Source organism: Euprymna scolopes, chromosome 46 (assembly GCF_053919585.1).
Source record: "Euprymna scolopes isolate OS-2025 chromosome 46, ASM5391958v1, whole genome shotgun sequence".
Taxonomy (NCBI): domain Eukaryota; kingdom Metazoa; phylum Mollusca; class Cephalopoda; order Sepiida; family Sepiolidae; genus Euprymna; species Euprymna scolopes.
The window spans coordinates 22,282,179-22,354,267 of record NC_136527.1 but is presented as its reverse complement, the minus strand read 5'-3'; the positions used below and the strand labels follow the sequence as shown (position 1 = coordinate 22,354,267).

Genomic DNA, 72,089 nt, shown 5'->3' with positions numbered 1-72,089 from the left:
CAGAAAATCTCAACACAACTAAACCGCGACTTAAAATAAATAAGTTAGGGTGTAGTTTAATTTATGAGCAATAAGATTATGTCTATATTACATCAATAGTTCAGTTAATTGCACAGAAAATTACATTAAAACACCAGCATCTGCATACATACTTGAGAAGGGGCTGCAAAATAACTAAGTTTAGTTAGCACAGAAAATTACATTAAAACACCAGCATCTGCATACATACTTGAGAAGGAGCTGCAAAATAACTAAGTGTAGTTTGGCTGGTGACATTATCGAGATTAACATGAATGAGGAACAAAAAGAAAAAAAAAATTGAAGGCAATAAAAGTACCCCAAGAATTCAAGTTGGAAGTTGATATATTGCTGAAGTAGAATAGAGATTTTTCTTGTGCAGAACCGATACGCTGGAGAAGCGTATCAATACTGGAAATATGAGCTCATACTAAGACTCCAGTATTGAAAACCACTAAAGCAATAAAAGTTGATAGACTAAGAGAATAGACGAAATGCCCATATTTCATCAATAGTTTAGTTACTTGTTATTGACGGAAATATTTCTCAAAATTAGATCTAAAGTAAGGATACTAGCAGGTTAAATTAAGTAAGGACGATAAAATGAAAACTGTGTTCACCAGCTACCAGGGTTTATTTCAGTCTAACGTGATGCTGCTCAGACTTGCAGATGCATCCAGGGTCTTCCAGTAATTAATGTCCATAGTTATACAGGAACAGCAAGATTATGCATTACCGTATTTCGATGATATTTTAAGATTCTCAGATACGATCATATAGATAGGATACCTGTTAGTTTATGTAATTTATTTAAATTTCTCAAATAAAACTATGGAAAATCATTTAGATCACATAGATAGGGCACAAGCCAGTTTACATAAGCACAACCTCATGTTGAAAGCCAGAAAATGTGAGGATTTTGAAAAGAGAAGTACAGTATTTGGGGTTCAAAGTAAGTGAACAGGGTATAGAGCCAAACCTTGACAAAGTCAAATCGATAAAAGTAGAAATTTCATCAATATCACGTTATATTATCAATGATTTATAAAGAAACATTTCTGAGACAACCGAGCCGTTGGTTTGCTTGATGATAAAATATGCAAGGTTCCAATCGGACAACACATGATAGTCTGCCTTTGATGTTTGCCTAAAAACGAAGCTTGCAGATATTGTTATACTGGCTTATCTTGATCTTGAGAAGGACAACCAACTGTACACAATTGTCAGAAGTGGGGAATGTCTGTAGTAAATTGTCATATAATGAGGACAACCGACTGTACACAGATGCATCCAATCATGTATTTGGGGAATGTCCATTGCAAATTGTCAGAGGAATGGTAAAGAGAGAGGTTGAAAAAACAATTTACTTTTTATCACATGAAGTTATTGATATGCAGACGAGATGGTCGACTATAGAAAAAGAAGCATACACGATACACTACGCCCTTAATAAGTTGACTCACTATTTGCATAGTGCAAAGTTCCATATCTATACTGATCACAGACTGCTAGAATATTTATCAAACTTGCCACTACAGAATAGGAAAATATAGACGTGGGCTTTTTGAGTATGGCTGTACATAACTGCACCATACAGTGCCTGAAATGGAAGGAAAATGTTTGTGTGGATTCGAGCTGAGACAATGACATTCCCCAGTAGAAATAGATGGTAGGAATTAATTGGTAGAAATAGATAATAGGAATTACTTGGTAGAAATAGATGGTTGCAATTACCTGGTAGAAATAGATGGTTGCAATTAATTGGTAGAAATAGATGATAGGAATTAATTGGTAGAAATAGATGGTTGCAATTACTTGGTAGATGCGATGAACTTGAATCGATTTTAGCCAAAAAAGTTTGCATCATATAAGATATCCCCTAAACGTCCTATGTTTTCGAGTGTAGATTTAAGAAGCAGATAAGGACATTTTTTAATTTAAAGATGCGGATGAAGAATGGTAAATCGTCTAAAACAGAACAAAAATAGTTCATAGTGAAAGACGAGATAGTGTATTACTTGTCAAACCCCAAAAACAAACTATTGATAAGGTTATATGTACCGTTACATCATAGAAAAAAACTGCTAGTGCAGTATGATGACACTATGGGTCATAAGGGCATGGAAAAGATGTTTCACGCCAATAAGTAAAAGTATTTATGCCCGTATTCATTTTATTATTATGTAGCTGTAGTTCGATGTAATGTCATACATTTTTAATAGAATTGAGGTATGGAGATTGTGCAGGCCAATTAAAACATGAAATATAATGCCCTTTAAGTAACCTCTTGACACTGTCAGTTGCATGAATGGGAGCACTATCCTACATAAAGATGGGATTATCATCCAAATTTGGGCCAAAATATGTAGAAAATGCTCAGTCAACATATTAATGTACTTGGTCGAATTCATTCACCCTTGCTAGCAAACTAATACGCCACATTAATACTGAACCTAACGTTAAACTGCGCACCTAGCATTACATTCTTTGTCCTTCTTTCAACTGAGGTGCTGCCTGATATCAGTGACTTGCCTATTGAACGTGTGGTTATTGCTAAAAATCACTTTTGATTAATATGAAGAGTCATTATCTTCAATGCATCCAACAGATGGAACTTTCTGTTCTTTACAGTAATCATTGGCTTGCATCTTGCAACAGAGCCTCACAAATTAAATTCATCTAATCTGTTCTTAACTGTAGAAAGATAACACTTCTTAACAAGATTACACTGTTGTTCGATTTGGGAAACCGTTTCAAATCTGTTTCTGGCGCTGCAAATCTAGATAGCATTGTCTTCCCTGTAAGAAGTAACTCTATGACGACTAGATTCAGGGGCGTCATGAACACTGCCAGTTTTGGTGCTTTTGCAGTTACTCGTACGGTTATCTAACCACATTTCAATCTTTGGCTGATTTCTCGATTAGATATATCAGAAAGGTGGAGATTAGTGAGCTCCTGACAGTCACTAAGGGCAAATCGAGGCATATGGACTAGATGTTACGTTGTCTAACCTGGAACGACAACAATTACGATTAGAGATGCTTTGTTGCCTAAAAGGTGGTATTTTTAGCTGGTTTAAAGATTATTTGTTTCCTTAAGACACCTTAATTTTCATTGTTCTCATCAATCCATGATTATGTACTTCATCCTATACGGGTCTATAGTTTCCCTTTCCCATCCATATATACTCCACCATAACTGAATTTTCAATCTCTCCACATATTACAGCTTTTCAATGTTTTTCTAACATTACTGTTAATTGTGGGACTCAACATACATCATGTGAGCACATCATTTTATCACCCCAAACTAACGGCAAAGTAGAACGTTTTAGTGAAAAAAATGGAATAATAAACAGTCATGGATATATACATTAACCAAATGTTGGTGGCTGTCAGATTCAATGTGAGTGAAACGACGAAATTCTTACCATGCTCTCCAATAGATACATGATCTTGCCATTACATAATATATTCATGCTTTGTAAAGTATACTAGCGTGATGAGCAACATGAGATCGCTCTACAAGAGATACATTAATCTTTTATATTGGTATAACATCCCGAAAGCTAAGAAAAACTGATAGAGAATTCAAAGAAGTAAACAAAGTTCATAGATTTTAAAATTGGAGAAAAAACAGTCACGTCTCATATTAAAGATCGTCAATCAAGGAACGTGAAAGACCGTTAAGAAAGGCTGCATTGGCTGCTCTGAGTCGGATAGCGATTCAGCCATGGAACAAGATGGTATGCCAATATGGATGAGTCGACATCAATGGGAAAGGCCAGATGAGGAGTCTAACATAGCATTGATGGAGAGTAGAGTCATGATATGTAGCATAATGACTAAACGTGGCAAATGTTTGGATGCGATTTATCCCCTATTTGCATCACTTGCAGATGTCAAAGACAAAATTAGGATTTGTTCAGAAAGTTATAAATAAGTTTGGATGTTGGGTAGAGGAACAAGGAAAAATTTAGTTTTTAAAAGAATATTCTTTTCAGCAAAATAGATTATAAGTTTTATTATTAACTTGAGCAGTATGCATGCACGGTAGTCATCGAGTGTCATCTACCGATGTTAATTTTAAATTACCACGTGGTTACCATCAGATGGTTTCAACCATGCATCAGGTGTTCCTAATATTAAAACATTTTAAAAAAAACACACGCACACATATTATTTATGATCAATAGGGTCAGGTTGTCAGAATTGATATTTTCAGTGGTGAAAGATCAACTATTTGACATACACAACTTTCAAAGGTGAGCGCACCTGTTAAAAGCAGGTCACATACATAGCCCAAGGGTTTACTGTTTCCCTCTAGCTTAGTCTATATTTCGTTATTCTTGTTTAACTTAATTCCTCCTGTAGCGCGTTTCATATATTCTTAGACTCCAACCATAACCTCATCACTAGAATCAATCATGCAGTTTTCATGACATTCAGTGAGTAACTCGATTCCATGATGATTGACATACTGCAGGAGAATTGTTCAATTTGCATTTTTGATTGCATATTCTGAATTTTCTCTTCTTTTTCTTGTTCTTCCTTTTTTTAAGAGAGCCGTTTAACCTATGCAGGTATAAAGTTGGCCGTGGAAAGAGGTTGGGGAAGAAAGAAGTTTTAATTTGAGGGAAATTTTTTTGTGGGGAGGAAACAAGAAACCATTTTGATGATTTTGCACATGTCAGAAAATGATCAGCTTCTTCTCATGCTAATCTGAGAAATTATGCTTTTTTAGGACATTTTTTCTTCAAAAATAGAAACAGTCTGTGACCGTTTTAACCTTTCTTTCTTTTCTTTCTTTTTTTGTTACATGACTAATCCTTTGAAGCACACATACAAAGTAAGCTAAGATTTTCCATACACAAATTCAGAACATCTACTTATGAAAGCCCCATTTATAATAACTTCCTTTTCATCCATCACAGTTAATGCCCCCAAAATACAAAATAATTTAATTTCATGTCATCTTCACTTTTCAAACAGAATTAAATTATTGCAAGAAAAACAAAAAAGTTTTCGACATGTAAAGAAAAACATTGTGATTTCTTCATATCATTTGGATTATTTGGACTATTGTCCTCATCTTAAATGTTATTTTTACAATGTTTGCACAATAAATAACACTCAAGATGAGAACAGTAGTCTTAATAATCTAAATAATACAATAAATCATTCCTCATCTAAAAAATTCAGAACCGTAATATTATAATTTGTTTAAAAATCATGATTATTTTTTAATTTAATCAAAGTTATTTTTAAGGTTTGTTGAATGTATTTTTGAGAAAACTTAAAAATACAACATAAGTTTCTTTAATTATCAGCATTCTTTAAACAACGAATAGAAAATTTGATAACTACATTTCCAAATAAATTAACAGAAAACTCTTTGGTATATTTACGTGTGTAAACAGTTTCTAATACATCGATCCTCTATATTGAAAACACTAGACGATCATACAAACATTTAATTAAGGAAAGGAAAAAAACAACTAAATATCAAAAAAGCTATTTAAAAAGGGCTAAATTCAATAAATTGGCTGAAAAAGTCGATGTTTCCAAAATGGGGGATCGATTTACTAAAACTTTGTATTAGAAACAGAGCACAACTTAAAAATGTTAAGTATTGAATTTTTTTTATAATCTGGTGTATTAGTGATAAGTACACAGGAGTGTAGTACTAGGATATGAAAAATGTACTTTTTTCAAAAGTGGGGTATCACTTTTCATTATAATTTCAGCATGGATCAATAAGTGCACTAGTACTGCTCATTTTACATTAAATTTATATAAAAATGTGATCCCCACGTTTGGAAAAAGTAATTTTCTCATATCATGAAATCTTATTATCTGTGTCAGTTTTGAAGTATATATTCGTTTTCAGCACATCCGAAAAAACTATAAAAGTTTTTCTTTGTAAAGATTTTTATGATTTTTATTTTTTGCTTTACGTCAGGTTCTAGACATTGATACTTGTTTTTTTGTTTAAGTATTGAAAATAAAATAATAGATTAATGATAATAATTCACTGAGAAAATTGAAAAAAAAGATGAAAACTGTGCAGTCACACACACACGCACACTCGCACGCAAATAACAAACCATTATTCATTGCAATTTCCCAGCGCATTTAAAAAAATATATAATCTGTCAGCAACGGCACAATTTCAAATTTTGCCCACACACTTTTCTCAAACAACAAAAGTAAAAATAACATGTTTGGCGGACATAGGTGAAAGCAAGTCACGTGACACAACCAGCCAAAGAAAAAATTATAATCTTTTTAACGAATTTCCATAGCGAAAATATCAGCAGGAGCAGTCTCTTTCTGGAGCCGTCCAAAAACGTATACAATAGCCGTCTACAGAGACATTTCAGCTTTCTGTCTCTCTCAGCTCACTTCTAGACACCACGAGAGCATGTTTCTCTTGTTCACGACCTCGTCACCGCCAACATCGTAAAACATCACACGCATACACCATGCAGGCACAAAACTATGTGCGCACACACACACACACGCACTCATCCTGCAACATCTTCTACGCAAGGCAAACTTCGCCAGATACACACACTTTAAATTCCTTTTTTTAATTACTTTCATCTAACATTTCTAATTACAATAACATCGAAAGAACTGTCACCCGTTGGACCTTTTGTGATCACCTTATTGTTGTTGTTTAAAAAATAAATGTTGTGCATTTAAATCAGAAGAAGTTGTCGTTTGTTTCATTCTTTTTTATTTTATTTGTTTGGGGGTGAGGAAATTTAATCTCACTTATACTTCTGACCCCCACTACAAAATTGGTGACACCCGACTGTGAAATGAAACACACACTTCCCTCCACAACCCACAGTTCAATATCACGCTATTTTTCCATTTAAATTGGGACTGCAGACGTCCACTACACCGACTTCTTGACAACGTAAAGACCAGAAATTGGCAATTTAAAGGCATCCAAATCACTTTCAGAACAAAATCAAGTGAAACAAGAGCATGGATCTATCACATTCAGAAATATCTTCAGCCACCCTATCATTAAACATCCCGGCATTCACCACAGCCAACATTAAGTCCTCGTTCATCCAAATCCAAGCGTTATTCGACACAAAGCAGATAACGTCGGCAAAGGACAAGATATACTTACCTGATGTCTCCATCGATTTATAAACACATTTCTGACGTTAATGACTACCAGACAGCTATGAACACCCTAGAAGAGGTTTTTCTTCAACCTAAAAACAGTATCTTCTGTCGTCATTTACTAGCAACTCGTCGTCAACAAAGAAACGAAAGCGTGGACCAGTATTTACAGTCCTTAAAAGAACTTGCTAAGGATTGTGACTTTCAGGCTTTCAGGCCGTGTCGGCAATACAAGCGAGGGATGAATACATCAGGGATGCATTCATAAACGGAATCGAGTCATCCCCACTACTAAACAAACCAATGAAAAACATTTAAGATTTATAGTTTTTTTTTTCTTTTGGTAAACAAAAAACAACATTAGTAAAAAATATTTAAAATTTATAAAATTATTTTTTCTTTGGTAAACAAAAAACAACATTAGTAAAAAATATTTAAAATTTATAAAATTATTTTTTCTTTGGTAAACGAAAAACAACATTAGTAAAAAATATTTAAAATTTATAAAATTATTTTTTCTTTGGTAAACAAAAAACAACATTAGTAAAAAATATTTAAAATTTATAAAATTATTTTTTCTTTGGTAAACAAAAAACAACATTAGTAAAAAATATTTAAAATTTATGAAATTATTTTTTCTTTGGTAAACGATAAATTCGTACTGAAATAAACTTGAAGTTGCAATTAAAAATTGATATAAATTTTATATTACTACATTTCTTTTTTAAATAGCGTTTTTTTTTCTAATTAATATATACTATTATGAGTTGAATTTCCAAGAAAAAGAAACTTCCTAAAAATTAATTAATTTTAAAAAAATTAAAACCATTAAAATTCCATTTTTTAAAAATGTTTCGTTACAACATAAATTTATAATTAACGGTGTTTAATATTTTTTAATATTAAGCTATAATATAAACATTACTCTTGCCAACTATTTTATGGCCAGATTAAAACCGATTGAAAAATATTATTGCAAAAAAAAAAAAATAAACATTTTGTAGACCAATCTAGTTTGTCACATTTTACTAAATAAAGAATAAAAAAATTAACCAAATGAACTAGGCACCGCCAAAAATGGCCGCAAAATGAAGTTGTTGTTGTTGTTTTTTAAAACTAAATTACATTTATTAAAATCCATTATTTCTGAGTAACTTTTTTTTTTCCAGAAAGATAAAACCCTGAATTTTATCATATAGGAAACAGAATAATGTAAAACTTTTTCTACTATTTTTAATTAAATTTTAAATGTTAAATTTTCCCCAAAAGTTAACAATTGACATTTTTTGTCTTGCACAAAAAACGTACTTTAATATTAAAAAAAAAAGGTTTTTGAAATAATTAATTTATTTATTTATTGTCTAACTAAGGTTTAGGATGATTTTCTAAGAGAATATGCAAAAATATTATAATATAAGTACCTGAATTTCAAATAATTCCACTTATTCATATAGGTAACCAGATATTTCGCGTTCATGTAGAGTCGAGATCGACTCTGTTTACGTTTGCGGATTATAAGAAGAAAACTATGGAAGACCAAACAGGCCAAAAAAACTTATTTTTCAGTGACGAAAATTTCAATGTATTATAAAGCTGAGGCTGGCCAGTACCAGATGGGTGACCATTTGTATGAGTTTGGTTTTTAATGTATATGTGTGTGGGGGCCAGACTCCCCAAAATGGGGGGGGCAATTTAAGCAGAATAAAAAAAAATTATTTCAGCGCGTTTGGTCCACCGTAGTCGAAAGGCGGCAAACGTTTTCAAACGGGATCGAAAAAAATGATGCTATTTTTAACACAAAGGGCACAACATTTATCGAATTTTTTTTTTTATATCAATTATTCAAAGCATGCCCTGTTTAATAATGGTTATGCATTATTCGGCTCGCTAAAAAAAAATTGTTAATTGGCTTTTTTCGTATAAATATTAAAAAAAATTTTTTTTTGTTTTGCTTAACTTAAATTAATTATTTTACTTAACATATTCACCGAATTTCACACTTCAAAACTCAAAAGCGAGATAATTAAACACAATCGAAGTTCTGATATTCAGACGTCAAAATAAGGTATGCAAACAATTTTTTTTTTTTTTATCTATAATTATGTCCCTTACAACAACACAATATGTTTTGTTCAGTTTCAGATGATTATTTTAAGCATATTTGTTCCCACTTCAAAACAAGGGGGGTTTTGTAAGCAAAAAAAATATATATATAAATATCGTTTATGAAAAATAAGTACACTGTTATAAAGTTCATTCTTCTCCTAATAATCGCTGAAAATTTCGTATTGATCGGATAATTATCTGATTTTTTGTAGATTTTTAAAAAGACGGTCCGTCAAAAAGTACTGACCTGCCCCCCCCCCCCCAATTTTGGCGGTGCCTAAAATGAACAGTCGTACATATTTCGTAAAACCGTATTTCATATTTAATATAAAAATGTTTATAATATTATTAATCATTAAACTGTGTAAATCTTAAAATCTAACAAAATTATAACAAAGATTAATTATTAATTGCAGTTTGAAGAAGATAAACAAAGGTTTTAAAAATCATGAAGTCGCTTCTGCTGTTCCATATTTCGTATAGTTAAGACAAGTTTGACTTTACGGGATTATGTGCTCCGTTCTTCCCAATCGTTTGGAAGTGCCTAACGATTATTAAGATGGAACGTAAGTAATAATTTACCAAAACGTTTAAAGGTATTCTAGGCATTGACCGTTGTTTTTTGTTTTATGTTTTTTTTTCTTTTTGTATCGATAACAAAAAACAATCGACACCGAAAAATTTTCCACGATAAATCACCATTTCAGGATTATTCGCTTAGTAAATGAAGTTAACTCCCTTACATTTTTAACGTGAAAAAGTCGATACTAAATTGGAAGTTCAACTTAACATTCAAGATGACGAACGGAAAAGCAAGTTCGCAGAAACAAAATTGAAGAGGAAAAAAAAATCATTTCGAAATAGAGCCGATCTATTTGGTGAATATCACGGATAAAACTAGTATTATTTTATTTAATATTTTAATATTTACATGAGAGAGAACATATTACAAGTTTCGTCTTTATTATTTCTCTAATTCGATGCACGTGCAATTTAATGGCGGAAACTGATAGTTTTTTAAGCCGCATTTTCGTAATTTTATTTATTTATTTATTTACTTAAGATTCCTGGTTATTTTTTAATTGTGCTTGAAAGATTAAAGCCTAAAGTTAATCTGGTGCTTGTGCAGTTTACCAAACACATTAAAAATGAAGATATTGAACTACATGCCTAAATTAATAAAAATGTTATTCTGAAAAATGTTTAAACGGCGTCGTTAGAAACGGACAAATGAAACTGACAATTTCATCTAAATCTCTTGAAAGTTCAGTATTAGTTTTCTGAGACTATTTCAAAGATAATTAGTAAAGTAAAATCTTAAGATATTGAATTTTAAAAAAGGTTTTTCGAGCAATAAATTTGTTTATTATTTTTTGTTTTTGTATAAATAAGATTTAGGATTATTTGCTATAAAGATATACAAAAAAAAACTATAACATAAGTACCTGCATTTCAAATGATTCGATATTTTATCCATATTCAATCATTTATCGTGGCCAAATGACATTTTCATGATAACTTGAACAAAGTATGGTAGACTCGACAGGTCTAAATTAAGTTATTTTTTAGTCTCGTAAATTTCAATGTAATTTTAACGTTGGTTTTTAAGAGCACAATGAATTTTGCAAGTGTTTAATTTTTTTTCATAAGCAATATATATGTGCTAACAAAAGAAGAACACTCTTCTATGCCTTCCGGAAGCGAATTACTTCCCTTACCGGAAGCGAATTATTTCCTTTAGTTTTTATTCTATGTATGAAATGTAGAACACGTGGACTCGCTTCTCCGCGTTGTTCTTAGTGGAATAAAGCTTACTTTAAGCTCACTCACTTCTCCTGTCCTATTTATCACAATTTATTTCACTAAAGAACTATGGAGAAGTACCTGAAACCGAACGCCTTGATTTGGAACCCACAAAGGCGGACGCAGCCAATATATGGCGACACTGGAAGAGGTCGTTTGTTATATTTATCGAGGCGGTTAGTGGTCCACAACTGACAGACGAGTTAAAACTTATTTTATTAATCAACCTGGTGTCTCCAGCGATTTATAAACACATTTCTGACGTTAATGACTACCAGACAGCTATGAACACCCTAGAAGAGGTTTTTGTTCAACCTAAAAACAGCATCTTCTGTCGTCATTTACTGGCATCTCGTCGTCAACAAAGAAACGAAAGCGTGGACCAGTATTTACAGTCCTTAAAAGAACTTGCTAAGGATTGTGACTTTCAGGCTTTCAGGCTGTGTTGGCGATACAAGCAAGGGATGAATACATCAGGGATGCATTCATAAACGGAATCGAGTCATCCCACATCAGACAGATGCTCCTAGAGAACAAGAAACTCGACCTGCATACTGCGTTCGACCAGGCTCTCACGCTCGAGACAGCTCAAAAACAGTTGTCATTGTACGCTCAGTCGGACTCCTTGACTACGTCGATATCTGCAGTCGGAACGGAAGAAGACGACAACCAGTCTAGATGCGAGGAGCAACCCACAGTAGCGTCACTCTCAGAACAGAAATGCTTCTTCTGTGGAAACCCAAGACATGACCGGGCGAGGTGCACCGCCAGAAATTCTTTTTGCAAAAACTGTAAGAAGAAAGGGCATTTCGCTCGTGTCTGCAGATCGCCAATGGCTGCTGCTGCTGCTATAAACTATGGTGAGTCTCTTCTTGCTTCGTCAGTTCCTTCTCTTAACTTTTCGGAGAGTCTCTCTCGTTCGTCCTAATGGGGGAAAATCAAAGGTGAACCCATGAGGATACTCATTGATACTGGGAGCTCAGAAAATTTTATCCATCCTGACAAAGTTAAGCTACTCGGGTTAACGGTCCTGCCAAGTTCCGAGAAGATTTTGATGGCTAGCAGTTCTCATTCGTCCTCTACTCTCGATCATTGTGTTGTATCTCTGGGTCTGAATGGAAGGGAGTACGATAATGTCAAGTTATCGATTATGGTCAACCTGTGCAGTGATGTAATTCTCGGACATACATTTCTGAACCAACACTCGTCGGTAGAAATACCTTTCGGAGGACCCCTCCCCCTCTCACTGTTTGTGGCCTTACCGCCATTAAAAATGTTCCTTACCCGTCTCGCTTTACAAACTTAACCCCAGACTGTCGCCCAATTGCGGTTAAATCCAGGAGACATACCCTACCAGATGCCAAATTTATTAAATCGGAAATAACCCGCATACTAAAGGAAGGTATTATACAGCCCTCTCAATCTCCATGGCGAGCCCAAACGCTCGTAGTGACTCCTGAGAATCACAAGAAGAGACTTGTTGTGGATTACTCTCAAACGATAAACCGTTTCACTCTCCTACATGCTTATCCTCTTCCTCGAATGGAGGACATGGTAAATGAGATTGCCACTTATCAAGTGTTTAGCACTCTTGATCTAACTAGTGCTTATCATCAAGTTGCAATCAAGCTGGAAGAACGAAAATACACAGCCTTCGAAGCTTCTGGATCACTGTACCAGTTTCGGCGAATTCCGTTTGGAGTAACCAATGGAGTAGCTAGCTTCCAACGAGTAATTGACGATATCATCAAACGAGAAGACCTCCGAGGAACCTTCGCCTACATCGACAATGTTACAGTTTGTGGAGAAAATCAGGCAGATCATGATGCTAATTTAAAATGTTTTATGAAGGCTGTAGAGAAATATGAACTGACACTGAATGAAAGCAAGTGTCACTACTCTCTTGTTTCAGTAGACTTGCTCGGCTATACAATAAGCAAAGGTTCGGTAAAACCAGACACTGACAGGCTTAAAGGGTTGATGGACTTGCCTATCCCTCAGGATTCTCCTTCTCTTCGACGAGCTATGGGAATGTTCTCCCACTATTCAAAGTGGATATTTTACTTCTCTGAGAAACTACATCCCCTAACTAAGATTACCAACTTTCCCCTCTCTAAGGAACAAACCGGCGCCTTTAGGGACCTAAAGAAAGATATTGCTAAATCCTCTCTAGTAGCCATAGACTCCTCTCTTCCCCTTGAGGTTGAAACTGATGCCTCGGAACATGCCATCGCTGCCTCTCTGACCCAGAACTCCCGGCCAGTGGCCTTCTTTTCCAGAACATTAACCTCCGCTGAGCAAAAGCACTCCTCAGTGGAAAAGGAGGCCTATGTAATTGTGGAGGCGATCCGAAAATGGCGACATTTACTGCTCGGGAAGCATTTTAAGCTAACCACTGACCAAAAGTCTGTCTCTTTTATGTTCGACCCTAATGGAAAGAGCAAAATAAAAAATGAAAAGATAACAAGATGGAAGTTAGAACTTGCCTGTTTTAGCTATGATATTGCCTATCGACCAGGGAAACAAAATGTTACTGCAGACACTCTGTCTCGAATTTGTTCTTCCGCCACCTCTGCTGACAAATTACACTCATTACACACAGACTTATACCATCCGGGGGTAACCAGGATGCTACATTTCATCAAAACCAAAAATCTGCCGTACTCTGTGGAGGAGGTGAGAGATGTTTCGAAGACTTGCCGGGTATGTTCTGAAGTAAAACCTAGGTTCTTTAAGTTTCAGATTCTCATTAAAGCAAGTCAACAATTCGAAAGAATAAGAGTGGACTTCAAGGGGCCGTTACCCTCAAATTCTCGTGGCATTGCTACTAGCAGAACAACTGCCTTCAATCCTCAAGGTAATGGACAAGTGGAAAGATATAACGGTATTATCTGGCAAACAGTGAGTTTAGCCCTACGCTCAAGAAATCTCCATGTTACAAATTGAGAAAGTGTGCTAGATGTAGCCCTCCACAGCATCCGCTCATTGCTTTCCACCTCTACGAACAGCACTCCTCACGAACGTCTCTTTAATTTCCAAAGGAAATCAGCCACTGGGAATTCTATGCCCACCTGGCTAACAAATGCTAAATCTGTTCTCTTAAAGCGACATGTACGCGGGAGCAAATACGAGCCCCTAGTCGAGCCTGTAGACCTACTTGAAGTCAATCCTAGCTATGCTCATATCCGTTTCAATAACGGACGGGAGACGACAGTGTCCCTACGCCACTTATCTCCATTGGGTGATAGATCGAGCATTCTAGAGGCAGGAATAGACCCCGTGCCGGAGAACCAACAGCTACAGGACGTACCTCAGCAGCCCGATTCGGACCCCCTGCCACGAGTGCACGAAAACTCTCCCCTCGAGAATTCGGTTCCTACTTCTCCCCAATCAGATGATCCACAAAGGAGATCATCGGAGGACAATGAGGTGCCGAATCTTCGACGCTCTACTAGAGTTCGGCGAAGCCCCCAATATTTAGCTGAAAACTATCTGCTTTGAACTTTTCTTTTCTCTTTTGCTTTGCAGCTTAAACAGAACCCCGCTCCTGCAGTTCCTGGTAACTCTACATCCTAAGATCATCATACGGCCTCGGATTCCTCTGAGTGTTGGAGAATGTGCTGACAAAAGAAGAACTCTCTTCTATGCCTTCCGGAAGCGAATTACTTCCCTTACCGGAAACGAATTATTTCCCTTTAGTTTTTATCCTATGTATGAAATGTAGAACACGTGGATTCGCTTCTCTGCGTTGTTCTTAATGAAATAAAGCTTACTTTAAGCTCACTCAGTTCTCCTATTCTATTTATCACAATTATAGTTTTTTGTGAAAATATTGAATGAATACTGCTTATCGTAATGTTTGTGAAATATTAAAAATATTTTAATAATTATATTTTTTCAGGAAAATATTGAATGAATACTGCTTATTGTAATGTTTGTGAAATATTAAAAATATTTTTATAATTACACTATTTTTTAATGAAAATATTGAATGAATACCGCTTATCGTAATGTTTGTGAAATATTAAAAATATTTTAATAATTATATTTTTTCATGAAAATATTGAATGAATACTACTTATCGTAATGTTTGTGAAATATTAAAAATATTTTAATAATTATATTATTTTTTCATGAAAATATTAAATGAATAATGCTTATCGTAATGTTTGTGAAATATTAAAATTATTTTTATAATTATATTATTTTTTCATGAAAATATTGAAGGGATACTGCTTATAGTAATGTTCGTGAAATATTAAAAATATTTTTAAGGTATTTTTTTTTAACATTAGGTTCACCTCAACAATTCACTTTAAAATTCAATGGCCATAATGTAGGCACGCGCGATGAACAAATCTACTTCTCTGTGACCGACAGTGCCACCTAGCGGAAACAAATCCACTTTTTTTCACAACCGAGAAATTAGTAATATGCATGTGTATAAGCCAAAACAATTACGACTTTACTTCCTTGAGTAATTTCATGTTCAGAAATTTCAGAATAGACATCCTCAACCTCCCTATGTTAAGAACGGCTTTCGGAATAGACAACCTCACCCTCCCCATGTTAATTCTAGAAATTCTTAAAGGAATGGCTTTTGTAATAGATATTCCATTTGATGGGGAGAGGGATATTTGCCCCAAATGTAACTGTGATATTCGTTGCCAGCATACCCACCCGCAAATACTATATTTAAAAAAAGTGGGAGTTGGCAGTCGCAGAGAAGTAGATTAATTTATCACACGCATAACCGGAAGCCAGTGAATTATAGTGCATAATACAGGTCTTTATATCCCCCAAAATACTCTGCAAAATTTAAATGATATTTTCTCATTCAGCATAGTCGAAAACATTTAAAAGTCGTAATTTTAAAAAAGTTGTGGAGGTGTTATCATCTATAAAAAAGCAACCAGAAATTCATGCGTTATTTTTTTCTTTAGTTCTTAAAACTTTATATTGTAGGTCGATTTTGGAATTGAAAAAATATAATTCGAAGGAAGTTGCCAGACTAAGCACATTATCTACATTTGTCCTCTGAAACAAAAAATAAGATATTTTCGTTTTTAATTTATTGTGAAGGGGACCAGCATAATATCTAAATTACACAAATGTTGAAAGAAATTAATTTCTACAGTTAAAATAAATATTGAAAACCATTTTTCTATTTTATTTGACATGTAAAATAATTTTTAATTAAATCTGTTAAACTGTACTTTTAATATTAAACAAAAACCATGATATTTCAGGTTCCTGTGGAAAACCGTGAATATTAAAAAGATCAGAGAGTTAAAAGATGGCCCAAGTTTCTTGTGACTATGAAGGCAACATACAAAATTTCTTTTATTATTAATTTTCCATATCATAATTTGTATTATTTTTTTCTTTTTAAATTAGTCTTTATTTTCGAAATACCAATTTTAAATGCCTAAAACTGAGTTGTTTTTTTAAGTCTTAACTAAATCCTTGAAATTAAAATTCACATATTTATTCAATATTAACAGATTTAAAAGCTGCCGTGCACAAAAAATTAATTAACTGTTAAATCATAATTGTTTCAGTTACTTTTATATTTTAATATGTAAAAAAAAAACAAAAAAAAACACAAAAAACATTAAAAAAAATCGGTATTGCTAAAACAAAAAGAGAGAGTATTTTTTTGACGGAGGCTTTCTTTAAAAATCTATAAAAAATCAAGTAATTATCCAATCAATACGTAATTTTCACCGATTATGAAGTGAAGAATGAATTTTTCAATGTTCTTTTTTATAATCGATAAATGATAATATATATATATATATATATATATATATATATAAAGTTTCGGCTTACTACTGTATTTGTGGCCCAAATATGCTTAAAACGATAAGCCGAAACTTCATTTTTAATATACCATGCTTTTAAGTGCTTTTAAATCCTTTTAAGAATCAACACGATAAAAGAAAAGAAAGTAATAAATAACTGCGCATTTTGCTAAAAATACGATGACTTCTTTTGGCAATATCTTCTTTATTCACCTATAGTGGCCTAACCGTGATACTAGATGCAAGAATTGTTTTCAACACATGCGACGCCTAGCATTCTTTCTGTTTATGTGCTTATTATTTATTCTTTATTATTATTATTAAACGTTTGCTTTTAGTAATCATTTACTTTTACGTTTTCTTGTTATGAGTACTTTTACGTTTGTCACTGTTCTTACATACACGTGTGTGGGTGTGTATGCTCTTGCGTATCTTACGTGAAGTTCACTGCTATATGTGTGTGTGTGTTCTCATTCTTACAGTTTCTTTTGCCTTAGAATCTTTCTGAGATGTGTATGCGCAAAGTAATTTGAACATACCTGGTTGCTTTGGCCAGCGGATGATATCTTCTGGTCGCTGGTCTGCCATCTTGCTGGGGAGTGATACTTACTGCTGCAGACAGATTCATTAATGAACAACAAGATGGGATTTGAGGCTTCAAATTTTTATTCAAGGCAAGCCTATCATCTCGGACCCTGATTGTCAGGAGGGACCCAATTTTCCGTCTGCTTCATCTGCTGCCTAGACCAACTCCCAGCCCATGTGGTCGTCAATCGGAAGCTTACCCACAATTCCCATATCACCCCTTACTTCCCGGTGCATTCTATCTAGGTCGTTCAAGGATGACTTGAGTTTGATGCCTGTCAAACCTAACCTTCTGACCCTGCTAACTCGCTGATGGGAAATCAAAATATGCTTACATAACTTTCTATTTCTAAACTACCTAGATAGCAATTAAGCTGGGATTTCCAATACTACATTTCTTCATTAACACTACTTTTTATATGTATTTTTCGTTTTATATTCTTTTTTATTTTTTAATTCACTTCCCCCACTTTTCCCTTTCTCGTTCTCCCCGCCAACCTCGTTCTATCCTCCTAACCTTTAAACAAGAAAAATAACACTCTTAATATTGGGATTATAAATCTGAATTTTAGAGCCGTACATCTCAGGATAATCTGTCAGCAAACAGAAATATGCCATGCTACAGGTGCAGGTGGTGTGATTGAAAGTTTCATTCAATAATTAAACATGTAAGAAATACAAGTGTAACATGATATAGCAAAAAAGTATATCACGTATTTGAGGATGGAATAGAGTTTTGAGGGAGTCTGAATCTGGATTCTATACAAGCAAAATCAGTCTGAATATGGAAGGAAAATCTAAACCATTAAAACCTTCATGTCTAGCTGTCTGCATCTCTAAATTTTCATCCTTAAAACTTAGAAAAACTGATCACGGAGTAATTAGTTAATAAGATAATGGTCTCTCCTCCTCTGAAAGATTTCTCTTTGAAAACCAGAAAATCTTCATTGTTTTACTACACGTGTAATTTTTGTCTGTTAAATTTATCTAAAGTGAGGGCCAGGCCTCAACCACCACGAGATCAGAAGTCAATTACCCTAATTTAATCGAGCATAAAAAAACCTTGATCACTTGAAAACGAAAATGCAAGTGAGAAAAACTATGTGTTTATGAAAAAAATGTACGAACTTCTGTTGAACATTAAGATATTACATTAAGTAAACCAAGCAATTTATACCTAGTGTTCTTGGAAACAAAATTATACTTTCTCGATATCATGATGCTGCAAAAGTAAATAATAATGCCACAGTCTAATTTCAAATATAATTAGAACAACAAAAATTGCCACAGTTTTTAGTTTCTTTTTCTAGATTAAAACATCACAGAGTTACACATTTCTCACATCGTTTAATGCATTTCTGGAGACAGTTTTTGTAGAAGATGCAGAAATTCAGAAATCAAGCTGCATCATCTGATTGTCAGAGTGATATTTTGCAGGGACATATTTGCTGATCTGATTCCACCTCTTAATATTGATTTTATTTATTTAATTTTCTATTAAATGAAGTACAATAAGCCTCCTAATGCTGATAGCTTTATTTAATTTCCTATGAAATGAAGTGCAATAATCTCCTGTAATTGTCAGGAAATCTCTCATCTCCATTCCTGTTCACTATTGAACGTACTTAAAAAAAATCTTACAACGTTTAAGTAGATATTTAAACATGAATACTCGATATAAAATAGATGTTTTATTGAGATGTAGTAAATTTTAGAAGTAAAAACCTGTTAAGATGTCTCATGTATGATATGAAAAGAAACGGGAATCTTAGGGAGATATCAATCATACCAGTTATAGGTTCCACAAGGCTTATGAAGAAGAACCTGAAGTCCTTGGCAAAAAAGTTGTGTTCTTTCATTTTAAACATTTACTTGAGAATAAAAACTTTTTTATTTAAACAAAATTATCAACATAATCAAAGGATTCTATTCTTTTCTCTTTTTAGAGAAGAGCCACATACATTACAAAAATATGGCTTTTTAGTTTTTCTTATTTTACTTTGTAGGAAATATCGAAACTTACTTGGCTAGCATATATGAATGCTTCAAAAGGTCTTGTATCAAAAAAGAAAAAGAATAAAATAGTTACTTTGGCATAAAAGTTGTGTTCTTTCCTTTTAAATATTTACTTGAGAATAAAAACTTTTTTATTTTCTTAATGAAAATTATCAACATAATCAAAGGATCAGCCACATACATTACAAAAATTAGTTTTTCTTATTTTACTTTGTATGAAAAGTTTGGTCTTGTAACAAAAACAGAAAAAAACACTAAATAAGTTACCAAGTTGGTTTTATCATAGGCGATCACTAGAGCGATGCAGACTGTTGCATTTCTATGCAAATGATAAAAAGGTGAATAAAAACAGACATAAAAAGAAGACGAGTAAGAAGAAGACGTGCAAATAAACTTGAAATGTTTTGGATTTGGACGTTTTGGCAACAGAGTGTGAGTTTGGGAGTTGAGAATTTTGACAACAGAGTGTCAAATTTGGGAGTTGGAAGGTCTAAGATTCAAACCGTCTCTCTTGCACTTGGTTCACCAGATATATTTATCAGATACTTTGTTAGATTCTTTTAACTAATTTCAGTTGCTCCTATATTTACTGGAACAGAGATTTCCCCAAAATTCCAGCTTCTTTTCTATCTACTTAGAAGCATTGATAATCAAATTTTGATAGTGAGCAGTCATTAGAATTCTATCCTGATCATAGTGAACACATCCTCTTTAAAACCAGTCTACAAAACCTTTCTTTACTTATATAATAATAATAATAATAATAATAATAATAATAATAATAAATATAATAATAATAATAATTATAAAAAAATCCAGAAAAGACTTTTCCACTTTTCTGAAATGCAAGTTGTGGAGTATTTTTAACTACTATTTTGTGTGATTTTTTAAGCAGATTTATATTCTGATTTTGTCATATTTGTAAGAAAGTCTTGTGAAAAATGGTTGGCCAGTTTCCTGAGTTAGTAAAGAGATTTTCCTCCTGTATGTGTTTTTATATTATTTATCAAAGTTGACTTCAGTGCAAAAGCACAACCACATACATGTGAATGTGCTTTGTCTCTCGCATGTTACCTTAAGTGCAATTGTCTGGATCTCTTTTTCCCTTGGTTCACCAGGAATATAAGTTATGTAGGACTTCAGGTTCTTTTTCATAAGCCCTATGGAACCTATCATAACAGGTGTGATTGTTTCCTGCATATGTGTTCATATGATGCAACCAATCTGACTTTGATACAAAAGAACCAAATATTAAACAAGAATATTTTTCTCTCCTGTATGTTTTCATATGAAAAATAAAGGATAATTCCATGCAAAAGAACAACATACTCTACAATAATGGGGTTTGAGTTTTTTTAATTTGATTTAATTTGTTTTTGATGGGATAGGGCATTCTGCTAAATGTCAGACATTCTCCCATTAATTTAATCCAAACGAGGGATCTTTTAAAGATTCTAACTATCTCTGTAAGAGCAATTTATTGTATTTCTCTTGAACTTGGTTCACATCGTCTAATCATTACATAGTTTATGAAATTCTTTTCTTTTCTATAGGCTAGCACCATTAGGGACGCCTCGTATGTGTTTTCATATGAGTCAAAAAAGTTGACCTCCATGCAAAATTGAAACCACATAATTCACAAGAATGTGGTTTCTCTCCCGTATGTGTTTTCATATGACTCAATAAATTTGACTTCCATGAAAAAGAAGAACCACATACTTCACAGGAATGTAGTTTCTCTCCTGTATGTGTTTTCATATGACTCAACAAATGTGACTTCTGTGCAAAAGAAGAACCACATACTTCACATGAATGTGGTTTGTCTCCCGTGTGTATTTTCATATGCCTCAACAAATGTGACTTCTGTGCAAAAGAAAAACCACATACTTCACATGAATGTGGTTTGTCTCCAGTGTGTACTTTCATATGCCTTAACAAATCTGACTTCCGTGCAAAAGAAGAACCACATACTTCACAAGAATATGGTTTCTCTCCCGTATGCGTTTTCATATGACTCAACAACTCTGACTTCTGTGCAAAAGAAGTACCACATACTTCACAACAATGTGGTTTCTCCCCTGTATGTTTGCTCATATGACGCAACAACCTTGACTTCCATGCAAAAGAAGAACCACATACTTTACAAGAATGTGGTTTCTCTCCCGTATGTGTGTACATATGACTCAACAAAGTTGACTTCCATGCAAAAGAAGAACCACATACTTTACAAGAATGTGGTTTCTCTCCCGTATGTGTGTACATATGACTCAACAAGGTTGACTTCCGTGCAAAAGAAGAACCACATACTTCACAAGAATGTGGTTTCTCTCCGATATGTGCGTACATATGACTTAACAAATGTGACTTGCTTGCAAAAGAAGAACCACATACTTCACAAGAATGTGGTTTGTCTCTCATGTTTGCTTGCATCTGATTCCACAAAAAGTAAAAATCCAATGAAGTGTATGATGATAGGCACGCTTATAAATTTCAACTTTAAACAAATTTAATGAAGAAATTTATAATTATTTAAAACCTTTCTAAATCACCAATGCAGAAAAGTTCTCCTCATCCATTAATGAATTTCTTTTCATTGTTGTAAATTCTGGAAATATAAAATGAATTTATAAAAATACATTTCATGTTGTAAAATTGTATTATGCTCATTTTTATCACAAAATATTCAAAACATTTATTGTTAATGAATTTTTTAACAAATGAGTATAGTTTTATTAAATACTGGTTAGTTATGAAAATTATTATTTTTATTTAACTAAAAATAATAACGTTTTTTTCATTTTGTGGGTGAAGTTTGATTATTCATATTATTTGGATTCTTCAGAATAGTGTTCTCATCTTGGGTGTCATTTTCACAACGTTTCTATTTTACCTTCGATCTTATTCAGGTGTATTTTTTCGAACTTTGGAACCTTTCTCCTGAATTAAGAACTCTTTACATAATTCTGAATCGAACCGTTTATTCAGTATATGAGATTAGCATGCTCTTTGATTGTTAGTGATTATGGATTAAAAATTCCTAAGTAATTTTTAATTTTATTTTAAATCTCACTGAGGATTGACACTTCGACATTCAGGAGTATTGAACTTTCAACTGAATTTACCTAGAACTCTAACAATAACACTATGGTCCTAGCAGACAATCGTAGTATGAATTTGCGGAACTATTTTGTTTCTAGACACTATTTATTATTATTACTAAATATATAAATAGATATGTTAATATATATATATATATATATATATATATATATATATATATATATATTACCATTATTTATAATAAATGGTTCCGATATCATGTTAAATATAATATAATTAATGGTTCCTATATAGTTTTAAATATAATATAATTAATGGTTCCTATATCGTGTCAAATATAATTAATGGTTCCTATATCGTGTTAAATATAATTAATGGTTCCTATAGTGTTAAATATAATTATTGTTCCTATATTGTGTTAAATATAATATAATAAATGGTTCCTACATCGTGTTAAATACTATACTAGATATGCTTAGTAGTTGATCATCGAAACATGCACTGTTCCCTTAAGCAGATTATGCTTCATTGTTTACCTCCATCTATAATTTCTTGTTTATCACATAACTAGCCTATGTACCCAGCATTGCCCGGGTGTTTGTTGGTGTGTGTTGAGCAAAAAAAAATTAAGTTGTAGTAAGCAGGCAGGCTCGAACCCGTGACACAAAGGCCGAAAAGAAAGTCGAGGTGTGTGTAAAAGTGTTGGTTTAGCAAACAAAAAAAACAAAGGAAAATTGCGAGCACAGAAAAGTGGTAGTAGGCAGCCAGGCAGATTATGCTTCATTGTTCACCTCCATCTATAATTTCTTTTTTATTACATAACTAGCCTGTGTACCCAGCGTTGTCCGGGTGTTTGTATGTGTGCGTTGTGCAAAAATAATGAAGTTGTAGTAGGCAGGCAGGCGCAGACTGGTGATGCAAAGGTTGAAAAGAAAGTTGAGGTGTGTGTAAAAGTGTTTGTTGAGCAAAAAAAAAACAAAGGAAAATTGCGAGCACAAAAAGTAGTAGTAGGCAGGCAGGCTCAAACCTGTACCACGAAGGAGGAAAAGAAAATGTGTTAGATGTTGTGTCCATCGAAAGTGACATAGGTATAAATTAAAGCTAGACAATCGAAAAGAAAATCCGTTGCCTCTCTTGAACGTTTTTCCAAGACTTGCATACATATAACATACACACATTTAAACAGATTTTTACCCCTTATATTATATATTCAATGTTTTTGTAACCTTACTGTTACTGAATAACATGGCTCATTATTTGACGCATGCAAGTGTCCAAGGTAAGCGCACCTGCAAAAAGCATGTCACATATATAACCCATAGCAAAAGGAAAAAGATGAGAGGCCTAAACTCAGCCAGGAATGAGCATCGCATAATCATCAACCAACCTCCCAGTCCACACTCTCCATCTCTAGCTAGGCACACACATATGATATGGATCAGTAGCATTTCTATTGTTATAATGGAGTAGCAGCTATTTTCAAATAGATAAGACGGTGGCTACAGGAGGTGGATGGATGATGTAGAGAATTGAAAAAGGCAGTGTGGTCAGTAAGGAAATTGAGAAGAGAGGAATCTTTTCTAAGGAAAACAAAATATGGTTATACTGGCTTATCCTGATGGTGAAAAGGACTACAGAATGTACACCAATGCCCCAATCATGCGATTGGAGCATGTTTGTCACAGATTTTATCGATTTGATTTTGTCAAATTCTGGCTATATACCCCATTCACAGGAGACATGTTGCGAGCCTGTTTTTGTTTTATCTTTACTTCCATGGCAATTGCTCGTCTGACCTCCAATCCCTGGTCCCCCCTTGCCGATCGTTCACGAAAAATACCTGTCTAGCCGAAACCACTGTAAAAAATTTCCTCACTCTTTATCTGTGTCAAAACCAAAACGTAAATTCCATGAATAATGCTTCTTTCTTAGAAGTGCATGCATGTGGAGCTCTGTTCAGTCTGCCTGTTTCCCACCTGACTACAACCTGGATGTCTTCAAGACCAACATAAACAAATTGCCGATGAACCGCCCCCTTAAGTAAGACACTTTATCAAATCTCAATACTAACAAACTGCACATGCAATAACCCTTATCTCGAGTGACTTTTGGGCCTTGGTAAGTGGTGATCATCTTGTAAAAAAATAATCTATCATCTGAGCGAGGGTAATGATGTTAAAAACAAATTTACTTTTTATCTCATAAACTTAGTGATATGCAGACGAGATGGTACTTGAAAAGGAAGGACGCTGGTTGTGTGAACCTCTAGTTGAGAAAATCCTGGTAGAAATAGATGATTAAAATTATTGAATCATTTTGTTTGAGCTAAACTATTGATAAAGTTATATGTACCGTCACACCTTAAAAACAAGTGGTAGTATAATACCAGGACAATAACGGTCGTGGAAAAGACGTTTTATGCCATTTAGCAAAAAATATTTCTGGTGGTGTTTATTTAAGGAGGTGAATGAATACGTAGGAAATGTATCCTGTACCAAACCAGAGATCTGATGAAGCAACAACCTCAAATGCAAAAGTGCAATCTGCCTCCTTTTCCTTTCATAAAACTGGCATTGGATATTTTCAGGCCCAAAGACACTTTTGAGTTACCAGTACATAGTGATTTTCATTGATATCATATATTGGTTGGCTGGAGGCTTTTGTGGTTTCTAATAAGAAACCAGAAACGGTGGTGCATCTGTTGTTGGATGAAATTCTCCTCAGATTTGGGCACCAATTCAGCTGTTAACAGACAATGTAAACTAAGTGATGAAGAAGGCATTAACATCATTAACCTCAACATAATAAGAAAGATTTCATAGGATGATGCATGACAGTTAAGCAAAATATATATATATATATATATATATATACCAAATGTTGGCAGCTGTCAGATTTCATGTGAGCGAAACGACAAAATTATCAAAATTCTTACCATACTACTTACTCTACAACAGAGACGTGATCCTGCCATTAGATAATATATTAATGCCTTGTAGAGTATACTATGGTGATGAGCAACACGACATCATTCTAAAAGAGATGAACGGATCTTTTACTTTAGTAAAGGATAACATTCAGGAAGTTATGAAAAACTGATAGAGAACAAGAATAAGAAAATAAACTCAGTAGATTTTAAGATTGGAGATCTGCTTTATTATACGAACCACAGAAGTTGCATGTGGAACATTTGTGGGCAATGTCACTTAAGGAAAGGTCAATGAGTCGGATAGTGATTGAGCCACAAAACCAGCTGATATCTCAATTTGGAGGAATCAACATCAACAGGAGAAGCCGTTAATGGATCATAGAATCATGACACATAGAATGACATCGAAAATTGCAAATAATTTTGACACAAATTATCCGCTGTATCATCATTTGCGGATGTCAAAGACAGTAATAGGATCCATTTGAAATGGCCTAGAGTTGGTTCAGAGTTTGAAAGTGGAGAAAAGGAATCAGTGAGAGGGAATTCTTTAGGTTGGGTAGAATCTATATTCTGTGTTTAAAAGAATATTCCTTTCTCAGAGTTTGTTCTATACGTGACACTTTGGAAGATGATTTCGGTTAACCATTTTGACAGAGTATGTGAAGCATTAGGAATGAGTTATGAAAGAAAAGATTATGAGAAAGACAAAATAAATTAATTTTTTCTTGTTTATAAACTCAAGCATGGAAGTCATCAAGTGTCATCTACCGATGTTAAGTTTAAATTATCAGATGATATTCACCATGCATTTAACAAAAGAAAAAATAAACTTATTCTTAGAAAGAAAAAGTTGAGTTAACAAGACAATAACATGTTTTTTTTTTTAAATATTAAGCAATGTAATTCCTTATGTTGTGAATGGTGGCCACCACTGGATACATAAAGAATTACTTAGCTTAATATTTATACAACTACTTGTTTGCGGCAATTTTAAATGTGATATTCGTTTTCAGCATACCTGAAAACCGATAGAATTCGTCATGGTAAAGATGACAGTTAAGGTTGAAAGTAAGTAACAATTTACCAAAACGGCTTTCAGGCAGCCCCTCCCCCAAATATTACCGTGTGGCCAGAAAGTGGGCGCTCATTTTACATTAAATTTATATAGAAAAGTGATCCTCACTTTTTGAAAAAATAATTTCTTCATGTCATAAAAACTAATTCTATGCATCACTTTTGAAGTATTTATTCATTTTCAGCATCCTTGAAAATCTATAAAAGTCGTCATTGTAAAGAATATTTGTAATTTTGCAAGATTTTAGACATTGACCTTTTTTATATTTAAGTCATTAGTGAAAAAAAAATTGATTTTTTTAAACTTGTGAAACAGTTAAAAACATATAAAATTTATAAAATTATTATTTTTTCTTTTTATTGTTTGTATTGAATTTTTTAAATGATTAAGTCAATATTGAAAACAAAAACAATCAGCAGCAAAAAATTTTCAACGATAAACCAACATTTTCATTAGGATTTTTCGCTTTTTTTTTTTTTTCTGATTTCATGTTTCAATAAAGACACAGGGAAATTAAAGAACAAAAATCAAGAAAAATGTTATCAATTCTGTACGTGAAAACGAATACAGAATTGGCCACCACTGATAACGTAAAGAATTACGTATTGACCTTTTTTTATGTTTAAGTCAGTATTAAAAACAAAATCTGATAAATTAGTGGCCATTCGATAATAATCCGATGAAAAAAAGATGAAAATAAAAAATACACATACGTGCGCCATGTAGTAATACTTACGTTTTTGTTTTATAATCTGCTTTCGATTAACTTTATCTGCTTTTATAAAGGAAACGATTTTTCAAATGTGATTGACTTTACAAGCTCAAGTTAACATTCAAGATGACGAACGGAAGAGCAAGTTAGCAGAAAACAAAATTGAAGAGGAAAAATAAAAATAAATCATTTCGAAATAGAGCCGATCAATTTGGTGAATATCACGGATAAAACTAGTATTATTTTATTTAACATTTTAATATTTACATGAGAGAGAACAGATTACAAGTTTCATCTTTATTAATTCTCTTATTCGTTAATTGCGGAAACTGATAGGTGAACATATTAATTCTCTGCACGATAGTTTTTAAAGCCGCCTTTTCGTATTTTTATGTATGTTTTTTTAGATTCCTATTTTTTTTAATTGTTTTTGAAACATTTAAGCCTAAAGTTAATCTGGTGCTTGTGCAGTTTACTAAACACATTAAAAATGAAGATATTGGTGAACATACTGAAAAAGAACCATAGTTAATATTTATACGGAAAAAATACACGTGAAATGTTTTTACGGCGTCGTTAGAAACTTAAACTTACAAATCGATAGTAAATTCATGTAGTAATACTTACGTTTTTGTTTTATAATCTGCTTTCGATTAACTTTATCTGCTTTTATAAAGGAAACGATTTTTCAAATGTGATTGACTTTAGAAGCTCAAGTTAACATTCAAGATGACGAACGGAAGAGCAAGTTCGCAGAAAACAAAATTGAAGAAGAAAAATAAAAAAGGAAATCATTTCGAAATAGAGCCGATCTATTTGGTGAATATCACGGATAAAATTAATATTATTTTATTTAACATTTTAATATTTACATGAGAGAGAACGGATTACAAGTTTCATCTTTATGAATTCTCTAATTCGTTACACGTGGAATTTAATGGGCGGAAACTGATACTACTTTTCGTATTTTTTTATTTTAGATTTCCGATTTTTTTATTGTGATTAAAAAATTAAATTTTAAAAATTACACGCGAAAGAAAAAAATTATAATGAAAATATTTTCAGAGCAGCGTCAGAAACTGACAAATTCAGCTAAATTTAGAAGTTAAATGAATTTCTTGTAAAAATCTCTCGAAAGTTCATTTTATTTTATAACTAGCGGGGGTACCCGGCGTTGCCCGAGTGTTTGTTTCCGGGACGGGGGGGGGAGTTTTAAAAAATGTTATGGTAGGTAAGTAGGAAGGATCAAACCCGGAGTCATGAGTAAAAGTAGGAAAATAAAGTGTGAAAAAAAAAACAAAAAAAAAAACATCTGCAACGTTAACAGTTCGGCCACCAAGAAAAGTCCATTCCAGTTGTTTAGGAAAAAAAACAAAAAAAAAAACGACTACGGTAGGTCGGCGCGAACGTGAAAATATAATGTGAATTGTCCAGCATGCTTACCACTACGCCACAGAGCACTGCAGCTTAGTTTAGTGATTTTAAATAACTTCACATAATAAAAAAAAAAAAAAAAACCTACGAAGCCAAACCGGTGTTCTCTTCTCAACTGTTCCTTGTGAACGATCCCCAAACGGTGTTAAGTGGTGGCAGGGGGAGGAGGAATTTATTAGAGAGAAAATATTTTACCACTTCCATTGATCTTAACCTATTTTGGCCGTGACTTCTCAGCAGAAAAAGTATAGAAATCTAAGATTATCGGGGAATTTGAGAAATAATAAGCCTATAACACACCTCAGATATTGTTCTGCCGTTTGTGCATATTATATTTGCATGAAATATCTTGATTTTTAATCCTATTAATGTCAAAATCAGACGGGAAAAATGAGTTCATTTTATGTATATAGAAAGAAGATTAATGGGAGGAGGTGAGGCTTGCCAAGTTTTACCCATTCGTAAAATACGTTTAAATATAATATTTTAATTTGTTAAAACTTCCCATATATTTTTATAGAGTCGTGATGTCAGAAGTAATAAAAATAAGTATTTGGATGACATCAGCTACAATCGAAATCGAAAGCAAAATTGTAGCATTCAAAGCTGGTGACGTTACCACTGTACAAACGTGGCACACATGAATGTACAAAAGGTATAACGATTTTTTTTTTAATTCTGACCCTATACAACTCATGGAAGTGGTGCCAATTTGTAAAAACTGACCGTGGAGTCACTCACTTCTATGTGTGTGACTGTGTTCACCTATTCATAATCAGCATCTATCAACTTTTAGGTCCGAGGTTGCAGGACTGCAGGAATCTCTTGAAGTCGAAAGTAGTAGAGTATCTGCAGGAACGGTAAAAGTAAATTTAACAAGATCTCCGATTAATAGAAGGTTTCCACCAAGGCATATCCTCACATACATAAAATAAAAATATAGAAATAACTCCGGAAAATTACATTTGACAAAGAAATTGACATCACTGTATTAAGATGAAATAACATTTATTTACGTGTTAGGAAATAGCTTTTTGATATAAAAACGTCTGTTATGCACTGTAATTCACTGGTCTCCATGTTTTATGCGTGCACAATAAAAAAATCTACTTCTCTGTGAATTACGGTGACACCGAGCCGAAATAAATCCACTTTTTTTTCACAACCAATAAATTAGTAATGTGTATGCGTGTAAACCAAAACAATTACGAATTTATTTTCTTTCTTGACACCAATGTTAAGAACGGCTTTCGGAGTAGACACCCCCAAACTCCCCATGTTAAGAACGGCGTTCGTAATGGACACATTCAACTGCCCCATGTTAAGAACGACTCTTAGAATGGACATCCTTAACCTCCCCATGTTAAGAACGATTTTCGGAATAGACACCCCCAACCTCCGCATGTTAAATTCTTTATTTATTAAAAAAGCCAACAGAAATTCATGCGTTATTATTTTTTTTTTTTTTTTAGTTCTTAAAACCTCAAAGGATCGGTTGATTTTGGAAATGAAAAAAAGAAATAATAATTCGGAGAAAGTTGAAATTACCGCACAAAATATTTTTTTTCTAAAACTGTGCATTTTTTTTATTTTTAGCAATTGAATTTAAAAAGACAATAATTTGTTATTTTAGTCATCATATCGATGTCACTGGACACATGTATCCATAAAAATAAAATTGAGTTTTTAAAGAAAAGGAAATAATAAAATCCATTCAATAATTGATATTTTAAAGTTTATTATCCATTTTCATATTAAGTTAAATGAAATGACAAAAAACAAAAAATAAACCACGATAAAATATTTAGTTTAAAATACAAATAACGATTTACTGAACGACGTTATATTTACTGGATATTTTTCCGGCATTCACCGGAAATTATTATCTCCCCTAGTAAGTTCGATTTTTTAAAATATTTTTAAATCTTTTGATTAACACACGCACATAATCATTGTAATTTTTTAATATTTTTAAAAATGTTTTTTTATATCTATCAAGTGAAAACAACATGGGTTTGTATTACTGTACACATAGATTCGAAAAAGTTGTCAAAAAACAAATATATAACAAATAAATGTTATCAAAGGCAAGATAAGTTACTTTTCTACCAAACTGGATATATTTTTCGTGTTTTTATTCAATGTAACATATTTATTCAGCTCGAAAACCATACAGTGTTTACCGATGTATTCGAAAATTCAAGATGGCGCCTCACTCCTTCTTTAACACGGTAAGTTTGGGAAAAGGTATTATAAATAAAAAAAAAACAAGACAAAATACTATTCAAAACCCGCCGAATATATGTCAACCTATGTCACGTGTCACGGTAACATATATTGAGCGAGTTTTTAACAGTATTTTATCCGTTTTTTATTATTTATAAACACCTTTTCCCAAACTTACCGTGTTAAAGAGAGTCAGACGCCATCTTGAATTTTCCAATACATCGGTAAACACTGTATGTTTTTTTGAGCTGAATAAACATGTTACATTGGATAAAAACACGAAAAATATGTCCAGTTTGTTAGAAAAGTAACTTATCTTGTCTTTGATAACATTTATTTGTTATATATTGGTTTTTGACTACTTTTTCGAATCTATGTGTACAGTAATACAAACCCAACAATATTTCTAAAAAAAACATTATCATCAACAACAAAAACAATAATAAAAAAATAACAACAACAACAACAACAACAACAACAACAATAATAATAATAATAATAATAATAATAATAATAATAATAATAATAATACCGTTTATTTTCTGATATTATATGTAGTCTTTTTGCATATATTTTAATTTAAAAAAAAACAACTCGTAGTAAAAGTACAACTAAATTTGCAGGTTTTCCATCATCGCTACGGTAGCAGTGTCAGAAATTTCGTGAAAATAGCGAATAATTCCACCCCATCTTTCCAATGTCTTTTTTTTTTAAATTTGAATATATTAAGTATTTACTTTTTAATAGACACTTAAAAATTGGGATGGGGGGGTCGTGAATTTAAAAAAAAAACGTTTGTCTAAAATATTATATTCGATTTATTGGAAAGAACATAAAATTTCACATTGACCCTGAAAATATCGTAAAAATAGAATCAATAGAAAAATTTTAATAGATTTTTAATTGAAAAATATTGAGTTCGGAAAATTCATTACTGTTTTAAAAAAAAAAATTTCTATTACTTTTAAAACAACTGTAATAGTTTATTTTGGAAGTATAATCCATAAAGAAAATAAATAACCCACTTTTAACAGAGAAATTCCGAGATTTTTATATTGTATTCGTAGTTTCGTGTAAGGGGTGTCAAAAATTCCTACAAAAATTCTGATACGCTGAATAAACTGATCCCCAACTTATAAACAAATAATCCAATACAGTTATTTTTTGATGAACACTTATCCCTACCTTTTTTTTTTGTTTTGGCATTTCGAAAGTAATAGCAAAGGATGTCATAGATTTGTATTTTTATCAAGGCCCGGTAGCCACTCGAGGATAAGTATTAATGAGTGCACAGTGGTCAAGGGGAAAATATCAGTCACCGTTAGGAGTGGAAATTTGGTAAATTGGATTACTTAAGGGTATGGCTCATCAAGAATTTGTTCACATTGGACTTGAAGACAACCATATTGTAGTCAGTTGGAAAGCAGGAAAACGGAATAGAGTTCGACAGGTGTGCAATTCTAAGAAAGAAGCTTTTTTCATGGAATGTATGTTTAGGTTTAAGCACAGATAAAGAGTGGGGGAAATCATTGATAGTGGTTTCAGCTAGACGAGTGTTTTTCGTGTGGGGACCATAGATTGGAGTTCAGAGGAGTACTTGACATGAAAATAGTTATAAAGCAGAGACAAGCTTATTATTTTATTTAATTTATTATTCTATTTATTACTATTATTATTATTATTTCATTTAATTTATTATTTAATTTATTACTATTATTATTATTTCATTTAATTTATTATTAAATTTATTACTATTATTATTATTATTTTATTTAATTTATTATTTTATTTATTATTATTATTTTATTTTATTTATTATTTTATGTATTACAATTATTATTATTTTATTTTATTTATTATTTAATTTATTACTATTATTATTATTTTATTTCATTTATTATTTAATTTATTACTATTATTATTATTATTTTATTTTATTTATTATTTTATTTATTACTATTATTATTTTATTTATTACTATTATTATTTTATTTAATTCATTATTTAATTTATTACTATTATTATTATTATTTTATTTAATTTGTTATTTTATTTATTACTATTATTATTATTTTATTTTATTTATTATTTTATTTATTACTATCATTATTATTTTATTTAATTTATTATTTTATTTATTACTATTATAATTATTTAATTTAATTTATGATTAAATTTATTGCTATTATTATTATTTTATTTAATTTATTATTTTATTTATTACTATTATTATTTTATTTTATTTATTATTTTATTTATTACTATTATTATTTAATTTAATTTATTATTTTATTTATTACTGTTATTATTATTTAATTTAATTTATTATTTAATTTATTACTATTATTATTGTTTTTAATTTATTATTTTATTATTATTAAACGTTTCTGTTTCTAATCGTTCGACTTTCACTTTTTCTTGTTACTATCTTTTTATGATTGCTTTTACTTTTACTGGTCTGTGTGTTCTTATCAATGTTCTTACTTATGTGTGCGTAAGTGTTCTTATCCTTACACCGTTTCTTGCCTTGATAGTCTCCGAGACGTGTATGTGCCATGTATAATGCATACATACCTGGTTCCCTTGGCCAGCCGATGATGCCTTCTGGTCGCTGGTTTGCCATCTCGTTGGGAAGTGGTTGCTGCAGACAGATGCATTAATGACAACAAGATGGACTGGAGCTTCACTCTTTTATTACAGGAAAGCCTATATCTCGGACCCTGGTTGCCAGAGAGCCGAATCTCCGATCTGCATTCTCTGATGCCCAAAACCAACTCTCAGCCCATGTCGTCGTTAACCGGAAGCCTACGACCATAATTCCTGTGTCACCCCTAATTTCTGGTGCATTCTCTCTCGCTTGATATCTGTCAAACCTAACTTTTTGTGACCCTTCCAACTTGCTGATGGGAAATGAAAATATACTCACATAATTTTCTTTTTCTAAAACTACCTATATAGCAATTAAGCTGGGAGTCCCAATGCTACATTATGAGATATAACTGTCAACACATCAGTTGTAGATCTAGCAGAACGGAAACCATATTACATGACACTGAGGTGGTTGACTACTTAACACAAATTGTAGCAACTTATTCATGACGCATGGTCTGTATTGAAAGGGAGATGAACGATAACCTGAATTTTAAATACGGGGCCTACTGATGAGGTTTTCCAGGGTGGTGGAAATCAATTCTCCTTAAAACAACGTTAAAATAACTTTGTAAGTATGGGAGTTAGTTCTGATTATGGCTTTTTGGGCACTATAATAGGAATGGCGTCAGGACCGGTTGCTTTACTGAAATCCATTTTTTTTATTAGTTTGGCAACATTATGCACATATATTTGTATGTTGCATAACATGTTTTCAAACACAGGAGTAAATACGGAGGTGGTTGATGGCCCTGATCGCATAGGGTAGAATATGTTGCAAAGGTTTTGGCAAAGAGTTTGGTTTTGTCCGATGCTGACGGGATTACTTCAGGTCCATTGATGATGGTTGGGACAGAGCACATGCTTCTATTCAGGACTGTGTTATTTATTTGCCAATATTGGTGGCAAACAAGCTGCTGTTCAGCTACTTAAGACCTTGATGGACTGAGCCTACAACTCTCTTGCGTTCTTTATTACTTTTTTGCAGTCCTGAACGTGGTTTTAATCTCAGTACATCTATTACATTCGAAGCCATAGAAAAAGTTATTTCTGTGCGCAATGGCAGCAGCACATTCTTCAGAAAACCACGGATGGCTGTTAGGTTTTTGCTGGAATTTCTTGGAGGGTATGAATCGGTCTATACTTACAATTAACCATTCAGTCAGGTCTGCTATTATGGAGGACACATTCTATTTAAACATGGACCGAAGAGGTAGATCTGATATAAATGTACGAAAGCTATCCCAGTCAGCCATAGAGTATCGATAGACTATACCCCTTCATCACATTGTGAACATTGAAATCTCCACAGCCGTGAATATTAGCCGAAGAATGAGCAACATGATGTGGTCAATTTTCTCAGATATGCTCTTAAATATACTAACTCCAAATTTATGGGGTGAATAGAGGACAAATATAAACGCGGTGGTGTGAGCAAGTGCAGTCTGAAAGCACAGATAGGACAATTTAGGGTCTTCTCTGGAGATGTATCTACCACATAGAAAGCCATCCATAATGTAAGCAAATACTCCATGCCCCTGCCAATCTCGAGGGACAGATTTGGATTGTAAATTAATTGAGCGAATTTCTAACAGTATTTTGTCTAGTTTATTATTTATAACACCTTTTCCCGAACTTACCGTGTTTAAAAGAGAGTCGGTCGCCATTTTGAATTTTCCAATACATCGGTAAAAACTGCATGTTTTTCGAGCTGAATAAACATGTTACATTGAATAAAAACACGAAAATTATATCCAGTTTTGTAGAAAAGTAACTTATCTTGCCTTTGGTAACATTTATTTGTTATATATTTGTTTTTTGACAACTTTTTCGAATCTATGTGTACAAATACAAAAATAAAAGCATTAAAAATACATAAGTTATCCAGGTAGGTAGAAGAGTAAATTGTTTTGCTTTGTCACTTTTTTTTTGTTTGCTTCTCTTAACAAAATTCCCCAAAACGGTGAATTGTTATTTTTAATTATTTTGAATGCAACTAATATTCTTTTATTACAAAATACTCATCTACTTTATTTTTTGTTGCAGTGAAAAGTGAAGAAAATAATTAAAACGAATTATTGCAGTATTGAAAAGAAAAACAAACGAAAAACACAAAAAAAGCAAAAAAAAACGAAGTTTCGTTTCGTTTCCGAAGGATAGGATTTCATGTTTTTTTTTTTTTTTTTTTTTTTTTTACTTCAAGTTCTGCTTCTTGATACAACTTTTAGACGAACTATATTACCTTTCATTTTACTAATTATCTTTGAAATAGTTACAGAAAACTAGTATTTATTTTACAAGGGATTTTTTTGGTTTTACCAGGAATTTATTTAACTTCTCAATTTAGATGAATTTGTCTGTTTCTTCCAACGTGATAACAATTTTCATTATAACTTTTTCCCCCCTGTAATTTTTTACATTTAATCTCTTTAATTAATTTTTTCTCGTATAGATTAACTTTAGATTAATCTTTTAAACACAATCAAGAAATAATCGGAAATATGCATTAAAAAATAAATAAAAATACGAAAAGGCGGCTTTAAAAACTATCAGTTTCAACAAGTAAATTGCACATACAACGAATTAATTAGAGAAATAATAAAGATGAAACTTGTAACTTGTTCTCTCTCATGTAAATATTAAAATGTTAAATAAAATAATACTAATTTTATCCGTGATAGATCGGCTCTATTTCGAAATAATTTATTTTTTCTCTCCAATTTTGTTTTCTGCGAACTTGCTCTTCCGTTCGTCATCTTGAATGTAAAGTTGAGCTTGTAAAGTCAATCACATTTGAAAAATCGTTTCCTTTATAAAAGCAGATAAAGTTAATCGAAAGCAGATTATAAAACAAAAACGTAAGTATTACTACATGGCGCACGTATGTGTATTTTTTATTTTCATCTTTTTTTTCATCGGATTATTATCGAATGGTCACTAATTTATCAGATTGGTACGCGCGTAGATTTGTTTATGGAGCGCGCGCATGTGCGTAAAAACGATGGCCGCCAAAGAATACAATGCACAATACAACTTTTTATATTTCGATAACTACTTATTTCTGCAAAATTTCACTGCGATTTACTTTTTCAGCATAGTAGAAAACTTATAAAAGTCGTCATTTAAAAGAAAATTGCTGAGGTGGACCTAATCTAAAAAATATACCTTTTTTTTGTTTTCAATATTGACTTAAACATTAAAAAAAAAAAAACTTCTTATCGTTTACAAAAAAAAAATAAATAATAATAATAATAATAATAATAATAATAATTTTATAAATTTTGATATGTTTTTAACTTATAAAACAAAAACGTACATGGCGAACGTATGTGTATTTTTTTATATTTTCATCTTATTTTCATTTTTTCATCGGATTATTATCGAATGGTCACTAATCTATCAGATTTTGTTATCAATACTGACTTAAACATAAAAAAGGTCAATACATAATTCTTTATGTTATCAGTGGTGGCAAATTCTGTATGCATTTTCACGTACAAAATTGATAATATTTTTCTTGATTTTTGTACTTTAATGTCCCTTAATGTCTTTATTGAAAGGAAATCAGAAGGAAAAAAAAAGCGAATAATCCTAATGAAAATGTTGATTTATCGTTGAAAATTTTTCAATGTCGATTGACTTAAACAAAAAAAAACTTCTTTATGATTTACAAAAAAAATTATAAATTTTATATTTTTTTTTTATGTTTCACACGTTAAAAAAAATCAGATTTTATTTTCACTATAGACTTAAACACAAAAAAGTTCGATTTCTAAAATCTTTAAAAATAATGAATATTCTTTACAATGACGACTTTTATAGGTTTTCAAGGATGCTGAAAATGAATAAATATTTTAAAAGTGACGCAGAGAATTAGTTTTCATGACATGAGAAAATTATTTTTTTTCGCAAAGTGAGGATCACATTTCTATATAAATTTAATACCAAATGAGCAACCACTTTCTGGCCACATGGTGATATTTGGGGGAAAGCAGTTTTGGTAAATTGTTAATTCCTTTCCACCTAAACAGTCATCTTTACCATGACGAATATTATAGGTTTTCGGGTATGCTGAAAACGAATATCACATTTAAAATTGCCGCAAACAAGGAGTTGTATGGATATTTTAAGCTAAGTAATTATTTATGTTATCAGTGGTGGCCACCATTCATAACATAAGGAATTACATTGCTTATATTTGGAAAACTCGTTATTGTCTTGTTAACTCAATTTTTTCTTTCCAAGAATAAGTTTCTTTTTTCTTGTGTTAAATATCTTAATACGGAACACCTGATGCATGGTGAATACCATCTGATAATTTAAAATTAACATTGGTAGATGACACTTGATGACTTCCATGCTTGAGTTTATAAACAAGAAAAAATTAATTTCTTTTGTCTTTCTCATAATCTTTTCTTTCATAACTCATTACTAACGCTTCACATACTCTGTCAAAATAGTTAGCTGAAATCATCTTCCAAAGTGTCACGTATAAAAGAAAACCCGAGAAAGGAATATTTTTTTAAAACAGAATATAGATCTTACCCAACCTAAAGAATTCCCACTTCCAAACTCCAATAAATATTGAGATATCAGTTTGTTCTGTGGCTCAATCACTATCCAACTCATTGAACTTTCCTCAATCAACGTTGCCCACAGATGTTCCACATGCGCCTTCTGGTGCTTCTTATAAAAAAACAAGATTTCCAATCTTAAAATCTACTGACTTTATTTTCTTATCCTTGTTCTCTATCAGTTTTTTCCTAACTTTTAGAATGTTATTCCTTACCAAAGTAAAAGATTAAACTGATACTTAATCCTATATCAGATGCACCACGGTTTTTGCCTTTTTATTATTATTTTATGTGAACACCTGAATCTGTATTTCTAAAACATCACACAACATAGCTTTCAACCTGACTTGCACTCATGTAAACTGGCTAGTAGTACCCTATCTATGTGATCTAAGTGACTTTCCATCGTATCTTAGAATATAAAAATATCATCCAAATATGGTAATGCCTAATCTTTCTGTCCCTCTAGAACTATGGAAATTTATTCCTGGAAGATCCCGGGGGCGTTTGTGAGACCAAACGGTATCAAGTTAAAGTGAAATAAACCCCAGTGGCAGGTGAATGAAATTTCCTCTTTATCGTTCTTATTTAATGAAAACTGAGAGTACTTTGATGCACCACTGTTTCTAAGACTCTCGCCAACCACTATACATATCAATAAAAGTCACTGTGTATTGGTTACCCAAAAGTGTCTTTGGATCGCGCTCGAAAATATCCAATGCCAGTTTTATGAAAGGAAGTACTTTTGCTTAGTGATGTGAAATGCCTTTTCCACAACCATTATTGTTATGCTAATGTACTAACACTCTTTTTTTAAGATGCGACATTACATATAACCTTATCAATAGTTTGTTGACAAGTAATACACTATCTTGTCCATCATGATGAACATTTTTGTTCTGCATCCGCATCTTTAAATCTAAATATTTCATTATCTTTCTCTTGATCTCTAATTTAATAAAAACCCAACAACGTAGGAATGGCCGTTTAATACTAAGTGACTTTCCATAGTGTCTTAGAATATTAAAATATCATCCAAATATGGTAATGCATAATGTTTCTGTCCCTTTAGAACTATGGACCTTAATTCCTGGAAGATCCTGGGAGCGTTTGTGAGACCAAACAGTATCAAGTTAAAGTGAAATAAATCCCAGTGGCAGGTGAATGAAGTTTCCTCTTTAATGTAACCTGAGAGTAACTTGACTTCAGATCTAAATTTATGAAGTATTTTGCCGACCCAAGCGAAGCTAATATGTTATTAATGACTGGTAACACTCAGGTAAACTTCTTCATGACTTTATTTAAAGCCTTAAAATCTATGCAAAATCTTTTACTACCATCCTTCTTTTCTACTTACAATATCAAAAAACTCCATGGACTATTCGATCTTTCAATTACATCAGCCTGCATCATTTCATTTAATTCAAAGTACATCTTTACCCCATTTTTCTTAAGCCATCATGGCTTTTATCACACTTGTGTTGAGATTCTCTGCAACAAAGAAGTCACGGTGCAAAGACTGACGTTCTATTCCTACTCTTAATCGAGCAAGCCATTTTACAATTAATGGGGAGTCATTAGTTGTTCTTAAACTTTTTTAAAATATAGTTCAGGTTCGTGTCTAAGTGCTTTAAAAACACTATTTATTACTAACATCTCTGTTCTCCTATCCACCAGAGTTCTATAATTCTTTCCCTCAATTGTAATCAAAACAGAATTTGATATGCCCATGTTACCGACTATTTGGACTGGTATGCCGTTTTTTCATTCGTCGGGCATTGCAAGAATGGAGCATCCCTGGTTTCCCTGGATATGCTTCTTGCAGAATCTCTGTATGTTGCCCATCTTGACAAAATATTAACACTTAATTATCTATCTGCCTCTTTCTTTCTCTCTAGTTTTAAATCCTAGCTCCCTATTCTCGACTTGGTTTCCTCTTTTACATTTGTCTACCTATCTTGGGGAACTGTCTGGATTTATAGCCTCAACCAGAATCTGCCGTATCATGTGACAAAACTTCATGGGCTCGTCTTCATACTCCTGTCTTGCATTAACTCAGATCTTCCATTTAACTTTTGCTCGGGCTTTCTGATAAGCCGCTTGAACATCCTGTGGTTCATGTCTCATCACAACCATCTCTACCTTCCTTTGTCTGAGGCCCTCTATACAGAATCCCAATACCTGTTATTTGACTAGTCTGCTTCTCTGGTCTATCCCACTATAAACGCCTTATTCTAATCTAACTAACCTATGCATGTAGTCATGTCTCCCTTCTAATGTTCACTAATTCGACTTTGTTTGTTAGGGTTTGCAATAGTTTCATAGTAGTCCTCTACGGACCTTTTCAATTCTGCCCATTTTTAACTTTCATTGTTTAATATGAGTCTGTCCATGAATTGTTAAGAGAGCTATCTGACATTTTTCCTCATCCACTGCTCCTATTACCCTTAAATACTTCTCTACATCATCCACCGACTTCCTGAATTCTCTACATCATCTACTCACCTCCCTCAATTTTTTAGATCATCCACCCACCCCTAAATTCTCTACATCATCCACCCACCCCTAAATTCTCTACATCATCCACCCACTCCTCAATTCTCTACATAATCCACCCACCCCTAAATTCTCTACATAATCCACCCACCCCTAAATTCTCTACATCATCCACCCACCCCTAAATTCTCTACATCATCCACCCACCCCTCAATTCTCTACATAATCAACACACCTCCCTCAATTCTCTACATAATCCACCCACCTCCCTCAATTCCCTACATTATCCACCAACCTCCCACAGCCACCGTCTTTTCTATTTAAAAATAGCTTCTCCATTATAACAATGGCATACTCATGACGAAAGAACAAGATGAGAATACAACTAAAAATAAATTTAAATAAAAATGAAAAAGTTAGCAAAATATTAAGTGTAAAAAGTTTTAAATAAAAAACTCCAAAATATGTGATTCTCCCTTTATTGACAATTATGTGTGAACACGTTGAAAAACTTTAATGAAAGATAAAAATCATTTTAGAATTTAATATAAAATGATTTCACATCATTCAGTCACATTTTCGGTTGTTCAAAGCTAAAAACACAATATTTAAAATTTTGACCGCTAGTCAAAGTTTTAAATATTTATAGTCTTGATAAGAAAATAACTCTAACTAAGCATGAAAGAAAATTTTTTTATCATCAGATTATCAATTACAAAAATCAATCTGGATAAAAATCAACAACAAAACGTCCGTTTACAGTGGTTGCTGCTGGTTATGATGCTATTACTAATACTACTGCCTACACTCAAAATTAAAACGATTTTTCCGGATATCATGTTTATATATTGCTATTTACTCCAATAGAAAAACACATTTAATTATTATTTTAACAGATTAAAACAGGAAAAGATTATTTTATTTAACAGTGGTTGTTCAAATAAAACTTTTTAAAAAATTTTCCCTACTCGTCATGTTGAAATCTTTTTTTTGTAGACAACGGAAAACGAATGCTCAAATCTATTTCAGACACCCGAAATTATTAAAAGTGATATCTTTTCTGCCTAGATTCCAAATCTCATGAAAAAATTCTTCATACAAACACGGTATGAGCATTTGAAATCTTACCAAAACACCATTTTATGATGTTAACATTTTTATAAATTTATTTGCTTAAAACTCTTAAAATATATAATGTACGTTATTGTTTATAAATTCATTTGAAAGTGTATTACTTTCCTAACAAAACGTTGGTATTTTGAGAACTTATAATTCTTTGGTTTGTAAAATATGACTATTTTATCAGAATCCCCTTGGAATCTGTGATTATCCAAAGCATTTCATCGTTCATGTGTATTGCTACTAATAAAAATACATGTCAAAATAAGATGGAAAGTTTAAGAAAACAATACAACAGAGAGCTAGACACAATATAGTATTCTAGAGTGATTCGACTCTCCAGAAAGATGTGCGTGTCAAACATCTTGACTAATAGATTTCATGTTAATGGGGGAAATTATACAAATGTGAGTCATGTCATTAACTAACAGACATAAATAAATGTTATTTAACACAAGAGACGTCACTCTAACAGAAAACGCAACGTTTGGAAAAGTATCAAGTATTTTTTACCCACCTATTTATATATTTTAAAAATAATTATTTGTTAAATCTGTTCACAAAATAAATAAATTTGATTTTTAATTACATTTCATGTCTTTTTCTGCGAAAATTTACAAAATAGAGAAAGGGGTTGTACAACTCGTACATGTGAACCCAAAAAATAATTCAGTCACATTTTCGGTTGTTCAAAGCAAAAACCACAATATGTTGAAATCTTTTTTTTACACAACGGAAAAACGAGTGCTCAAATCTATTTCAGACAAGCGAAACTATTAAGAATGTCATTTTCTTGGCTAGATTCCAAATCTCATGAAAAAATTAAAATATATAATATACATTATTATTTATAAATGTATTTGTTTAAAACTCTTAAAATATATAATGTACATTATTATTTATGAATTTATTTGTTTAAAACTCTTAAAAATATAATGTACATTATTATTTATAAATTTATTTGCTTAAAACTCTTAAAATATATAATTTACATTATTATTATTTATAAATTAATTTGAAAAAGAAAACGGTGGTATTTTGACGACTTAAAATGCTTTGGTTTGTAAAATATGACTGTATTAGCAGAAGCCCATGTAAATCTGTGATTATCCAATGTGCTGTATCGTTCATGTGTATTGCTACTAATAAAAATACATGTAAAAAAAGGTGGAAAGTTTAAGAAAACAATCCATCCAGGGCTCTACGGACAAATTTAATTTTACTTGACCTTTGACAACCAAATATCTTAATTTATTAGCCAAATAGAAAATTTACTAGCCAAACTAATGTACCTATATACAATGCCTCCACACGGGACAGAGTTAGACACCATGGTCGTTTTTTAATGTAATGCAAAAATTTGCTAGCCAAACCAATGTAATGCGATTTCACTGTTATGAATAAACCAATATATATTAGGTGATGTTTTTTTTAATTTTCGAATTATGACATAAAAAAATTAAAATAGGGAAATTCAGAAATTTTATTCAGTTTCAATTTTATAAAATATAACTTGAATAAAGAGCTTAAATTTTTTATTTTTAAATATTACTGCTCTGTTGATTTACAGTTTATATATATATGTGTATGTGTGTATATATAGTGTATATATATATATTGTGTGTATATATATATATTGTATATATATATATATATATATATATATATATAAATATTGTGTATATATATATTGTATATATATATGTATATTGTGTATATATGTATATTGTGTATATATATATATTGTGTATATGTATAGTGTATATATATTGTGTATATATATTGTGTATATATATATATTGTATATATATTGTGTATATATATACTGTATATATATACTGTATATATATTGCATATATATATATATATATATATATATATATATATATATATATATATAATAAATAAATTCTTTTTCCGACTATTTTCGCACTTTAGCTGGGCCACCCCCTTAGCTACGTTAGTGGCTATGCGCCTCTTAACCCTCAGACTATTTTCGTATATTTTACGGCTTTTGTTAAGGTACGCTCGAGCGCACACCAAGGCTAGTCATGTGCCATATGTGCGCCTGCACGTGTATTAAAGTGGCTTATCATATAGGCGTAGTAATCCTTCGCGGACAATTTAAAATTAGATGGAAATGAATTTTTAAAAAATTGCTGATAATTTCGAAAAGACAATAGTTTTTTGTTTTTTTGTTGGTGAATGTCGATAATACACTACGGCAGGACTTGCCTTTTAAATCTGTATAAAGTTCATGGCTTTTTTTGCTTCATTAGCTGAATATTTTAATAGAATGTACATTTTTTAAAAAAAAAAATTTTTGAAAATTGACTTACTGCAGTGCACAGTAGTAGCTTAAATGAAATATAACGCTGTATTTAAGAGATAGAAAAATAATTGTTTTTGTTTTTTTAATTTTCTAAAGATCTTTACCGCAAACCACCACTTAGCATGCGTAATTATAATGTTATTCCAATTATATTCTTTTAAAAACTTCAAAAGAAGCCGAGTACTGTCAAAGTTTGGCAAAATAATACCACGTGATTAATTTCATTGTTGAGGTTTTTTTCAAAAGCCTTTGTTTAAAAAAGAAAACAAAGTATATTGTTCTATTACTGTTCTACTGTTTAAATAATTTGACCTTGCTCGTTTTATTTTAAGAAAATATAAGTTGAAAAACATTTTTCATTCACTATTAGAATAGTTGTCAGTAAAAAAAACAGTCGCCAAAAGGATAAGCGGTTTTTTTTATTTTTAGGCACCAACTGGAAAAAATCACATGTAAATTTCCTACATATTCATTCACCTCCTTTAATAAACACGACCAGAAATGTTTTTGCTTAATAGCAAAAAAAGTCTTTTCCATAACTATTATTGTCATGGTACTGTACTAACACTCTTTTTTTAGGATTCAACGGTACATGTTACCTTATCAATAGTTCATTGTCAGGTTGGGACAAGTAATACACTATCTTGCCCATCATTCTGAACTTTTTGTTCTGCATCCACATCTTTAAATGTAAAAATTTCATCATCTGCCTTTTGTTCCCTAATTTGATAAAAACATAACATATAACACCAATGAGCCCTCAACTTTCTTATCCAATTAAAACTATTTTGATTCAAACAAAACGATTTCACCTACCATCTCTCTTGCATATCACTAAGATTATGAGATAAAAAAAGTAAATTTGTTTTTAACAAACATCATATCAGATCATTTGAGTCAGAAATTATTTTTTTATAAATCAACAATAATATGACGTCATACCAATGAAAATCTGACTTATCTCACAGTAGTTGGAGTCGAGATTTTATCGATTTTGACTTTTTCCAGGTCTGGCTATATACTCTGTTCACTTATTTTGAACCCCAGATCCTGTACTTCTCCTAAAATCTCACACTACATCACTTTCAACCTGAGGTTGTGTTTATGTAAACTGGCTAGTAGTACCCTATCTATGTGATCCAAGTGACTTTCCATCGTATCTTAGAATATAAAAATATCATCCAAATATGGTAATGCATAATCTTTCTGTCCCTTTAGAACTATGGACATTAATTGCTGAAACATCCTCGGGGCGTTTGCGAGACCAAATGGTATAATGTTAAAGTGAAATAAACCCCAGTTGCAGGTAAATGAAGTTCTTTTCTTTATCATTCTTATTTAATGTAACCTGAGAGTAACCTGATTTCAGATCTAAGTTTACAAAGTATTTTGCCGACCCAAGTAAGGCTAATATGTCATCAATGACCGGTAACACTTAACTAAACTTCTTCATGACTTTATTTAAAGCCTTTACATCTATTTTACTACCATCCTTCTTTTCTACTTACACAATCAGAAAACTTCATGGACTATTCGATCATTCAATTACATCTGCTTGCATCATTTCACCTAAATTTACATACATCCTCACCCCATTTTTCTTAAGCCACTTGCAGCTTTTATCACATTTGTGTTGAGATTCTCTGCAACAAAGAAATTATGGTAGAAAGACTGACTTTCTATCCCTACTCTTAATCGAGCAACGAGCAAGCCCTTCTACAATTAATGGGGAACCATTAGCTGTTCTTAAACTTTTTTATCACATAGTCCAGGTTCCTGTAAGTGCTTTACAAACACTGCTAATTATTACTAACACCTAAATCGAAGTACATCCTCATCTCCTTTTTTCTTAAGCAACCCATGGCTTTTATCACACGTGTGTTGAGATTCTTTGCAACAAAGCAGTCATGACAGACAAAACTAACATTCTATTCCTACTCTTAATCGAGCAAGCCCTTCTACAATTAGAGTTAAGGGAAATTATGTGTTAACATCCTGGATATTTGATAGAAACAAAAAAAAAATGTAGAATTTAGAGTGGGGGTTGGTTTCACATGAATTTAATGTAAAATTATTTAGCATTTAAGATCATTCTAGCGTCTTAGGACAGTTGACCAATATAATTTTTATGGGAAACAATCATTTGCACTTTTCTTTAAGGAAATATCTTTTTTACGTGTATATGTAACTTACCGAAAAATTTTGTTTAGTGGGGAGTTCTACCACTTGGACTTGTTATTATTATTAGGACTGAAGGTTTTAGCAGTAGGCTTGCCACTCATACCTAGGGTTAGACGAAGGATTAAGCAAGTTTTTGTTACGAGGGTATTTGACACCCATTATGAAACTATACAAGAATTACGACAAACAAACAAAAATAATTGTCATTTAAAACAAGTGACGTCACTCTAACAGAAAACGCCACGTTTGGAAAAGTATCAAGTATTTTTACCCACCTATTTATATATTTAAAAAATAATAACTATTTTTAAAGCTGACATTTATATATTAAAAAAAACAAGGTTTTGTTAAAGCTGAAAAATTATTCACACATTTAGAAGAAATTTGATTACATTTCATGTGTTAATAAACAAAGTTTTTATTCTAAAAGTTTCATGGTATTATGAAATTCACAAGCAATCTCCTGTTGTATGTATATCAATATCAGTGGAAATTATGACATTAGGTTTTCACAAATCTTGCAAGGAGGTGGCCTTGCATTTCATGTGTTTTTCTACCGTTTTTATTTCTTAACTGAGCATCTCCTACAAATATCGATTTTGCATTTTTCATAATTGGGCACATTAGTTTCTATTCAATAATAATTCGCTGCAAACATTGGAAAAAAGACGAAAATTTAAAAAATAGAGAGCTGATACCGCTCATACATGTGGACCTAAAAAATAATTCAGTCACATTTTCGGTTGTTCAAAACAAAAACACAACATTTAAAATTTTGACCACTAGTCAAAGTTTTTAAATATTTATATGCTTGATAAGAAAATAGCTCTAACTAAACATGTAAGAAAAGTTTTTTATAATCAAATTTTCAATTTAAAAAGAATCGATCTGGAATAAAAATCAACAACAAAAAACGAAATTCAAAATAAAATTAAAACAAATAAAAATCAACAACAAAAAACGTCCTTTTACAGTGGCTGTGCTATCGCTGCTTCTGGTTATGATGCTATTCCTAATGCTACAGTCTACACTCAAAATCAAAGCGTTTTTTTCCGGATATCATGTTTTTTAATTGCTATTTACAACAACAGAAAACTATATACAATTGTTATTTTAACCGATTACAACAGTAAAAAGATTGTTTTATTTAACATGATAGTTCAAATAAAATTAAAACAAAAAATTCCATACTCATGTTTAAATCTCTTTTTACACAACGGAAAAACGAGTGCTCAAATCTAGTTCAGACAGGCGAAACTATTGAAAGTGCCATCTTATCTTCTTGGCTAGATTCTTAATCTCATGAAAAAATTCTTCATATGAGCACAGTACGAGCATTTAGAAATCGGGGGAGTTGTTACAAAATTTTACTGAAAACGTCATTTTATGATGTTAACATTTTTTATCAATTTATTTGCTTAAAACTCTTAAAATATACTATGTACATTATTATTTATATATTTATTTGCTTAAAACTCTTAAAATATATAAGGTACATTATTATTCATAAATTTATTTGCTTAAAACTCTTAAAATATACAATGTACATTATCATTTATAAATTTATTTGCTTAAAACTTTTAAAAGATACAAGGTACATTATTATTTATAAATTTATGTGCTTAAAACTCTTAAAATATACAATGTACATTATTATTTATATATTTATTTGCTTAAAACTCTTAAAATATACAATGTACATTATTATTTATAAATTTATTTGCTAAAAACTCTTAAAATATATAATGTACATTATTATTCATAAATTTATTTGCTTAAAACTCTTAAAATATATAATGTACATTATTATTTATAAATTTATTTGTTTAAAACTCTTAAAATATACAATGCACATTTATCAATTTATTTGTTTAAAACTCCTAAAATATATAATGTACGTTATTATTTATGAATTGATTTGTTTAAAACTCTTAAAATATATAATGAACATTATTATTTATAAATTTATTTGTTTAAAACTCTTAAAATATATACTGCACATAATTGTGTATTTGTTTGAAAAAAAAAAACGGTGGTATATTGACGACTTAAAATGCTTTGGTTTCTAAAATATGACTATTTTATCAGAATCCCCTTAGAATCTGTGATTATCCAAAGCATTTTATCGTTCATGTGTATTGCTACTGATAAAAATACATGTCAAAATAAGGAACGTTTAAGAAAAAAATACATCAGAGAGCTAGACACAATAGAATATTCAAAAGTTATTCGACTCTCCAGAAACATGTTCATGTCAATCCGCTTATGTAAAAATCATGACTAAGAGATTCTATGTAAATGTGGGAAATTATACAAATGTGAGTCACGTTATTCACTAACAGTAAAATTAGAAAAACATTGAAAAGCTGTAATATGTTGAGAGATTGAAAAATCAGTTATGGCAGAATATATATGGATGGAAAAGATAAATCGTCTACCATTATGGGATAAAGTAAATATTATAAATAGAGAAGAACAATGAAGAGTAAGCTAGGTTATATATTATTTAATATGATAAAAGAACCATTAATAATAATAATAATATACATATAGTAATATGTAATAAAAACTGTCTATACATCCATATATATATAATATATATATATATAATTTAAAGGAGATTAGAACAATAGCCTAAAGAGCTGAGTGTATTTTAATGTAACAGTGAAATTACTAGTTTAATTAAAATACAGGAAATAGAAAGTGCTCGTTGTAATTTAGATATATAATAAGCTCGATAGTTAAATGTCCTAGAGCTAATTCAATATTAAGTAATGTGATTTATAATTTAAAATTTAAAAATTTTTTAAAAATTTTTAAAATTTAAAAATCAAATTTTAATTAAATTAGAAATCAGTTTCATAAGAAGGAACAACAACAAAATCAATTACGATCGTTTCGAAAATCCGTGCTTTTTATTGTGGTATACATGAAGTTATGTAGAACAATTATATATAGTTTTTGGGTAAGCAAGGTCTCCTCATCAGCAAATTTAGGAGGGTTTTATTGAATTTAAAAGACACCATAAATAAACCTAGCATTAAAAGTAAGGCAGATGAATCTGAAAGATAATACATAAATAACATTACTTAATATATATATATATATTTATATGATATGAAGTAATGAATACTGATAACATCTAGAAACAAAATAGTTCTTCAAATTCATACTAGGATTGTCTGCTAGGACCTGTAATGCTAATATATGTTGCTATGATTAGAGTACTTGGTAAAATTTAGTTGTAGGTTACATACTACTGAACGCGAGGTTTTTATCCTCAGTGAGATTGAAAATAGAATTAAAAATTACTTACAAATTTTTACCCAGTCGTCGCTACCAATTCGAGAGTGTGCTAATCTCATGTACTAAATAAAACGTTCCATTCAGAATTTTGTAAAGATTTTTGAGTTCAAGAGAAAGGTTCTCAAGTTCGACAAAATATACCCAAATAAGATCGGAGGTAACATAAAAACGTTGTGAAAATAACACCCAAGTGGAGAACAGTATTCTGAAGAATCAAATAATATGAAGACTTAATCCATATCTCTAAAATAAAAAAACGTGATTATTTTCAGTTGGAAAAATAAAAACACATTAATTTTGTAAACAAACCTGTATTGAATCAAAAATATACTCATTTTATTTTTTAATTTCATTATTAATAGATGTTTGGATATTTTTCAATAACTACCAACATAATAAATTGAATTTTACAACATGAAATGTACTTTTTCAAATTTATTTTATACTTTCAGAATTTGCAACAATGAAAAGAAATTCATTAATGGATAAGAAGCACCTTTCTTGTGAAGTAGGTGGTTCTTCTTTTACACGGAAGTCAACGTTGTTGCATCATATGAAAACACATACGGGAGAAAAACCACATTCTTGTGAGGTATGTGGTTCTTCTTTTGCACGGAAGTCACATTTATTGCATCATATGCTAACACATACGGGAGAGAAACCACATTCTTGTGAAATATGTGATTCTTCTTTTGCACACAAGACAACTTTATTGAATCATATGAAAACACATACGGGAGAGAAACCACATTCTTGTGAAGTATGTGGTTCTTCTTTTGCACGGAAGTCAAGTTTGTTGCATCATATGAAAACACATACAGGAGAGAAACCACATTCTTGTGAAGTATGTGGTTCTTCTTTTGCACAGAGGTCAACTTTATTGAATCATATGAAAACACATACGGGAGAGAAACCACATTCTTGTAAAGTATGTGGTTCTTCTTTTGCATGGAAGTCAAGTTTGTTGTGTCATATGATAACACATACAGGAGAGAAACCACATTCTTGTGAAGTATGTGGTTCTTCTTTTGTACAGAGGTCATATTTATTGAGTCATATGAAAACACATACGGGAGAGAAACCACATTCTTGTGAAGTATGTGGTTCTTCTTTTGCATGGAGGTCAAGTTTATTGAATCATATGAAAACACATATTGGAGGGAAACCACATTCTTGTGAAGTATGTGGTTCTTCTTTTGCATGGAAGTCAAGTTTGTTGAATCATATGAAAACACATACGGGAGAGAAACCACATTCTTGTGAAGTATGTGGTTCTTTTGCACAGAGGTCACGTTTGTTGAATCATATGAAAACACATACTGGAGAGAAACCCAATCTTTGTTAAGTATGTGGTTCTTCTTTTGCACGGAGGTCACATTTGTGAGGCATATGAAAACACATACGGGAGAGAAACCACATTCTTGTGAAGTATGTGGTTCTTCTTTTGCATCCGGTTGATATTTGTTGAGTCATATGAAAATACATACAGAGCGTTCCTAATGATGCTGGACTTAAAAGTAGTTAAAAATACTCCACACATTGTATTTCAAAAATTGGACAAATGTGCCAAACAACAGTGTGCTAAGTTTTTTCTTGAATTATTATTACTATATAATTATTACATAAGTAAGGAAGTCTTTATAGACTGGCTTTAAAGAGGATTTCTTCATTATGATCAGGATAGAATTGTAATGACTGCTTACAATGAAAGCTTGATTACCACTGCTTTTAATAAGATAGAAAAAAGGTGGAATGTTTCGAAAATTTCTATTTTAGTAATTATAGGAGCAACTGAATTAGACAAAAGAATCTAAAACACTGACAAATATATTTTGTGAAATGACTTCTTGATTGAAATATATTAAATTAAAAAAGAAACAAACAACATTCTGTGGTTTTTTGAATAAAAAGAAAAATTTGTTTTAGGTAGGGAGCCCCTTGATTTCTGAGAACTTTGAAAAAAATTGAAACAAAAGGAAAAAACTATATGAAATCTACAAGCTAGTTTCATGACAAATCCTTATAAATATTTTTAACACAATACTTAGAACACTAAACTTTTGCAAAGAAGCAATAACAGGGATCATAACTGTCTATAAATTTGCCCTTGGCTATGAATTCATATCATAATAAAACCACGTGTAAGTTCCATGAGGATCTCTTCAAACTAACTAAAGTATATGGTTCAACTAACAATTTATCAGGTCAATTCGACATTCTGTTGTGAAAACTTCCGACTGACAACTCAAAACTCTCTTCTCAAAACATTCAAATTCAAAACACGACAGTATTTCAAGTTGACTTACACGCAACTACACACATAGCAAACCTTGTTCTAACTCGTCCTCTGTTTACATTTTATATTCACCTTTATCATTTGCATAAGAATGTGACAGTCTGCATTGGAAGCACTTAGATGGACAACACCCAAAAAATGCAAGGCCACCTCCTTGCAAGATTTGTGAAAACCTAATGTCATAATTTCCACTGATATTGATATACATACAACAGGAGATTGCTTGTGAATTTCATAATACCATGAAACTTTTAGAATAAAAACTTTGTTTATTAACAGAAAATTATTGACATAATCAAAGAAAAACGATTAAAACAGATACTCAATTAGGGCGAGTTGGAACAAGGCTACACACATGTGTAAGGTAACTTTAAATAGTGTTGTGTTTTGAATTTGGACGTTTACACTCAGCTAATAAACCAAGAACCACAGTCTATATAGAAACATGATATTAACGGATTCATACTCAAGAAAAAATTTCTGTTGTCACTGTGACAATTTTCGTTGTGAGAAATTAGACCAGGGCATTATGTATTGAACTTCCAAATCATACGATCAAACAAGAGTGTTGAAAAACATTCGATTATCATTTATTATTGCAGCATCAGGATATCGATAAAAATTCAACAATTAAAAACTGATTAGCCATATACGCTATTGACTTAGTAAGTTGTGTAGTAGTTATATTTTGTAGGATAGTTTTATTTTTATGTGAACGAATCTTTCTATTTAGAATAATTGATGTATTATTATCAGATGAAAATACTTGTATGAGGTGTACTTCTACTGAACTACTTACACACTTTTCTCATGTCTAAATCATGTAAACGTACGGATCCAAGTCACCAGCAATATATATTCTTTCTTTTGTTGGAGGAGCGAAAACGTGAAATAAAGTTAACAAAATGTTCGAATTGATTATTTTATTGATTTAACTTTTGATTAAATATTTTTTTTCTGCATTTTTTATTTTTTCACCTGTATTAACGTAATTTGGCATAAAATGTGTTGCTTCTTTCAAGATTCTTTCCAGATTCAGATTTGAAACTCTTTTCTATCCCCAGACACATGAGATACTTCTTTGCCGTATCATGTGACACATTTCTCATATGTTTATTTAGGGAAAATTTAATCACGCATCCTGCAGCATATTTCTAGTTAACGACAGGTTATCATGAGTTGTACGACTGTAACCCTCACCAAAATTCATAAGAATTAACAAAATTGTTACAGGCGTATGTTCTCAATATATAAGATTAAGAGTGTGGTTTTCCTAGTTTGAAACAATCGTCGACGATTATGAATATTTTGAGTTAATAAATTCTTGTGAGATCTAACTTGCATTTGAAAATGACGAAAAGAATTAATCACCACTACAAAGTATACATAAGTACTATGCTAAGTTGTTTTTTTCTGAAATCCTCAAATATACAATGGAATCAGCAGCAGAAGCAGCATTAAAAACAGCAGCAACAAAAGGAACAGGAAAAATAATTCATTAGGTAAAAGAAAAAGATCCCCTAATATACTAAGAAAAGAACCTCAGAAGAAGTACCTGAAAAGAAGATGAAGTAAATAGAGAATATGTTCGAAGCAAGTTCAATTAAATTAAGTAAAAAATGGCTACAAAAGAAATCTTTCATATCTACGACACAGAACATTCTCTCTTTTCTTATAACAGTATAAAGGAATTTGAGTACGTAGAGTTTCCCCTATTAATACTACTAATCTAAATACCACAATAAATAAATTATCATTCAGCAAGATTTAATAACTCTTCCCTCTGATGGATATCTCCACTTTGAAGGTAAACTAACTAAATCTGATTCTAGTGATGTTCTTCCAGGAAACTTTGATAAAGTATCTTTAATTAATAACGCTATGATGTATGTATTTGACAGAATAACTTATTTGATTAATGGAAATGTAGTGGAAGATATTGATAGACCTGGTCAAACTACAACGATTATTGGGATGTTTAAATACTCTATCCCTGAAACCTCTACTAAAGGACTTTTATGTCTTGGCTTCCTGATATAGATTATGATACCAATGAAACTAATACCTCAATGCTTCTAAGATCTAGATTTAAAAGATTTAGTTTTAATGTTACTTTGGATCACATCTTTGGGTTTATGGAAGATAACAAGAAAGTTTTATATGGAATTCAACAATCTTTTAGACTAAAAAAGTTAGTGGATCTTAAGGTAAAGAAAGGAGTTAATAAGAGTGACTATAAATTAAGTCTCACCAAGATGTCTCTCTTTATGCCTGTAATTAAACCTAATCTAGAAAGTGAAATTAGTCTTTATGAGAATATTGAAAAAAGAAATATCTCTACAATCTACTTTAGAGGAAGAAACACACAAACTAATATCCTAAACAACTCTACTAACTTTAACTGGAGTCTACAAAATACTACTGGAACTCCTAGATATATTATTATAGGTTTCCAAAGTAATGATCTACACTCTAAGGCTAACTTTAGTAATCTAGGACTAAGAAAAATCTTTGTGGAAATGAATACTCGTAGATACCCAAACCATGATATTAAAATAGATTTCTCTGAAGATGTATACTGTAGGATCTTTAAACAGATTTCAAGAAGAACTTTTATGATCTAGATGCCCCAACTTTTCTTCCATCACCTTTAAATCCCTTTAACCTATCTTTGTAAATGATGATCGAACAAACTTTAGTAACTTAGATATCCAAATTAAATCTATTTTCGATAAGAAACCAGGAACAGGAGTAGAAGTATTTGCTACACTTTTGAGTGATATAGAAATGAACCTCGAATCAACTGGAAGAAGATTTACAATCCTAAACTAAATTAAATAAAATGGAGATAGAAAATTTATCAAGAAAAAATACAATGGATCGAAATAATAATCCAGAACTCCCTGAGAGTATAAGAGGAATTATAGTAGGTAAATCAGGGTGTGGAAAAACTAATCTCTTAATGAATTTCTTACTAAAGGAAGGTTTCCTAGATTATAATAATTTAATGGTATATGGTAAATCTTTATTTCAAAAGGAATATGAACTACTACAGAAGTTAGAAGAACTCCCTAAGGATGTGGTATTAAAATTCTTTCAACATCAAGATGTGGATTCAGATCTAGTTGTAGAATATTTAAAGAAAAATGCAGTATTCACTCCAGATATAAACGTTACCTTCTTTAATAAAAATACTGATATTATGGATCCTTCTGATGTAGATCGTAGTTATGAGAACTTAATTATTTTTGATGATGTAATTCTAGAAAAGTGTGAAGATTATTATATTCGTGGAAGACACTCAAATATTGTTTTTATATCTCAAAACACTTTTTTAAACCATCTAAACAAACCACCAGAGAAAATTCTAATCTATTAATTCTTTTCTATCAAGATAAAAGATCTCTTAGATTTATCTATGAGGATTACGCCTGGGATGATATGTCTTATCCTGGATTCCGAGGATTATGTAATGGTATATGGAATAAGGACTTTGATTTTTATGCATAGATCTTAGTAAAAAGAGAGATCAAGGGAAGTATAAAGATAACTTTACTCCTTTAAATCTATAATAAAATGGATATATTTGGAAGAACAATAAATTCAAAAACTCAAGTATCAACTGTGAAAAATACTGATTATGTAAAGAATGGAATTGCCTCAGGAGGAATTGATATGAATTCTCAGCGTATAAAACATTTTAAAACACCAGTAGATTCCAATGATGCAGTTTATAAACAATATGTAGATTCAAAAGAAATAAATATTACAAAGAATCTTGATATGAAGAATCTTAGAATTCTTAATCTCGATAACCAAGTAAACTTATTGGATTCTGTGAATAAAAAGTATGTTGATAATCTTACAAAAATGATTAAACAAACTGGACCAAAGAATGTAGTTTTTAATCCTAGAGGGTTTGTAAAGATTTGTGATGTAGATATTCCAATGATCGTGATTATCTTGTGGTAATAAGAGGAAGATTATCAGATGGATTACCTTTAAATGATAATTTTGGATATGGAGTTACTACTAAAGCAGCAGATGAAAATCTATCCTGGGCTAGTGTAATAAAAATAACTTCTTAAGTTTTAATATACATAAACGTCCTCATATATTTACAATGTATTAGGATGGAAATGTTGGACCTAAATTATCTTTTGTTGAATTTTACTTTTTTTTAAAAATGGATAGACACGGCAGACAACCAGATTCTTCAACTCCTGTAGTCGATAATGACTATATCAAGAATGGAATAGCATCAGGTCAGATTAATATGAATCAAAATAAAATTACTTATCTTAGGGAAGCCAATGATTTATCAGATGCAGCAACTAGAAGTTATGTTGATAATGCAATCTTTATGGCTAGAAATAAAATTGTTAGATTAGGAGATCCTGTTGATTCAATGGATGCAGCAAATAAAAGATATGTAGATGCTAGAGTGTTTAATGGGGATATGCCAGATAAAAAAATAATAAATTTAGATAGGCCAGTAGATGATAAAGATGCAACTACTAAAAAGTTTGTTGAATGGTCAGTAAGAAATCTAAATGGTTTTACACCAACTAATTTAGGAAAACCTTTTAAGGATCAAGATGCAACGAATAAGTTATATGTAGACTCTACTAGATTTAAAGGTGATATGAAGAATTCTAGAATTACTAATCTTGACGAACCTATAGATCTAACTGATGCTGCTACTAAGAATTATGTTTACTCTACAAGGATAAAAATGAAAGAAGTAAACTTTGGAATATTTCAAAGAGGAGATACTCGTAATGTATTCCTAGGAATCCATAGAGATAAAATAATTAGTTTAAAATTTATTACTAGTAATTATTCAGTTGCATATAAAGCATCAGCAACATTTCATCCTACTAAAGATTCTAATGGAGAGTATGTAACAATAACAACTTATGAAAAACCTTATCTAAAAACTATTTCCTTTTTATTCGTTTGGGTTAATGATACTACTTTTCAAATTCATAGTTTAGAAGCGGCTTATCTAGATATTAGAAATGGAAGTGGATCTATAAATGGGGTGTATGAACTAGAAAAAGTTAAAGTTATTTACGTTTAAAATCTCATTATTAAAACCTTACTTATAATATTATTGATATTGAATAAGTAAAAACTAACCATTGAAGGAAAATGTAAAAGTATACCTTCCAAGGAGATTTACTAATATTATCCAAAAGGAAGATTTAAAAGAAATGAAAAGTATTAGTCTTTATTATCTAGGAGAAAATTCTAAGGGGTGGAATGATATTAAATTCACTAAGGATCAAGAAAAAGAAGAAGAGTCTGATGAGGATGTAGAATTAGAGGATTAAAAAAGTAAAAGGAGGGAAAGGAGTTATATACGTTTAAAGAATCTATGTAATTCTAGATGTAATTTATTTCTTAGATTATCTATTTTAGGTAAAATATTAATATTACATTTACTACATATAATAAATGTAGGAGCACCAGAAATACTACAATGATCAAGACATCTTCTTTTATTTTTTCTGTTATCAAATGTTATATTAAAAAGTAACACTCCTTAGAATTAATATAAACAGAATATAAGTAATCAAATCAGGGGTTTTCATTCCTCTTGAGATCCATAATTTAATTAATTGTCTTTTACTATTTCTTTTATAATATTCTTTACATAATTTCCTAGAACAATAAATACAATATGCTCTGGAATTATCTTTATAAAAGTTTTCAAGAGGTTTTATTTCTTTACAATTTCGACAGAATTTACTACTCATTTTTAAAGGGAACTATATTTTTTAATTACTTATGTTTTAAAAGGATCTGAATGCATATAAAAAGGTCTAGTACTTATTCCATCAGGGAGAATATATCTCTTATTATCAAATATCCTTTCTTACAGTAGCACTAGAACATACTTTAAGTTTTTTAAAGACTTGTCCCGAATGAGAGTAAGTACAATTTTTACTTTTTAGAGCTACAAACTAATACATCTTTTCCCGATTTAGTTCATCTTTAAACTTTCCTACAACCTTCTTATTCTTTTCTGATATAAAGGGGAATCTTTAGGATAAGCATAGGTATCAAATACATTTTCTATTGATTATTTATTTAGATATAAAGGATGTTCCTTAGGGACGTTAGTAGTAAGTTTAGTTTCTTTCATCATTTTGTAGATATCTTCATTAGAGGTTATAGATATTACTATTGAATCTGTATAATACTTCATTCTCTGGCCATACTTTTTCTATGATATCATAATAGAATTTATACATTAATAATTTAAAAAGATCAAGGGTTGCTTGACCAAGATATAAAGGTTTATTTAATAGTACACTTCCTTTTCTAGAGATTAGGGCTACTAGGTCTTCATTAAAGATTATAGAGATTAGGGCTATTAAGGATTATTGATCTTTTTCTTTACTATAAGTTCATTATTAAATAATTCGATTTCATTTGGATCTCTTACATTTTCCATTGTCTTTCCGAAGATTGTTTTAATAGATCTTTCTAAAAGTTGGATTCTGCTTTCTATTTTCTGTATTAAATGTGATATACTCCTTAAGCCATGCTTTTTCTTTAAAGGATATTGTTCTATGTACATTAGTTACTTTCATTCCTAGTTCGATATATTTCCTTAATACTTTATAATGTACTACATAATTCTTCTTATCAAAACGAGTTAGCATTAACTTTTCTTTCTCTAGTGGTTTATCTCCTTGTAGGTCTCTTTGATATTTAGATAACATTTCTTTTTCCATTAAAGGAAATTTACTTAAAGATTTTACTATGCCAATCTAACTACTCGCAAGGAATCTATAGGAATCTAAGAACCTTAATCTAAGGGATTGGTTTCCATAGTCTATTGAGATATATTCTTCTGCTGTTCTAGCTAAGACTTTTACTTGATGATATTTAGTTTCATACTTGATTAGTTCGGTAATTAAGAAATGGAAATCATAGTTAGAACCATTGTGGAAAAGTGTAGGAATTAACTTTGAAGATTTACCTTCTTGACATGATGCTCTACGATACTTATGACTAAGGTGAGAATGTTTTTTTTATTTTAGTATCAGTAAATTCAGTATTACACATATAACATTTAGTTGCATTCTCAAATTCTATTTTCTCTTCTGAGGTTAATCTTAATTTAGATTTACTTTTAAGTACTATCTCTACAGATTCATAGAAGCACATTATATTCATAATATATTTTTTAATTGCATCTTTTCCTGTATAGGTTACATATTCGGACGGTATTAAGTCAGGGTAATACGATTTAAAGTATAATCCGAAACTATTAATGTCTTGTGTTGCTAAGGTCTTTGTATTATCTTCACAAAGTTTCTTTAAAGGAATATTAGTTGCTTCGAAATCAGAGTATATTACAAAGGGAAGTCTTGATCTAAAATGATGATTAATAAATTTAGTTACAGGTTGAGTAGGCATATTACATTTAGCTGAAGTATTTTTCTCACATTTGATGTCTTTCTAGTGCTTCTTCTGATCTATGAAGGGTTAAACATCTTCTACATACTATTTTAGAATTTCTATGTACTTTAGCTGAGAGGTATCTATTAAGGTATTTTATATAAACGTAGTGGGAAGTTTCTGAATCTTGTATAAAGAGGAGATCTATTACTTCTACTCCTTTAGAATTATTTGATACATATATTGGATACTATCTTTTACTTTTGGATTTTCTAGACCAAAGACATTTATACTAAGGAAGGGGTTCTGTTTTTCTACTTTAGGAATATCTTTTATCTTTACTGGATAATCTATATTATTCATATTGATCATTTCTTTATATGGTTCATATTTAGATACTCTTTCTTTATGTACTTCGGCTGGGTAGAGTTTTGCTAGGATACACCATAAGAAACGTTATCATCATTCTTAATATTGATTACTCAAGTACCTTTTTATCTTTAGAGGAATATAACTTGAACCTTCTAAGAAGGATGTGTTTATATTGTTTAATTATTGCTTCTGTTGCTGCTATGAAATTATATCCACTTCCATTTAGTTGTACTTCTACCCATGTTTTAAATTCTTTATATAAGTTGTAATATATTGTACTTGTATTATTTTCTGTTTTTACTACTACTGGGGATAAGTTAAAGTACCTTTGTATCTTCTCTTCTGTTTCTCTTTTAAATGTACAGAGTACACTTATCTTTACTTTTACTGGGAAGAACTTTATATCTATAAGAGCAGGAATATCAAGTATTCCATTTATAGTATAAGTTTGATGAAATATCAATTCTTTGTATTGCTTGCTAATCAATTTGGTGTCTACCATTTTTTAAGATTAGTTTTTAATTAGGATTTTTAAGTTAGTTTTTTTTTCTTTAATTTCTTTAATTTTCTTACTCTTAATTTTCACTCCCTTTAATTTTAGACGTGATTGTGATGCGTGACGAATGTTCAGATCACCCTATGCTGTTTTTACCGCCGACTAAAATGGGAAATGTTTTTCGTAAAGCATTTTCCCCGAGGGAATTTTTCTTTTCTTAGTTTTACTTTATAAAATGTTTCGTTTTTTACATATTGTGTCTCCATCTACTAACAATTTCAACGCAATGTATATATATATATATATATATATATATATATATATATATATATATATATATATATATATATATATATGTATATATATATATATATATATATATATATATTGTACGCAATTAAAAAGATATTTACAAGCACGTTTTATTATTATTTTTAATTAAAAAAATTTCTGAAAATAAAACTTTCTAATAAATAATAAACCTTTTTTAAATAAAAAAAATAGATGAATTGACTAGCGCAGGATAATGAATAGATGTGAGATGAGGGCGGGATTGATGTAGAAGGGAAAATGATGCAATAACTTTGATAACGTAGGGAAGGAATAATATAGAAAGAAGGGGGAGTGGGGGAGAGTAAGATGGTGAGGAAGAGAGGAAGGAAGGTGAAGAGAGGAGAGGGGCGGTTGGCGGAAAGGCCGAGGGAGAAAAAGAAAAAAAATAATAGAAAAATATGGAGAAGAAAGAATATGGAAAAGAAAACAATCAATAGAAAAAAGAAGAGTATATATACATATATATATATATATATATATATATATATATATATATATATATATATATATATATATATATATATATATACGTGCCCCGTGGATCACCACCTTACCGTGGTGTGGCATTTTGCGAGTCTCTATGACCCCTAGAGCTATGCCGGCGGGAGTCATGTACTCCTGGTAGGGCCACCCAAGCCGGACAGGTCAAAGGGTAGAGTCCAGACGAAGAGTGATCCAGAAAACTGGTGGGATTATACCTGACCACAAGGAGAGATGCACCCTTAGTCTTTGTTAAGACATGTATCTAGGAGAGGGAAACTTTGATATAAAACCTGAGGTCTGTTGTTCGCTTTTGCACCGATTTAGTGCTATCAGCAGCACCAAAAAGTGTGGATAGTTGTACACGGGCTTTCACCACTATAATCAAGGCCTATGTGTGGGTTCTCTGACAACTTTGATGGGGTATAGGTTTTACATGGTCCTGCACCAACAAAGTTCATGGGCGTAAGGTTGAAGGTGACGGGGACAGGTGAAAGGTATCACTGGAAGTCCTTAGCCGAATGTCTTCACTGTGGCGGCCAATGAGTGATGGCCGTTCTGTGCAAATATGTGTGCAATTGCGCAGCTCGTGTCCTCCATTGGTGGCAAAGCAGCCATATTTAGGGATAGCACTGCTTTCCCCATGTATGGGGAAGGGGCGATAAAAGGAGCCCTAGAAATTGCTCGTACACACTCACCTTGACAGTGAACTGCAGCTGTCTGGGTATCCAGTGTGCAGTCGAAATAATTATAAATTAAGTAAGAAATTTAATATTGGATCGTGGAATATTCGCACCCTCCAGGACAATCCTAATGCACCAGAACGTAAAACAGCGTTGATATCTCGTGAACTTAAGAAATATAAGATCGATATTGCGGCACTCAGTGAAACACGCCTTGCTGGTGTCTCTCAATTTAAGGAGGAAAAGGGTGGCTATGTCTTTTTCTCCAAGGGTAGAGGGCCTGATGAGTCTCGCCTTTCTGGTGTAGGATTTGCCGTAAAATCAGAACTAGCCAAATCACTGAAATCTCTTCCCAAAGGTCTATCGGACCGCATTATGACTTTGACCCTTGAGTTGGAACTTGAAACTCGGGTTACACTTTTAAGCTGCTATGCACCAACAATGAGCAGACCGGATGAGGAGAGAGATGAATTCTACCAACAACTGCGAGAAGTAATCGGTGGTATTCGCCATAAGGACAAACTCATTTTGATGGGCGACTTTAATGCTCGGGTCGGTTCTGACTTCCAATCATGGAAAGGGGTTCTGGGGCATCATGGCGTTGGTAGAATGAATGAAAATGGTCTTCATTTGCTTTCCCTCTGCAGAGAATTCAATATGACCATCACTAACAGTTTTTCAACAGAAAAATTGTCGCAAAACCACATGATGCACCCTCGTTCAAACAGCTGGCATATGATTGACTATGTCATCACTAAGAAACGTGATTTTCGTGACTTCAAAATAACGCGCTCCTTCCATACAAGCTGTTACCTATCAGATTATGCCCGGCTACGTAGCAAAGTGTCTCTGACTCTTTGGCGCAGACAGGTAAAGAAGTCATCTATTCCAAAACGTATTAATGTATTGTCGCTTAAGAATACTGAAACTCGAACAATACTTTCTGACAAGTTGGATGAAAATGTAGATGGTGTAGAAATAACTGACAACATAGAAGCGTCCTGGGAAGCGCTACGAAATATCACCCATTCCACTGCCCTGGAAGTGCTGGGCTTACCCATACGGAAGCACCAGGATTGGTTTGATGACCAGGATATAGAAGCCCAGGATCAAATTCAGAAAATGCACCAAGCTCACAAAGCATTGATTGACGACCAAAACTCTACTGAAAAAAGATTGGCATACAAAACCTGCAAAGGGAAAGTGCAGAGGACACTACGACAGATGAAAGAGAAATGGTGGACCGCACACGCAGAAGCTGTTCAGTCAGCATTCAACAGAAAGGACACAAAAGCCTTTTATGAAGGTATAAGAAAGGTTTTCGGTCTTCAAGAATCAGGAGTTTCGCCAATTTTAGCAGAAGACGGGACATTACTGATAGACAAGGACGGTATCTTGAGACGCTGGAAGGAACATTTTGAAACAGTGTTAAATTCTTCTTCGGTAACAGACGATGAGATTATAAACTCAATTGAGCAGGTTCCCGAGAGATCAGAACTATCCGTGTTACCAACTCTCCCAGAAGTCCTTGCAGCAGTTGAACAGATATCATTGGGTAAAGCACCAGGAAATGACGGTATACCACCGGAAGTCTACAGATATGGTGGTCATAAACTGGCCAGAAAGCTACATGCACTTTTCGTGTCCATTTGGACATCTGGAAAAGTCCCACAGGACTTTAAAGATGTATCAATTTACCATCTTTATAAAAATAAAGGCTTGAGGAATTCCTGTGACAATCATCGTGGCATATCTCTGCTCTCAATTGCTGGAAAAATCATGGCCAGACTAATAATCAACAGATTAATCAGCATCTTGTAGATGAGATTTATCCCGAATCGCAGTGTGGTTTCCGCTCTCTTCGGGGTACAATAGATATTATCTTTTCTCTGCGACAGGTCTCTGAGAAAGTTCGAGAAAAGAACCAAGAGCTATACATAGTGTTCATTGATCTTACTAAAGCCTTTGACACTGTCAACCGAACTGCTCTATGGAAAATCCTTAAGAAAATTGGTATACCTGACAATATGCTCAAAGTTATAACATCCTTCCATGATGGCATGAAGGCTTCAGTGATGTCCAATGGGGACTCTTCTGAGCCTTTCAATGTGACCAATGGAACAAAACAAGGTTGTGTAATGGCTCCAGTACTATTCGCCCTTTACTTCTCTGTTATGCTGAAATATGCATTTGCAAATGTTGACACTGGCGTTCATTTCCAATTCCGTACAGATGGTGGGATTTTTAATCAACAACGCTTCAAAGTGAAAACACTTCTCCGAAGAACCATTATAAGAGATTTGCTGTTTGCAGATGATGCTGCCCTTGTCGCGACTTCTCGGGAGGAGGCTCAACATCTTGTAAATCGGTTTTCTACTGCATGTAAAGCCTTTGGCTTGACAATCAGTATAAAGAAAACGGAAGTCATCTACCAGCCACCACCTACACCAAAACAAGTACAGGGTGTTAAACAGAAACAAACCGTGCACAATTTTCCTCAGATGTCGATTCAGGTAGATGGAAAAAACCTGAAGTATGTTAACAAGTTTACATACTTGGGAAGTGTGGTTGATTCAAGTGCATCTCTTGACCATGAAGTTATCAACCGTATCTCCCGAGCAAGCAGCGCCTTTGGCAAGCTGCACACAAGATTATGGAATGTTCGGGGTTTAAGCCTGAAGACAAAAATTCATGTATATAAGGCTGTGGTACTGTCCACACTTTTGTATGCCTCGGAGACGTGGACCTCGTACCGAAAACAAATTTCGCAACTTGACGTCTTCCATAAGAGATGTCTATGTGCCATTTGCGATTTTACTTTGAAAGACAAAATATCAAATGCGAAATTATTCACACTTTGTAAAATCAGCAACATCGAAAGCTTCTTAATCCAGTCGCAGCGTCGATGGGCGGGTCATGTGATGCGAATGGATGATGATAGGATACCGAAGCAACTCCTGTATGGCCAATTAGACAGAGGCCGTCGAAACGTGGGACGACCATGGTTCCGTTACAAAGAAAAAATAAAGTCTAATTTGCAGGTTCTAAATATGGAATATAACAACATTGAGCTAACTGACAAAGACAGAAGGAAGTGGATAGAAATGTGTGACAGAAAAATCAAGGAGTTCTCTGCGTTTTGCATCGAAAAACTAAAAGAAGCGAGAGTCAAGTCAAAAAATAATACTGAGCAGTGTGGAGCTAAATTCTCGCATTTATATGTCTGTCACCACTGCAGTCGCCATTGCAAGTCTCTAGCAGGACTAAAGTGCCACATACGTCTAAGTGAATGTCGACACGCTTAGTTCTAGACCTTCAGGTCAATTGTCGGAGTCTCATACGTCGAAAATCGAAATATATATATATAATGAGTAAATGGTAAATAAACCTGAAAAAGAGCTCAATACTACTGTAGAGCAAAATATGTTTTTATTACCGTTTTTGTCTGCTTAGTTACCCATGTTTCCACTACCAGTCTCGAATTAACGATCTGATAGTTTAATCAGTTTACTTGGCAGATTGAATATTTAACGCAGATAAAAAGTAAAAAAATGCAGATGTAAATCAAAACAGTAACGGTCAATAGTAAATTAAAAACAGAGATAGATAACAAAGTTAGCGTATTATAATATAGACACACTTTCTGAATTAAAAAAAAATGCGGCTTTATCAATTTACATGATTTTTGGATTATTACTTTGTTCCGTGAAGAGTATATACATGAAGGATTTGTTTGTATTTTTTAAATAATAAAATAAATAAATAAATAAAAGCATTACCCCCCCACACACACACACACCAACATATACCATATCCTTTAAGTACCCAGAATAAATCAGTACGTCTGCTCGTTTTTCCTTTTTTCGATAAGACCTCAAGAAGGAAGGGTTAGACTCTTCAGACCCCAAGCTAAGCTACGTTAAACATTTTTTTATCTATAACTTTTGAAATCTATTTTATCTTAATACAGATAACATTTGCAGTTTTGACTTACACTCGGAACATCTTAACTTTCTCTTTTTTTTTTTTTGTTTTTGTTCTTAAATCTGTCTGTCAAATATGCCTAATATTACTCTAACCCAGTGTAGGGGACTAAAAATTAGAGGACACCGGGAAGGAGTAATCTGCCCCTTATATATTCCTTGTGTCTTTGGTCACGGGCAGACGTGTTGATTTTCCCTCTCAAGGAGAGGAGAACCTTTTCCACCACGAGGAGGTGAGCTCTAAGGCCTTATTCCACCAGCCGGTGAGTCTTATTGAACTGTTTCCATTGTATTATGTTGTGTTGTTCTTTAAATGTTTGTCAGTGTACAATAAATGTGTAAATGTAATTGTTTTATTTGTGTTTTATTTGTATTTTTCTGTTTAGTTGAAACTAACATGTTCAATTAAAGTAGTTTAATGAAATTAAAAAGTAGTTTACTTACAAAACAGTAGAGTTAAGTTTCAAGATTAACTTTTAAACCGTCTTTTGAATTAAAAAAAATAGTTTTTCAAAAATAAATAAATTACAATAATTATAAAAGTTGTTTTCTTCTTTTAATAGTTGTCTATTTTGCATGTATTATGTCTCTTAGTTTAACCCCTTCAATAGTTATCTCCCTTAGCCGGGCATTTTTCTTATGGAGTTTCCCCTGACTCGACACCGGCAGGTTCACCGGTGTTTTGTTCCCTAATTGTACCTATTTACAATGCCTCCCGACGGGACAGAGTTAGACACCAGGGTCGTTTTTTAACGTACAAAAATAAAAATTCTCAGTCGTGAAGGATTTCTCCTCCACTGAAAGAGAACGAGAAATGGAAGTGGAGCATCTGAAGAACAGATACTACACTTGTTACATAGAGTTATCATTTTTTTTTAGTCTATTTCTTTTTTCTTGACACTAAATCTCCATGCTTCCACGTTGTATTTTCTTAAACACAGGTTCAATTATCGCATTGGTGATGCGAACTGGTCCACGAGCACCAAATTGAACGTTTGTTACATAGTGTTATCATTGAGGGGCACCATTTACGTTTGGTGTATAACATAAAAGGATTCCGTGTGCGTATGATTGTCTCTAATATAAATGGTTGTGTGTTTGATTATCATAAAGGGAATCGTGTGTGACATGTATTTTCAGAACCTACCTCTGCTTCTTCGATGTTGGACCATCTGGAAATTTCTCATCCTGGAGGGAGACTTGATACCTGTTTTTTTTGGATGAAGATTCAATCACTCCAAGACAAGGAATTAGTTTTATAGTTTTTTATTTCACTTTCCCCAGAGGTCCTGCAGGAGGTGGAAGTGAAATCGGCCTGTGTGGGTTCTTCTTCTACACACGTCAGCGTTCGTCCCCCCCCCCGTGGAGAGGAGGAGACAACGGGAAGCCGTCCGTTGTCTTCTGTGTCCAAATCAAATCTCACAGATCTAGCCAACCTGACCACGTCACTCATACGTAATCTGGTCAGCTGACCTTCGGTTCTGGTAAACGTGTCTACACTCCACGTTTACTCACCTCTCTCTCTCTCTCTCTCTCTGTAAGATTCCTTCCCCCTTTTTATCAAAATGTATGGCGAAGGCATACATTTTCTACTTCCCACATTTACTAAGAATGTGATATATATGCTCACCTCACTGGCAAAGAAAACTGTCATACCTTTATTCAATAATTAATAACATATACTAAGTAAAATAATATCAACAAATAATACCATGTGGCGCTAATCCTTGCGTCCTCGAAGGTCAACAACTCTTTGTGACCCCATGGTCTCTTCATAATTTAAATCAGAATTTCAGGAGCATCCTTTACTCCCGTCGACACTACGCGTGATCGATAAATTTTCGGCAATCAACCGAATAATAAAATCCAGGTCCATCTGCCTCTTCAAAACGGACTATCATCGTCCTTGGCTTTACAGATCAGCTTTTCTTCCCATAGGTAGCACACAAAATTTTTTTTCCCATCCCAAGCCTTATCCTATTCATCATAAGCCTACTCTTATTACTAGTATTTTGTGGGAAACAAAAAAACCTCTTAACATTCCTTATGGTGGGTAGCCTTCTATTTTCCTAAGTACTTGCATACATATTTCATTCATCTTCTCTTGAGCGATTCGTAACATAATGGCCACGTCAGCCATTGCACCCCTCTGCCCCTTACGCCATGTCAGAGGGCATTTCATTTGCTCCCTGAAGTTGATTACAACTAGATCCGCTCACGCTGGACAGAATACATTCCGTTTACTGCTATGTCAGAAAAAAACTTTTTTTTTCCAAAGTCGGTAAGCGCAACCTGCCTTGAAGACACATAGCTTCACGGAAAACATCGGATTTCCACACATGAAGTACTCAAAGTTGCTCCATGTTGATTCTACTCGAAATCAATAGAAATCACGATAAAAAAAATAATAAAATTCGAATCTCTTCTCGAGAATAATGAAATTAATAACTACCCATGTAATTCAACACCTCTCCAAAATTCTAACATGCTTGCCACAGAAATTAAATTCCATTCACGCCCACTTTTTCTTTCATTTCTTCATCTAGTTTATTTAACCCTATATTTATCCTTTTTTTTCTACTTTATTATGTGTTCAAAACGTCACTCATGTCGAATAGAACATTTATTCTACATTTCGAAAATTGAAATTAATACCGACTGAACCTTTGACTCTTCCGAAACTTTATTATTATTATTATTATTATTATTATTATTATTATTATTATTATTATTTATTACACTGTTTAAATCTTATTTCTTTCTCTTTTTCCCTATTTTATTGTTACTATTATGATTATTAATAAATTAATTACAACACGTTCTTTCTTTTATTAATCATTCTTTCAATAGACCCCACAAGCAAAGATCCCACCTCCCCATTCTGCGAAAAAAAAATACATGTCAAAGAACAAGAAAATTCTGCACAATACCGTTTGACAACACATCAATTACATAAAATAATAAATTAAAAAATACAAAAATATCCTATAAGCAATCACAAAGTCCCATCTTACTGATAACAAAATTCCAATTAACAAAACACAGATTCGTGGAAACCCAATATTGATTTGTGATTGACGTGTTTATCTTTTGGTCGCACACTGTTACTAAAGTCATATGTTCTATTTCTTTTTTTTCTTCTTTCTGGTTTACTCACTGGCTGTTCATTAAAAAATTACAATTTATTATCTGTATGTCTATCGTCATAGCTGTTTTTTTTTCAATTTCTTCTATTGTTTTTTCTATGTCTCCCTGTCTCCCGTCTTAATAATTTATTCGGCCGGACCCTTTTTTCACGGCCCATATGGCATCATTCAGGGATGTGGGTAAAGTAACCTCATGTTCTTTAACAGCTCTCATTCAGCCATCCCATGCCAAATATCTCAAAAAAAAATTTTGCCGACATCTCATTCGTCAGATTTTTGACTTCTTAAGTTCTTACGTAACAGCGGCATATATTCTATCTTTTTTATTATTATTCTTTCTCCTACTTCAGATTCACTACATAGTGGCCACGTCACCACTACACGTCCGCTCTTGCGTTGGAAGTTCTGTTACTCCCAAGAGTGGGCATTTTCAATCAGCCGAAGCTCGCAGGCGGCCCTATCTGCAAGCTTATTTATGTGGGTGCATTCTATCGCGCACCCTCGTTGCAGCTACAACAAGCCTTTTAAGCACATAGGCATGCAGCCTCCCGTCTTTATTGTATGCGAAGAATATGATCTTTCAACCGTCACACCGGTCGGCTTAATCAAGCTACATACAGACGGCGAAAATAGCATTTTTCATAATCGAAAAACCTATTTAAAAAATCCCCCTTGCAGGGTCCTGTGAACCTCTTCCAAAAAAAAAATAGTTAACCGCCTACGTAAATTTAAACCTGTCCCCTTTTTTAAATTCTAATTTGACTAGACCGACCATTTTATCTTCTGATTTTTTTTTTCATTACTATTTTGCAGACCACTGGAAAACAACAATTATACATTATATAATACAATATCAAATCATCAATACACCTTTTTTTCTAACAATGAACATTAACTTCTAATTACATAAAACAACCTTCTTCAGTCCTTAAAAAAAATGTTCAAAAATGTCGTTAAAACTGGAAAAGCAATATTCACGATTTAGAGAACAGTCTCGCCTGAAAAAAGAGCATCAATTCCTTTTTTCTTTTCTTTCTTTTCTTTTTTTTACCCAGTTAAAGACAAGCGATGGCCATTTTCTCTTTTTGCAACGGTGTAAATATTTCCTATGCGGACAGACGCCACGCTAGACGATTTGGAAATCACCCCTGCTCAGGTGCATGCTATCATAAAAAACCTTGACACTTCCAAAGCATGTGGACCCGACCTCATCCCAGCTGTGCTATTAAAAAAGTGCTCAGCCGAAGTAGCTCCAGTTCTCTCCAAACTCTACAACAAATGCCTTAATGAATCTTGCTTTCCGAGCTGTTGGAAAACTGCTTCTGTGGTACCAGTATTCAAGAATTCTGGCGAAAGAACTGACCCATTAAATTATCGCCCTATTAGCCTCCTCCCACTTTTTGCCAAAATATTTGAGACCTTAATTAACCATGCTCTAGTCCAGCACCTTACAGATGCTAAACTTCTGACCGACCATCAATATGGATTTAGACAAGCCCGTTCCACGGCAGACATCCTCACTGTAATCTCTGAACGCATATACCATTCACTGGACAAAGCGGGAGAGGGCAGAGCGGTAGCTCTAGATATATCTAAGGCTTTTGACAGGGTATGGCATGAGGGTCTCCTCAGGAAGATTAGATCATACGGTATCACTGGTAGAATACTTAACATAATTAAATCCTTCTTAGATAAGATAAAAATCCAGGTTGTCCTCGACGGTCGTACGTCTAAACAATATAATATAAATGCGGGAGTGCCCCAGGGATCTATCCTTGGTCCTCTGCTGTTCCTGATATTCATAAATGACCTCCCCGACAAAATTGCCTGTGAGATGGGTATATATGCTGATGACACCACACTCTATAGCAGGCACGACAGGAAAACAAATGAACATATATCTAAAGTAATGGCAGAAACACTAGAGGATGACCTCAAATCAGTAGTGGAATGGGGACAAAAATGGATGGTAACGTTCAATGCCACCAAGACAAAACTGGTTTCATTCAATAATTACAAGAAACCTTCTCTACCACCTATAGCAATGGCCAACAACTCTTTAGCTGAGAGTACGTCTTTCAAGCTCCTTGGCCTAACGTTCACAGGAAACATGAGCTGGAACAATTACATCGAGGGCATTGCCAGGGCCGCTGCGAGGAAGGTGGGCTCTCTCTACCGTGCTAGAAAACTTCTAACACCCGAAAGTATCCTGTACCTCTATAAGGCCACTATTCGCCCATGTATGGAGTATTGCTGTCACATTTGGGCCGGTGCATCGGCTACTAGTCTCTCGCTCCTTGACAGGGTTCAAAAGAGAGTCACAAATCTGATAGGCCCTAAACTGGCATCAAAACTTCAGCCTCTGTCCCATCGTCGAAACGTTGCATCCCTCTGCCTGTTCTACAAGTATTATAATGGTGAATGCTCTGAAGAACTGCAAGCACTTGTGCCCCCGCGACGTGAACACCCTCGACAGACCCGACAAGCTACAAAATCCCACCCCCACACTGTAGAGATCCCTAGATGTAAAAGATCTTTCTACTCCAGTAGTTTCTTCCCCAGAACTGCTAGACTTTGGAATTCCATTCCAGGTCACTGCTTCCCCAACTGTACTGACATGCATAAGTTCAAGTGCAACGTGAACCAACATCTCGCTGCCCTAATCCCTACATAGTACCCCAGTAGATGTTTCCCCTGATAGTAGCCCCCTACATTAAAGTGGCAATGTGCCTTGTTTGGGGTGAAAATGTAATAAAAAAAAAAAAATTCAAGTTATGATTGACACATTTCCAAACAATTTCATTTGTGCGTGTTCCCATGACATTTTCTTACTTTAAACAGAATAACGCAATCTTTGTTTTCCCTTCTAATTTTTACATTAAGTGACATTTTTCTTCGTTCATAACGAGCTAATTCCTAATACGATAAACATTTTTTTAACTATTTTCTATATATAAAGTTTTACATCTGTGTGTCTGTATGTCTTCCTTTTCTTTCTTCGTGAAAAGGTTGTACGTGTGTATTGCTTTTCTTTTTTTCTTAATTATTTTTCTAATTCGCCTAGTGTTTTAATGGACCCTACGTTGTGTGAGTGTTGATTTGTATTTTTTTCTACTGTTCTTTCTTTTTTTTTCTTTTTTTCCAGACATTTTATTGTGTTGTATTGTTTTTTTTTTAGTCTATTTCTTTTTTCTTGACACTAAATCTCCATGCTTCCACGTTGTATTTTCTTAAACACAGGTTCGATTATCGCATTGGTGATGCGAACTGGTCCACGAGCACCAAATTGAACGTTTGTTACATAGTGTTAT

The 72,089-nt window shown here is 32.4% G+C and overlaps 1 long non-coding RNA gene across 1 annotated transcript; it reads left to right on the top strand.

Moving 5' to 3' along the window:
- The first annotated feature begins 36,008 nt into the window (after window positions 1-36,008).
- LOC145270914 (uncharacterized) lies at window positions 36,009-52,773 on the top strand. The gene is made up of 3 exons (XR_013865619.1): window positions 36,009-36,423; window positions 45,305-45,392; window positions 50,026-52,773. It is a non-coding gene; the product is annotated as an uncharacterized LOC145270914 (long non-coding RNA).
- Window positions 52,774-72,089: the final 19,316 nt, after the last annotated feature.